Source organism: Chenopodium quinoa, unplaced genomic scaffold, assembly GCF_001683475.1.
Source record: "Chenopodium quinoa cultivar QQ74 unplaced genomic scaffold, ASM168347v1, whole genome shotgun sequence".
Taxonomy (NCBI): domain Eukaryota; kingdom Viridiplantae; phylum Streptophyta; class Magnoliopsida; order Caryophyllales; family Amaranthaceae; genus Chenopodium; species Chenopodium quinoa.
The window spans coordinates 6,614,319-6,684,704 of NW_018742329.1; the positions used below are offsets into that span (position 1 = coordinate 6,614,319).

The 70,386-nt window shown below is 33.9% G+C and overlaps 10 protein-coding genes, 1 long non-coding RNA gene and 1 pseudogene across 12 annotated transcripts in view; 8 read left to right on the forward strand and 4 right to left on the reverse strand.

Annotated features, from left to right (window-relative positions):
* Window positions 1-11,109: 11,109 nt before the first annotated feature.
* Window positions 11,110-13,532, forward strand: LOC110691084 (plant-specific TFIIB-related protein PTF2-like). The gene has a single exon (XM_021868019.1). It carries the CDS (start codon window positions 11,156-11,158, stop codon window positions 12,767-12,769), a length of 1,614 nt encoding a protein of 537 aa, XP_021723711.1. The 5' UTR covers window positions 11,110-11,155; the 3' UTR covers window positions 12,770-13,532.
* A 2,000-nt stretch (window positions 13,533-15,532) lies between these two features.
* LOC110691090 lies at window positions 15,533-18,439 on the forward strand. Its single transcript, XR_002505198.1, has 3 exons — window positions 15,533-15,767; window positions 16,827-16,992; window positions 17,553-18,439. It is a non-coding gene; the product is annotated as an uncharacterized LOC110691090 (long non-coding RNA).
* Window positions 18,440-18,906: 467 nt separating this feature from the next.
* On the reverse strand, window positions 18,907-20,151 carry LOC110692092. The gene is made up of 3 exons (XM_021869077.1): window positions 19,709-20,151; window positions 19,408-19,594; window positions 18,907-19,206 (listed from the first exon to the last, which is right to left on the reverse strand). Exons 1-3 carry the CDS (start codon window positions 20,149-20,151, stop codon window positions 18,907-18,909), a joined length of 930 nt encoding a protein of 309 aa, XP_021724769.1.
* A 36-nt stretch (window positions 20,152-20,187) lies between these two features.
* On the reverse strand, window positions 20,188-21,433 carry LOC110692098 (zinc finger MYM-type protein 1-like). The gene is made up of 3 exons (XM_021869084.1): window positions 21,359-21,433; window positions 20,984-21,111; window positions 20,188-20,866 (listed from the first exon to the last, which is right to left on the reverse strand). The coding sequence occupies exons 1-3, from the start codon at window positions 21,431-21,433 to the stop codon at window positions 20,188-20,190; spliced, it is 882 nt and encodes a 293-aa protein (XP_021724776.1).
* Window positions 21,434-21,495: 62 nt separating this feature from the next.
* LOC110692106 (cysteine-rich venom protein-like) lies at window positions 21,496-22,874 on the reverse strand. The gene is made up of 2 exons (XM_021869090.1): window positions 22,680-22,874; window positions 21,496-21,744 (listed from the first exon to the last, which is right to left on the reverse strand). Exons 1-2 carry the CDS (start codon window positions 22,872-22,874, stop codon window positions 21,496-21,498), a joined length of 444 nt encoding a protein of 147 aa, XP_021724782.1.
* A 4,510-nt stretch (window positions 22,875-27,384) lies between these two features.
* On the forward strand, window positions 27,385-28,595 carry LOC110691108 (heavy metal-associated isoprenylated plant protein 28-like). Its single transcript, XM_021868044.1, has 3 exons — window positions 27,385-27,463; window positions 27,923-27,998; window positions 28,203-28,595. The coding sequence occupies exons 1-3, from the start codon at window positions 27,455-27,457 to the stop codon at window positions 28,526-28,528; spliced, it is 411 nt and encodes a 136-aa protein (XP_021723736.1). The 5' UTR covers window positions 27,385-27,454; the 3' UTR covers window positions 28,529-28,595.
* Window positions 28,596-28,682: 87 nt separating this feature from the next.
* On the reverse strand, window positions 28,683-38,526 carry LOC110691094. 2 transcript variants are annotated; one of them, XM_021868034.1, is made up of 12 exons: window positions 38,011-38,526; window positions 35,612-35,750; window positions 35,085-35,152; window positions 34,366-34,436; window positions 34,039-34,284; window positions 31,805-31,968; window positions 31,034-31,089; window positions 30,895-30,947; window positions 29,979-30,147; window positions 29,720-29,817; window positions 29,515-29,627; window positions 28,683-28,986 (listed from the first exon to the last, which is right to left on the reverse strand). In XM_021868034.1, the coding sequence occupies exons 1-11, from the start codon at window positions 38,204-38,206 to the stop codon at window positions 29,526-29,528; spliced, it is 1,362 nt and encodes a 453-aa protein (XP_021723726.1). In that variant the 5' UTR covers window positions 38,207-38,526; the 3' UTR covers window positions 28,683-28,986; window positions 29,515-29,525. The 2 variants fall into 2 exon arrangements, with proteins under 2 accessions (XP_021723726.1, XP_021723720.1); XM_021868028.1 differs by having other exon boundaries at window positions 37,999-38,526.
* Window positions 38,527-39,915: 1,389 nt separating this feature from the next.
* On the forward strand, window positions 39,916-40,622 carry LOC110692112 (14-3-3 protein 8-like). Its single transcript, XM_021869102.1, has 2 exons — window positions 39,916-39,988; window positions 40,309-40,622. The coding sequence occupies exons 1-2, from the start codon at window positions 39,916-39,918 to the stop codon at window positions 40,620-40,622; spliced, it is 387 nt and encodes a 128-aa protein (XP_021724794.1).
* Window positions 40,623-40,664: 42 nt separating this feature from the next.
* Window positions 40,665-42,045, forward strand: LOC110691119 (14-3-3-like protein GF14 kappa). Its single transcript, XM_021868051.1, has 3 exons — window positions 40,665-40,858; window positions 41,550-41,659; window positions 41,754-42,045. Exons 1-3 carry the CDS (start codon window positions 40,793-40,795, stop codon window positions 41,908-41,910), a joined length of 333 nt encoding a protein of 110 aa, XP_021723743.1. The 5' UTR covers window positions 40,665-40,792; the 3' UTR covers window positions 41,911-42,045.
* Window positions 42,046-45,455: 3,410 nt separating this feature from the next.
* On the forward strand, window positions 45,456-48,886 carry LOC110692120 (annotated as a pseudogene).
* A 17,493-nt stretch (window positions 48,887-66,379) lies between these two features.
* On the forward strand, window positions 66,380-68,355 carry LOC110692130 (14-3-3-like protein B). The gene is made up of 5 exons (XM_021869123.1): window positions 66,380-66,452; window positions 66,808-67,117; window positions 67,233-67,320; window positions 67,891-68,000; window positions 68,100-68,355. The coding sequence occupies exons 1-5, from the start codon at window positions 66,380-66,382 to the stop codon at window positions 68,254-68,256; spliced, it is 738 nt and encodes a 245-aa protein (XP_021724815.1). The 3' UTR covers window positions 68,257-68,355.
* Window positions 68,356-69,488: 1,133 nt separating this feature from the next.
* LOC110689189 (pollen allergen Che a 1) overlaps window positions 69,489-70,386 on the forward strand; it is a 959-nt gene continuing 61 nt past the window's right edge. Inside the window, exons 1-2 of the mRNA XM_021865920.1 lie at window positions 69,489-69,651; window positions 69,924-70,386. The exon at window positions 69,924-70,386 is cut by the window's right edge and continues 61 nt beyond it. Coding sequence (XP_021721612.1) covers window positions 69,489-69,651; window positions 69,924-70,267 — 507 coding nt within the window. The 3' untranslated portion in view covers window positions 70,268-70,386. The remainder of the gene's footprint in view (window positions 69,652-69,923) is intronic.

The window sequence follows — 70,386 nt, forward strand, 5'->3', positions numbered from 1 at the left end:
TTGATGAGGAAGTTTATATGAAGCTTCCCCCTGGGTTTCATGGCTCTCAACCTGGTATGGTGTGTCGTCTTCTAAAGTCGTTGTATGGTCTTCGACAAGCACCTCACTGTTGGTACTCTAAATTGGCCGCCTCTCTGAAAAGGTACGGATTTGTGCAATTGTACTCTGACTATTCTCTTTTTACTCTGCAATCTGGGTCTATTCAACTTAGTATTCTGGTGTATCTTGATGATTTGATAATTTATGGTAATGATTCTTCTGCAATTTCAACATTCAAGACATACTTGAGTGATTGTTTTCATATGAAAGATTTGGGTGTTTTGAAGTATTTTCTTGGTGTCGAGGTTGCTCATAGTCCGAAAGGCATATTTTTAAGTCAATGGAAATATACACTTGACATTATTGCAGAGTCTGGTTTGCTAGGTGCTCGTCCGGCAGGTACTCCTATTGAGCAGAATCATACTCTGGCGAAAATCAGAGTCCTCTTTCTTTTCTGATACAGAGCAGTATCGACGGCTTGTGGGTCGTCTGATTTATTTGTCTTTTAATAGACCGGATTTGGCATACGCGGTGCATATTTTGTCTCAATTTATGCAACACCCGCGATAGGACCATTGGGAAGCGGCTCTTCGTACAATGCGGTACTTGAAGGGATGTCCGATTCAGGGAATCCTTTTGAGTTTAGATTGTGATTTACATATTACAGGTTGGTGTGATTCAGATTGGGCAGGTTATCCCTTGTCGCGCCGTTCTATCTCAGGCTGGTTGGTGTTTCTTGGTGCTTCTCCTATATCTTGGAAGACTAAGAAACTAGACACTGTGGAAAAGTCTTCTTCAGAGGCCGAATTCCGCTCAATGTCTAAAACTACTGATGAGTTGAAATGGTTAAAGGCCCTTCTTCTGAGTTTGGGTGTCTCGCATCCCCATGCTATGAGTTTGTTTTGTGATAATCAATCTGCTTTGTATATTGCGAAGAATCCGGTTTTCCATGAGCGTACCAAGCACATTGAGGTGGATTGTTATTATCTTCGTGATGCGATTCAGGATGGTATCATTAGTCCGTCTTATGTGAAGACAACGGACCAATTAGAGATATATTCACCAAGGCTTTGAGTAAAAGTCACTTCATGTATTTACTTGGCAAGTTGGGCATTTGTGATTTTCATGCTCCAACTTGAGGGGGGGGGGTGTTAGGGCCTATTATTGTGTATAGTGTATAGTTATCGGGCCTATCTCATGAGCCCTAATCTATTTGCTAGGTTATATATACTCCACTCTACACTGTAATGAAACTACGGAAAATTATTTCGTGACAGCTACTTTCATACCTCTGGGATGTGTTTCAGTTTACAACCTGCTCCTGTTAAAGTAGTCCTAGCTAGTACAATTTTACACTATGCACCAATTCACACATTCCAAAGTGTGGTTTTCAAAGTTAATACTGGTCTCACTCAACACGATAAATAAATTGTTTTAACGAAGTCTGGCCATGATGAAAGTCCTTAATTCAACTTGAAACAAAACTGAGCACAATGGCCAAAAACAGAACACAAACCAGAATAGAACAAAACAAAAGATAACACAGCATGCTAAAAACTACAAACAACAAAACAATAACCAGAATTGAGGCACTAAAACAAATAACAACATATAGTATAAGGGGTGATATTAACCAGGTTTTAGACATTGGTTACTACAGTATAGTGGAGCAACTGAAAAGCAATGCTAGAGGATCTGATGCCCAAGCCCAATTTCTCTCACTTTATGTTCCTGAAACTGAGTATACACAAACAAAAAAAATCAAAATCCACTCTAATAATAAAAAAAAATAATAATAAAAATAAAAATAAAATATTGAAATACATGAATAAAATGTCATAAAAATCAAGAATAATGAAATACATGAATAAAATGTCATAAAAAAAATACTGAATTACATGAATAAAATCCTATTATTTATTATTCTTAAAGTTGGTAGGATTAACTTTAATCTTTTAGAAAATAATCTAGAAGATTCTTTTAAATTCTAGTGGAATTAGTATTAATAATTATATTTTTAGAAAATAAAAAATTTTATTTGAAATGAAATAAGTGTTTTATTATGATAAATCTGATTTTAAAACTGATAAACACGGAGTCTAATTACTTAATTATATTTAAAAAAAACGATTTCGTACAAAAGCGCGTTTTATCTTTTAATCAGCGCCAAACGACAGTTTTGTTGTACTGCGACAGACCTTGTCGCACGACATGATACCTGTCGTTTAGCGCTGGATGCTGTCGTTCGCGACAGAACCAATTTTATTCCCATTGGAATTCGATCTCTTTTCAATCGTTACCGGACTATTTTTCTTATAAATGGGGTCCTTATTCCCAGTTTTCAAATCATCCACAATCATCAACAAGCTTAATCATTCACAATTCTCTCTCTTCTCTCTTTTAAGAAATAGCTTATTTTTTTCTCCCTCTTGCTTTCTAAACTAGCTATTTACAAACACAATACTGCATACACAAGTTCTAGACACACCTAGCCAAGTTTGAAGTTGTCTTCGCCCTCGACGTAAAAGGTTGCTACTTTATGAGGCTTGGTCCCAAATCCTTGTTTCAATTATTTGACTTAATATTTAATCATTTTCCTTGAAGTTACTAACGCATGTATTTTGTTATTTGAAAGAGGTACGAGCCATCAAAGTGAGTAATTTTATTACTCTATTTCCTTAGAAAGCATGTTTAGATTTTATTAATTCCTACTATCATGTTAGGATGTCCTTTAATGTTTTTTCTAGTATCATGTTCAGATTTCTTCTAATTCTTTCATATATCATGTTAGTATCATGTTAAGGATAATGCTTTAATCTTTAATGTTAAGTGACATGTTAGGATTTGTTATTTAATCTTGTTGGTATCATGCCTAGGATCTTGCTATTAATATTATGTTTTGATGAGATTATGATTCTGAAGATGATGATTGTGTGTTAATTATAATATTAATATCATGTTTCTTGATATATATTTATTGTTATTGTTTGATTACGTCATTTATTGCAGGTTTAAAGGGAATTTGTACTTGAAATCACGCTTAATAAGATAATTAATAATTTGGTTTAGGCAAATATGATTTTAATTCAAGTGATTGCCAATAATAAATTTGTTTGTGCATTAATATTCAACAAACATAGATTAAGCAGGTTTAAGGCTAGCCTAATTATTGCATGTTATTCAGAAAGCGCGCATGAATCTGAGAAGAATAAAGTAGAGGTCTACTTTTGAGGGTGGGTTCAATCTCTTTTAGGTTGGATTCGTACCTTCATCCCCGAATTTTCAGTCATGGTTCCAGGCCACTATGGAGTTAGCGATCTCTAGGATCATGAAGGGGTGTAACCTTAACCTTGTGAATAGTTTACAAGTTTCTAAAAGTTGTTGGCGACTCTTTTGATCTAACTTTTTTCCCTTTGGACGCCACCACACTTAAGTGTATGATCACAGTGGGTTTCAAGTTTGGGATGCTTGAAATATTCCCTACAATAATCCATCTCTGGCGGGTGTAAGGATTTCAAACTAGCCTCAAGTTTCTTGGAGAACAAACCCTGCTGTCGCAATCCCTCAAATATTATCGCTGGCGTTGACTGGTTAGCCGTCTTTGAGGATCTAAAAACCTTGTTACTCCGTGCTATCCACAAACCCCACAAGGTTGCAATAAAAAAGTAGTCTTATGACCATTGTGACCATTCTGACCTAGAAATAGGCGGATATAATACAAAACCTAATCTTGAAAAGACTTGTCTACATTAGCTTCTGAGTGGATCTACAAGGTTCCACCCCTCCATACATCCTGAGCAGCTATGCAAAATCTGAACAGATGTTGTAAATCTTCCTCCTGCGACCCACAAAGGTCGCAATCCATAGAAATTTGAAGCCCACTTCTCCCCAAATTACTTTTAGTAGCTATTTTATTCAAGAGAAGTTTTCATGTAAAAAGTTTCCACTTAGGAAGAATGTTGAGGGACCAAAGAACCTTAAAAATATCCACTTGTCCAACATATTGCGAGCCCACGGCAAAACGTTTAAAGAATGCATATACCCCATTTTTACTGTGAATCTTCCTGACTTGTGAAAATTCCAGAACATGTAGTCTTCTTCTGCTTGCTCTGGTAATTCCAAGCTAGCAATAACCGAAGCATCCTTGGGTTTGAAGGCAAAGATAAGACGCCCCTGGTTCCAGTCATGAGGTTGATGGTCCAAAAAATGACTCACCCTCCAAGTTTTAGCTTGATGGAGCGTGATATTGGAATTAAAACCAGAACCTTACCTTCCATCCACCTGTCCTTACCCGCCAATATGGAGTTTCCATTCCCTACCTTCCAACCACAACTCCCAATAAAGTTATTCCTGGCTCAAGCCAAACCCCGCATGCCCACAGATAGGTTCCTGTTTGTCACCCAAACCTGAGTCCCTTTTAAGAGTGGAGATTAAAATCTTGCTGAATAGACCTTAGCCAGTAATAATTAAGGATTGTGAAATAATCTCCACGCCTGCTTCATAAGTAAAGCCTCGTTGAAGCAACCCAAGCTTCGGACCCCTAAACCCCCCATTCCCTTCGGAAGGTTGACTTTATCTTTACTTACCCAGTGCATCCCCTTTTGGTCTCTGTTTGCCCAAAGGAACCCAGCTAGCAAAGAGTCAACCTTGCTGAAATACCAGTAATAGCAATGAGAACGGAATTGATCAAGATGATCTTTTGAGGTTGGGATAGAGGGATCGCATTCCACCCAAAGCTTCTTTTCCGAATGTTATCAATGATGAACTGAAAGGACGCCCCTTTACGACACATCAAGTCAATAGGTACCCCTAAATGGACACCAAATTGATTAACCTAATCCATCTCCAAACATGATCTAATCCATGCTGTATTTGAACCGGGATATTTGGACTAGCCTTGAAATGTGACTTTGCAAGGTTCAGCTGCTGACCCGAGACCATGCAAAACCTGTTGAGAATGCCAGAAATGGCCATACAGCTTCGATCCCACTCTTTGAAAAATAAGAGGGCACACATCATTTGCAAAAAAAAAAAACAAATGTGAAATACAAAGGCCCCGCTTTTTTAATTTAATACCATAGAAAAGTCTCATTTCACAACCTTGTTGAAGCATCCTAGAGAGTACATCCATACAAAACAAAAAAAGATAGGGTGACAACGGATCTTCCAGGCGTAGACCACAAGAAGGCCGGAATTGGACACTCGTCTCCCCATTTAGTAGAACTTTGTAAGAATCCATCGAGATACACTGTATGAACATCCGAATCCATGTTCTTGGGAACCCGTAGTGTTGTAGTTCCCTCTCTAGAAAAACCCAATTAACCCTAACATAGGCCTTACTCATGTCAATCTTGACTACCGCCAAATAATCCGCACCTGACACCTTGCTATTAATTTTATCCATCACCTTGTGGCTCAAAAGAATATTATCAGTCATTTGTCTTCTTGTAATAAAAGCATGTTGAGAGTGTGAAATGAGATCCGGCAAAGCTTTCTTTAGACGATTAACTAAACATTTGGAGATGCATTTGTAGACCGTATTGCAAAGACTGATTAGCCTAAGATTTGATGTGACCTCTGGAATTTCAATCTTTGGAATCATAACCAAAATTGAATGGTTCTACTCCCTGAGTATAAACCCTGTGTTGAAGAAACTCTACGCTGCAAGAATTACCGACTTTCCCACTATATCCCAGTGTTTCCGGAAAAAGGCCGTCGTGAAACCATCTAGACCCAGACTTTTATCCCTATTTAAACTAAACACTTCCCTTCGAACCTCATCTGCAGAAAATGGTCTGGTTAAGACAGCAACCAGTCTGTCACGCATAGTTGGAATATCCTACTTCCTCAAAAGTGCATCAATGTCAGCAGCAGAATCTATTCCTTGTTGGGGAAACAAGACCTTTATCATTGAATTAACCACTAGATCCTAACCTATTGTCGATCCTCAATTCATGTGCCGAAATCATCCTTAAGAGTCAAAACTTGATTCCTCCGTTGGCGCATCTTAACCCTTGAATAAAGTAAGGATGTTGGCATGTCCCCCGTTGCCACCCATGTTTCCTTCATCCTTTTCTTCCAATATGTCACGTTTAAGGCAACTGTAGTTAAGGCCTCCTCAACATGATTAAGGTACGAATGAGCAAGGGGAATATTTGTGGTGACTAAGCTGTCTGGCTCTAGTCTAAATCATAAGTCAAAACCTTCCAATTGACTCCCCAAAGTTTGGTTTTTTCCGTCAGACCAACCGTGGAATATAGACATTATGACACACAAACCTTTGCATAGGATTTTACTCGGGTGAGAAAAGATCAGGTATAATTTGTGGCACTGAATTGAGCATAGTGTTTGGCTCTTAATTATCCTTTGTAAGACTAAAGGAAGTTGAAAGTGTTGTAGCAACCTTAGGAATTAAGTAGTCCCCTTGCTCGAAAACATAGGAGTTTCCCGAATCAAAACTTGGTGGATTTATTTCTGTAATCAAACCGTGAGAAAGAGGATTAGTTTCACACAAGAAACCCGAGTCAGTGACCTCTTCACTCACGGGAATATCATAATCATAATCACCAGAATGGTGATCTGATGTATGGTAGAAGTCGTCTGCAATGTCGCAGTTAAAATTACCCCCATCCTCATAAAGATCCTTATTAATTTTTCCATCGGTATTATCATCACCCCTACTACAACCTTAGGCATCATTAGTGTCATCTCCATTATGAGCAAAGACAAAGTAAGCAACATAAGGTACAGGCGACTGTACCATGCTTGGTACAGACAAAAAACGCGGAATGAACATGTAACTGTTTTGTAAAGAACATACAACTGTTTTGTAAAGAACATATAGTTGTCTTGTAAATAACATCCAGTTTTATGTTTTTTTTTAATCTAAAGAACATCTATAATATTAATAAAGAACATGATAATATTATGTAATGAACATTATTTATATATACCCACCATAATTTGGAGACAAAATTCAAAGAACATTAACAATAAGCAATGAGTATTATGTCACAAATAAAAGCACATTATACAGATAATCAAATAACATGACCATATGTTCTTTTCACTCTTTTTTGGTGTAAATATTTTCTTTTCACTGAAGGGTATATGTTCATTACATTTTAATAGTATGTTCTTTTCATTATAGTTATATGTTCTTCACTTTTCTATATTACGTTCTTTCATGCAAAACGGTTGTACGATGCAGCGTACTGGCGACTTCATGAACCACTGATTGTCATTAGTGTCATCTCCATTATGAGCAAAGCCAGAGTAAGCAATAGAAGTAGGCGGATCATAATCGTAAACTAGCAGGTTCACCCTTGTGCTACGATGATGAAATTGATCAGGTAAGCCTTCGATCATATTAGACTAAAAAGGTTGGGAAGGGGGGCCATATAAAACAGTGTAACCTTCCAAGTCAAACCTCTTATAACACGCTAATATTTTTTTTCTTTGCATCATAAGTAGTGTAAAAACAATGACAAGTACAATGACCCGCCCCTCCACATATTTTGCAGAATTTAAAATTTCCTTCATACCTAAAATTAACCCAAACGGTATTACTCGTTGAGGTAGGAAGAAAATAACCAGGGAGAAAGATCCGGCTCTAAAGGAACATCATCATTTTGGCAATCCATCGATTGAATAGATCCTACATAGCGAAGAGCTTCCACCCCCTATTCATGGTGGAGATGGCTTAGAGGAAGACCTTATACATGTACCCAAAGCTTGGCCATGTTGAAATTGATATCATCAAGTACTAGACCCATATATCCCTTACGAAAAGTAATAACCCTCCCCTCCATGATTGCAGTATGTTGCTGAAGTATAGCGAGAACATCCTTGTCATCAGAGAAGAGGACAACATAATACTGTAAGGAGGGTGTTCCCATCATGGGGGATCTTTCTCCTTAAATGCCCATGGCCCTTTAAAAGCCTAGGACTTTACACTTCTTATGGTGTATTAAGATTTGAATTCCTGACAGTTTAGGGGACCTTGAGCTAGAATTGATCCTATCATCATGCTTTTTTGTAAGAAACAAGTAGGAATCGCCAATGAGTTTTAGGAAACTCATAAACCTCGTTCATGCCTTTCTCCCAAGTAGAGTTCAAGGGATATTTATCACGAATAAGTTTACCCATGCCCAAATTGGTCTACATGAACCAGATGAGTTCGGAAGCGAGGGTACCAAGATAACGTTCCCTAGTACGACCTCTACTAGCTCTTCCTTTATCACAATTTCGTCACCAAACAATTCATGCAACGTGATACCTAAAAACTAAGTTAGTTGATTTTATTTACACGCGTCAATCACATAGGAATTACATTGCAAAAGTAGTTATTCTTATTTAATCAATATTCGTGAAAAGGACAAAAAATAAACAAGATTCGTCTTGGCTTAAGTGATCAATCAACCATTTCAATTCTATACTTTATTTAACGCAAGATACTATGTCGAATTAATTAATTAAAAGGTTCATTTAATGTGATCAAGAAACACTAATTAATTAATTAATGTTATTTTAAACAAGAAAATAATGGTGTTTGATCTAAGTGCTCGGGATACCACTTCTCTTTGCTATATCTTCGTTTAGAACGTTTATGGACTCCTTCTTGTTCAGGAACCTCCACCGTAATAACAAGTATTAAAAGGGGTGAGTGTTTAGGACAAGAGGGTTTGGTAGCAAACAAGCTCACAAAGTTTCTGCCACAGTTTTAGGTTAATTTTTGTCTGTTTGAGCCTCGTATTAAGTCTCTATTTATAGGAAATGGGTGCATTTAGGGTTTTGAGCATTCTGCCGCAGTAGGTGTCGCGCGCATCTGAATGGGTTGCGCGCGACAGCCAGCACAAGTGATTGAAATGCTATGCTATGCGCAGCGCAACTGATGATCTTGCGCGCGGTATTATGGCAAGATTCGATTTTATACTTTTTATGAAATTCTGAATCTTTCGCAAGCGCATCACTAACAGTTGCGCTGAGTGTTGCGCGAAACTGAATAAGTTGTGTGCGCCAGACCAGCGAGACTCATTGAGATGCACGCGGATTTCTCTGCGGCAACATTGATTTTAAACTAGGCACTTCTAAATCCGCCATAATTAGGTTTTAACCTCGAGCTTAAGCCTAATTACGATCAGGCTTAGTTAATTGGACCTTATTTCATTTGTTTTGTGGTTAGTGTAGTCATTTTTGTGTTCTTGGGATTCAATTAGTATCCACAAGTATTCTTCACGTTGATCCAACACGAAGATGGTTTATCGTCATAACACTTCCTGTCGGGACAAGAGACCAAAAGTAGATGTCTACAAATACTTACCAATCTTTTTCACCTTGATTGGTCCTCGTTTGACCCACCTATGATTAACAAGATCTTGTACTACAGATAACGATGGGGGGAGGAACCAAAGAAACAACCAATAGTAGAGCAGTCCCAAATAATATGCTCATCGAGCCTACCAGGGGCAGGACTGTTTCCCAAAATAAGCCAAGTTTAAATTACGCCCAGCTATTACAGTCGTAATCCATACTATAGTAAAGGGGAGCTTTGATGAAAGTACTCTATTTTAGGGTGAGTCGGTGTTGTGCTTAGAGAAAGTACATAAACTTGCGTCTAAGTACCAAGAAGAACGAAGTTTGTGTTTGGCTAATACTTCTTAAAGAAAAAAAAAAAAAACAAAGACCACTTACTACTCGCTATCCTAGTAAAAAGGATATCGCACAAGTTCGGTGAAGGACTAAGTAGAATAGGACACTTGCTTACTTGCCGCTTCGCCGTCACAAAGGAAGTAAGAATAGGGAATGATAACTATTGTGAGAAAGCTTGTACGAAGAAGGAGGAAATCAAACCCCTTTAATGAACAAAAGATAAGGTGAATTAATGGGGAAGGATCTTGTAAACTGAAACTTAATTTGTTGAAGAAAAAGAGGAACCTAGAACTCACTGATCGTGAGAGAAGAACTCTAAATTTAGAGAGAAAAAAACCAGTTACGTTTAAGGTTAAAAATAAATTAAAAGTAAATTAAATTGGATTTACTTATTAAGGTTAAAAAGTTAGAGTTTAAGATAATATATAATTACATAATAATTTAATAAAAATTAATTAAATTGGATTTACTTATTAAGATTAAAAATTTAGAGTTTAAGGGTCTGTTTACATTTACTGAAATGAACTAAACTGAACTGATTGGAGCTGAACTGAACTGAACTGAACTGAATTGAGCTAAAATGAATATTTTATGAGAGAAGGAAACTAAGAGCTGAGCTGAACTGAACTGATTAGAGCTGAACTGGTTTGGACTGAAATTAAGCTGAAGTGAACATGCCCTAAGTATATGTATACTTCTAAGTATTTTACTCCTATACGAAATATAAATAGTGAAAATTAGATTTAAAAATCCCAAATTTAGACGATTTATTTTTAAAAGTCTCAACTCCGCAGTCTGCGTTATTCCTGAAAGATCCTAACTTTCATACACATTTACTTTTAAAGGTCCCAAATGACCATTGGAAATGCTAACTCCTTTTTTTTTTTTTTCTTCTAATTCCACATATCACACTTTAAGTGGTCCAAAAAAAAGTAATTGTTTTGTTTAAAAAAACTAGCCTTTTGGCCCGTACAATGCACGGATTGTTTATAAATATAATATAATATTTTTATTTTATAATAGGTTTTTTATTGAAAAATGAATAGTTTATAAAGGAGAAAAACGAGTTAAAATTAAATGTAATTGTAGAAGATAATAAGTCGGGGGAAAGTGAACCAAACATTCATTCATATATTGAATTAAAGCTAGTGTATTTTTTAAATACGAGAAAGGTTAAATGAGATGACATGTGACATTGGTGAAAAATATATTTACATGTGGCATTATGAGAATGATGGTTTGTGTTTTTAAATAATAAGTATAGAGTATAGATATAGATATAGATATAGATAGATATAGATATGATCCCCCCCTCTTCCGCAAGATGACTTTTCGGGTGGGTTATAAAGCGACATCGTTTTATTCATAAGTGTTAGAAACTCAAAACCTATAAATTCTCAAATTCAGCGTAAATAAAAAAACCCCTAAAAGACACTCTCTCACGTCTCACCTCAATTCTCCATCAATGGCAGCTTGCCGAAGCTGCAAATCCAAGGCACTCGTTACCGATTCTGTCACCGGAGGCACAGTATGCTCATCTTGCGGTATTGTCCAAGATTTTGACGATTACCAGCATACATTCGGCGGTGTTTCCGGCCCTCAAGGCACCTTTGTTCGTGTTGGAACTTCCGGTACCGGTACCGATTACTCTTACAAGGAAAGAAAGCTCTATGAATCAAATCAGATGATTGAGGACATCACATTTCGTCTCAGCTTCGGCGATATCCGAACCCGGGAAGTCAAATCCATGATTAATAAGGTAACTGATGGTGAATTTGGATTAGGTAATTGGTTTTCTGTTCTTGTTGGTGCTTGTTGTTATATTGTTATGCGTCAGGATAATAAAGCATTGCCAATTTCTGAGGTTATTGGGGCTGTGGGTTGTGAATTGTATGAAATGGGGAAAATGGTGAACAGGGTAGTTGGTTTTTTAGGGTTAGAGTTGAAGGAATTTGATTTGGTTGGTTTGTTGGAGAAGATGATTAAAGGGTTTTCTGGCTTTAGTGGGGTTGAGGAGGAGAAGATTGATTTGATGGTGAAACAGGGGATTTTTGTGATACAATGTGCTATTAAGTGGTTTTTGAGTACGGGCCGGAGGCCGGGGCCTGTTGCTGTGGCGGTGTTGGTTTTTGTGGGGGCGGTGAATGGGGTTGAGGTTCGGATTGAGGATGTGGCGAAGGAGATGAATGTGGCGATTAGGACTTGTAAGTTGAGGTATAAGGAGCTTTTGGAAGCAATGGTGGAGGTTGCACAAAATTTGCCTTGGGGGAGTGATGTGAATGTTAAGAATATTGTGAAGAATGCTCCTTTTGTATTGAAGTATATGGAGATGAAGTCGATGGAGGATCGAGGTAGAGAGAAATCAAAGTTTTCAGATGGGAGTCCGGGGTTTGATTTGGGTGATGTAGTTGAGGAGTGTTTGAGTAAGGAAGTTGAGTATAAAGGGATTGATGGTGGTGATAGTGCTGTTGATAATGGCTTGAGATGTTTAAATGGAACAGAAGGATTGGAGAATTTGAAGGTTTCACATGGAGAATTGGCTAAAGTTTACTCAAAGTTCAAGGCTGAGTTTTTGAATCGTAATTTAACGAATAAGAATGATACAGTTGACTATGGAGATAGACTAGGTGGATTAGATGTTGAACTTTTTGATGAGTGGTGGAGTGGGAGGTCAGATATGTGTGAAAAGCTTTTGATGGAGCAGTTGTTGAAGAAAGATGTTGGATTGGATGTGCTTCCACCGTCTTATATTCGTGGTTGTAATGCAGTAAAAAAGAGGCGGGAAAAGATAAGAGAGGCTAAGAGGCGCATCAATAGCATTATCAATCCCCCGATTGTTACATCCAGTAATGCTTTCCTGCATAATGGGTTGGATGCTCAATCATGTAGTAGTGATGATATAAGCACTGTAGAAAATGTTAGTAGCCGAAAGAAGAGGAAGAAAGGTCATGATACTATTGATTGGGAAGATTTTATCATTGAGTCACTCTTGTTGCATCAGGTGAAAGAGGAGGAAATCGAGAAGGGCCATTACAATGCCTTGCTAGGCTTGTATGTGTTTAAATCTGGTCTTGTCTAAAACGAGTTGTTTAGATTCAATCAGGCACTAAGGTGAAATTTTCTTAATACTGTTACTAGGTCATTTTTGGGGTAAATTGTATAGCAACTATAAGATTGTGTCTATGGACATATGGTGTAGGGGAAGTTTTCTGACAAATTAAGCTTTCATATCCAATTTATAAACAAATTAAGATTGTCAATTTTTTTTCTGTACAATACGTTCATGTTTCTTGGCGTATGACTCTTTGCAACTGCTTACTGCTGTTATGCCTGAATACATCATATCTCTTCGTCAACTACCAATGTCCTGATTTAAAGTCTAGGGATGTGGTTTTCAAGACCTAGGTTGAATTCCACTAACATCATTTTCCTTTTGTGATTCTCTACCAAATTAGAAATCTAGCCTTTGTTGAGTATCGGATTACTATTTTGTAGTGGATTTTATCTCATGTATGAGGGGGAAGCGTCATATTTTTAAGTGTTACTATCTTGCTATGAAAGATTTTTTCAGGAGTGATGCATTTCCACTGAGTAAAAAGGGGAAGATAAAGCATATTTTGATCCAGTCAAGCATATAAAGCATGTATTTTTGATCCAGTTAGATCCTTGAAGCTTGATGTTCTTCGGGTTCTTTAGCTCTAGTCTTTATATTTTTAAACTTGGGACGTTGATATTGGTTTTACTATTTTTTGTAATGAATCTGCACTCCTATTAAGAGAGAATAGCAGCTATTGATGATAATACTGATGTCTGTAAATCTGTAATGGAAGCTCAGAGATTATTGTTAAATCAACTCAACACAGTTGTTTTGTTGATGATTCTATCATTTATTTTGCTATAAGGAGATATGAAGAGCATAATTTAAAATTTTACTGTCTTGATGATAGCTATTACAATATTGAAATATCTTGAAGGATCAATTTTGCATGTTTTGATCTGTATCTAAATGCTGGAATTGCTCATCTTAGAAAATCATGAAGTTGAAATTAAGTGTAATAAACCTTATCCTCTTTGTCTCCTTGGTCTTTCAAAGCTTTGGCTTATTGATCAAGATTATGTTTTCAGGGTGAATGATAGCTGGCAAAATCAAAGGTTTAAGTCTCATGCAATGAGTACTACAGCTGGAAATAAACCGTCTTCAGTCGTCAATGGAGAACGCGGGCCTGATCATCTTCTTGTACTTGTTCATGGCATCATGGCTAGGTATATGTTATTGGAATCTTTTAAATATTTAAGGAGGTTTAAACTTTGCGATTTTGACTTTTTTTTTTTAATTTTAATTTTTATTTTTTTAAATAACTTTGAGCATCTGTCCTTAAGTCTCAATAATGTGACAATTTGCTAGTTTTTAGGTTTCCATGAAAATATTCTTAAAAAAAAAAAGGTTTCTATGCAAATAGATAATTTTTCTATGATTCTTACATTCATTAGGTATGACATACACGTATGCTTGACTCTGATTCTACCGTCTTAATGATCAAGAAGTTCATGCTTAGATAATGTTGTACTTCTATCCTTGTGGTGCGGCTTAGCAATCAAGAATGTGAATCTGTTCCTTAATCTAGTTTCTTCGAACTACAAATTTGTTATATAGTGGGAATTTTTGTTTATACTTCCTCCGTTCTTTTATTATTGCACCACTTGCCTTTTTAGGAAGTTTCACAAATATTGCACCATTTCCTCTTTTGGAAAAAAATTATTTGTGTTCACACTACAAATACCCAACATATCCTTGCATTTTCATACTTACTTTTTAGTTTATCAATATATCACATGGGCAATTTTGTATTTTTACCTTTCTCTCTCTTACTTTTTTCCACTACCAAAATATTTATACCCAACCCATATGGTGCAATAATAAAAAAACGGAGGAAGTATGATTCATGATAAAATTTTAGCTTAGCTACCAACCTCTTAGGATGACGTTCTACTTTTGTTCTTAGAGCAGCCCAAGTGATTGGACATATTTTGAAGCGGAATTGAAGAAGCAATTGGGAAGAAATTTCTTGATTTATGGTGTGTTTATCTTCTTCTCTTACCTAGCATGCCACTTTATTATTATTTTTTTTTTTTTTTGGTTGAAATGTACTTTATTGTGAACGGTGAAGAGTCTCTTAAATCTTTACTCTCTTCTAGTTTTGGGATAATTGCTATAAGTGCATCTTGGCTAGGTGTATTGGAGGTACAATTTTAATTAGGCATAGCACAAATATTATGTTTGATGTACCCTACTGCATTGCTTGTCCTTGTGATTGTATAATTTCTATGTTGGGATTTACAAAGTACTAGAAGGATCTGCTAGGATGCAAATATGAAGAGAATTTCTTTAATTAGAATGTGATGTGCCACTTCAGTTTGTCAAAGAATATTAAGTAGTCGTTTGCTGTTAAAAAAACATGCTTTATGCGTCTGTAATACCCTAGTCGCTTCAGTGTTGTCATCCTTTGTCAAACTTGTTCTCTGATTTTATTTTACATTATTTTATGGAGCAATCTTCGATTTTAACATTTTCATTTAAACAAATCCCCGATAATTTTTTATAGGTGCTGTGGTCAAATAGTTTGTTTTTTGGAGTCCATTTGTTATTATTTATTATTCTTAGTTCGAATGCTTAAACTGCTCTTTCTCTTTCTAATATCTTCAGCAAGTTCATCAAATACCTTCACTAAAACCTTTGGCGGTATTGATGGGGCTGGGAAACGTTTGGCTGAGGAGGTGAGCTTTGAATACATCTCTTGCTATGTTTATAGTTTTTCATAAGTATTTTCCTTGAAACTAGTTCATTATGCTTAACAGAGTGTCTAAAGAAAATTTCCTTTTTAGCCCATTCTCTTGGTGGCTTGTTTGCTCGATATGCGGTAGCTGTCCTTTACACACCAAATAACTTGGCTGATGGAGATCTAAATGATGCTTCAATAGCAGGCCGCTCAACAAAGCATGGTTTAATTGCTGGATTGGAACCTATAAATTTTATTACACTAGCTAGTCCACATCTTGGAGTAAGAGGGAGGAATCAGGTCAGTCCTCTTGAAAGCTAGCCAATTTTGTATTTCTGTTCTGTATCATATGTTCATGTTTTCGATAGTTCCTTAGCAGCTTATGCTGTAGTTTGTTTTACTGCATAGATTCAATTTCATGTGAAGGCTGAATGTGTGTCAAGCATATCATTAAGAAAGTTGCTTATGCTATAGGGACATTGCTTGCCTTGGTCAATTGTCATAGATATTGAATTAGAAAACAAATGTTAACTGCATAAAAGAGTCTTTGATACACTATCATATTGTTATAAATTGCTTGACATTTTTTTATTGTAAGGGGTTAGGGAGCAAAGTGCAAATCTCATGTCTGCAATGGCAGAGATGTTTTCCATACTTTAATGGAAGGCTTCGATTGCTTTGGTACATTTCCATGAATAGGGGGCAGAGGATACATGATGTGTGTGTTTGAGATTATGTTAATTGCATAGCTGAAATCTATCCTAGTAATTACTTTTGTGCTCTTTAGGGATTAGTGTGGCTAGTATGACAATTTTCATAATACTAGGGCGGCTAACGCGCGCGCGCACACACACTATTCTTAATAGTTCAAAAAAGAGGCAATTTACATTAATGAGGTCAAATAAGTAAATAAACATTTTTGAGGGTATAATTGTCAAAATACTATTCATAAGAGTTATCTCAAATTTTTATAAGGTAGAGATAGGGGAATTTGCCTTATGGACCGTTTATCACATATGACTCTTTTAGTCTAGAAGAGGTGTATACTGTATAGAGGCCCTCTCAGACAGCCAAAACTACACCTCTTCTAGAGATTATCAATCAGAAATAGAATTAAATACTGTCTTAAGTTGTGGAGGCCTTCTCAGACAATCCAAACTCACCTTTTTTCAACATTACTGACCAGCAAGAGAGTTCAATATTTTCTTAAATTTGCGTATGTGATTAATCAGGAACGTGAAGATGAAAGGGAAGAAAACTGAAAAAATGACAGCATTTAATGGTACACGTACACCTTTATTAGAAATTAATGCTCAGCAGCTCTCCAAGAGACTTAAAGATGCATATGTGATGAAACAGGTACGTGAAGGCTGAAGGGAAGGAACCTGAAATTAAAAAAATAAATAAATAAAAAAAAAAACGAATGGTTTCACAATGCTGGTACTGGTGTTGTAAAACATGTTGCTGACAGCCTGAAGCAGCAAGAATCTTCATATCTCACGGCCAACTTATAGCACTGGGAATTGTAAGTACTCTAAATGCCCTTCAAAGCTGACCCAAGACCAATAATATAGTGGGAATGTGGGATTTCTAACCGCATGGATGCTAATTAGAAGTTGGTCCATGTAGACTTGTGTCCTTTTCTTTAGTGTATTTCTTACCTTAAGTGTTTTGCATTTAGCTTGTTGGCTACTAGGCCTACTATATGTGTGTAAATTGTAGAGTTGCAGAGTGAGGTTCATGGTATTCTATGGATATTGTCTCCTTTTCTCTGGTTCTAATCACACCTCTTATCCTCAGAAGAAAGTATGATAACATACCGAGTAATGAACATATACTAATTTGGTGCTACTCTTGCTCTAATCTGTGCGATTTCCTTCTTGAATGGGATGCTATGTGCATTTGTAATTTTGTGTGTGCTTAAGTCCCTGTTTGCATTCAACCATATGATGAAATTCACCGTTGGTATCACAAGCCAATTATGAGATAATATCTTTCCATAAGCCTGTGAATGGCTGGGTGTTAGGGAAATTTTAGCTCAGAACATGAGCTATCCAAGTAACTATCACTCTCTTGCTCTTGCAGGTCGATGTATGCAGTAACACGTGAGCTACGGTGCTAGTTTTTTAACGTCTTTTGAGCCTAAAATGTACCTATACTAAAGGCAGAGGCGACACGACTGTACACTGATTCATTCTTTAGGTCCATTTGGGGAAAATCTATTCTGGGGTTCAGGGAAACGGTGGATGGCAAAGGATGCAGTCGCGTGGCAGAGAAGCAATGGTATAACTACGATAACAACAGTTGTAGCAGTGGATATGCCTGTGGGCACTACACCCAAGTTGTGTGGAAGCAAACCAAAATGGTTGGATGCTCCAAAATAATATGTGACAGCGGGAATTCATTCATTACCTGCGAGCATGGGCGGAGCCATGTGAGGACAAGTGGGGACCATTGTCCCCCCACTTTCAAAAAAAAAATCAGAGAATTTTTTTTTTTAAAAAAAAAACACAAAGAAATTAATCAGCAAGTACATCACGTGGGCTAAAGAGAAAGAAGAAAAGAAAAAAAGGGAGGAAAGAGAAAAGTTTGAATATTGAAAAACCTAAGAGAGAGAAAGTAGATCTTGCACCACCAAGTGACCAAGGCACCGCCCACCGAGGCAGCGACTGTTGGAATTTCCACCGCCACTGCGCCCCTACAGTCCAGCCCCGCTGCTCCGGCATACGGCAGCCCACACAGCAAGTTTTTTTTTTCTTCTAATTTTTATCTTAGATTATAAAAAAAATTAAAGAATTAGTTTATGAGTAATTGTGTTTATGTAATCATGTTTTTGAATTAATTTGTGATTTAGTTTATTTGTTATTAGTTTGTGAATTGAATTGTGATTTTGTGAATTATTTGGTGAGTATGGTGAATGGAAGATTGAAATTTTGAAAGTAGACAAGTAGTTTGTGATTTTGTGAATTTAATTAATATGTAAATTAGTTTGTAACTTTGTGTATTGAATTAGTTTGTGAATTTTTTTTTAGATTTTGGATGCTTATTGTTAAAAAAAAATAATTATTGAATATTGAAACTTAATTTTTAAATGAATTAGGATATGCCAAGTTCTATAAGCAAGTTAGGACTATGGGAAAACAAGCGGATCTTCGCAGCGGCAGACTTAGAAACTTGACAAAAGGGGGACAATTTCGATAATTCAACTAACATCAACCTGTTTTAAAAAAACGGGTACACAATACAAATAATTTTGGTACATACTTGTTTAATACTAAAAAGTTATAATCCCAAAATCCATTGAATAATACAATTCGGTTACATACTACTAAAATATCCTCCGAGTCTTCATTCTTTGAAATAGATCAATAATATCTTCATCGGGGACTTGCAAACACACTTCTTTCTCAATGAAAGTAACCAAACAATAATTCATAAGTTAATCACCCATACTATTTCTCAATTTATTTTTGATATATGTCATTGCCGAAAAGACTTTTTCAACACTTGCCGTAGTAACAGGAAGAATCAACATTAACTTGATAAGCAAATGAATAAGAGGATAAGTCTCATGCAACTTGTTTTTTACAAGCATCTTTGAAAGAGAATTAATGTCATGCAAATCTAGAAAATTTTCATCATCTAACATGACTTGCTTGAACACTTCAAGTTGATCATCAACACTCAACAACTCATTATGTGAAAAGTCTTTGGGGTACAAAGAAGCAAGTTTAAGCACCTTGTAAAAAAAAAAGGACAAGTATTAAAATATAATAACAATAAAACAAGTATTAATACTACCTCCGTTACATATTATTTGCAACGATTTGACATAAAGTAGAGAGAAAAAATGTCTAATCGTTGCAAATAATATGAAACAGAGGTAGTATATAATAACAATAAGACAAGTATCTTTTATATAAGAGGTTAGCTTTTGTACCTTTTCTTTGTCAAATGATGAAAAATTATCCATAGGACTTAAGTTAGCCAAGCAAGTAAGTAGCTCCTTGTTCTTCTCATTAAACCGATTATCAAGTTCTTGAAGATGCAAATCAATCACTTCCAATAAAATAATTCCAACACGAAAATGATGTTCATTTGTAGCTTTCTCAACAAAACGTCTTGATCTTCCATGTGGAACATAATTAGCCTCTATATTAGGAACATCAATTTTGTGTTTATTACAAAATGGAGTTACTTTTTAAAAGAGAATATCCCAACCTTGTTCCCTTATTTATAACACTTTTGTTGTAGAAGAAACAAGTCTAATGACATTAACAATATCTTGTTCTTTTCTTTGCAAATCAATGCACAAATCATTAGTGTATCCAAAAATAGTCAACATCAAGTGAGCCATGAAAGAAACAAGTCTAATGACATTAACAATATCTTGTTCTTTTCTTTGCAAATCAATACACAAATCATTAGTGTATCCAAAAATAGTCAACATCAAGTGAGCCATGAAAATAAAATCAAATGATTCTAACGAACCCAACACAGTTTGAGCTTTGAAATTATTCTCCGATAAACCATGTTTGCCAATGTGCATAAGTACCTCGACAATTGCAGAAAACAAGGAGATAATGTTAAGAACACATTTGGAATAAGATCCCCAACATGTATCTCCAGATCTTTTCAAACCAACTTCTTGATTTAATCCCGAACCACTATCAATTTCCCTCATTTCTAATGCTTGAGCAACCTTTTGAGCTTGACTTTTTCAAATCATTTCTCTTCTTTTACAAGAAGCCCCAATTACATTCAACAAGTTTGTAGTAATTTCAAACACCCAACCACAATTATCATTTTTTTTAGCAACGACAACAAGAGTCAATTGAAGTTGATGTGCAAAACAATGAATGTAATAAGCTCTAGGAATGCCATTCATAATCAAAGTCTTAAGCACATTTATTTCACCTTTCATGTTACTAGCCCCATCATATCCTTGACCTCTAATCATTGATGGAATCGAGTTGTGTTCCATAAGCAAAGAGATTATTGCATTTTTTAAAGAAGAAGCGATAGTATCACCAACATGAACAATGCCTAAAAATCTTTCCATTACCGCTCCACTTTTTCTATCAACAAAACGCAAAACAAGAGCTAATTGTTCTTTTTGGGACACATCACTTGAATCATCCGCCAATATTGCAAAGTAATCATCACCAACCTCTTCTATTATACGCCTAGTTGTTTCTTTGGCACAACAAGTTATAATGTCTTTTTGAATCTTAGGAAAAGTCAATACATAATTTTTAGGAGCATTTTCTAGAGTATGATTTTTAACTTCCTCCACTTTTCCCCTTAGCCATTTCAAAAGTTCAAGGAAATTACCCCGATTGTATGACTCCTCACTTTCAAGATGCCCACAAAATGCCAAACCTTGCCCCAAAAGAAATCTCAAACATGTTAATCATGCTTTCAAACGAATATGATATTTTTGAATTTGTGCTTCACTTGCATTGTCAAATATTTTGACAATTGATTTTTTTTCCCTCTCTCTTAGATTCACATACTTCTCATAAGCAACATTATGAGCACTATTCACTCCACCAACATGCTTATCAAACCTCTCCGGTTTATTCCATGCTCTAAATCCTCCATTAACAAATGCATCACCGTCATAATTATTTTCAACTTCATGCTTGAACAAGTAACATACAAAACAAAATGCGACATATTTTGAAATACTATATTCAAGCCAATTTCTTTTATTAAACCACTTCACACTAAAACGACGTTTTTCGGAGCATTGTCTTTGAGGGAAATTATGATTTTTTGGTTGACAAGGTTTTTTAAGAATGTAGGCTCTCCTCACCGGATTTCTTTGAATTGGGGGATAGTCCATTATGTCCATTCTTAGTCCCGGATCATGAGGAAGAAGGTTCAACATCATAAGCCAATTCCTCTTCTTCCTCCTCTTCCTCTACCTCAAACGATTCATTACTAGTACTTGAATCTCCCATTTCTATATCCACATCAAATTCTTCATTCACATCATTCACATCAATTGGTCCATCCACATCATTCACATCAATTGGTCATCGACATCATTCACGTCAATTGGTTCATCCACATCATTCACATCAATTGGTTCATCCATATCAATTGGTTCAATACTAATGCTTTCATTTTGCATATAATGATTATGAGGTGTCTCACTTTGTGTGGGTGAAGAACAAGAATTATATTGTGATTTCAAATTTTTAAATAACATTTGACGAAGATCCACTTGTTTTCCCATTGTCCTAAACTTGCTTGAAGAACTTGACATATCCTAATTCATTTAAAAATTAAGTTTCAATATTCAATAATCATTTTTTTTAACAATAAGCATCCAAAATCTAAAAAACCAAATCACAAACTAATTCAATACACAAAGTTACAAACTAATTTACATACTTCCTTTGTTTTCTTATACTTGGAACAGTTTGACTTTTACACTATTTATGTACTCTACTTTGACTAGCTTTGACGATTTATAGCTAAGAAAAAATATAGTCATGTGGGATCTTGTTAGATTCGTCTCGGTTTATATTATTTTAATATCTAACATTTACAATTTTTACATATTTAATAATTAAAGATATAAACGATTGAAATAATGCATCGACAAGCGTGAAAAGAGAAGTGTTGCAAGTAAATAAAAACAGAGGAAGTATTAATTAAATTCACAAAATCACAAACTACTTGTCTACTTTCAAAGTTTCAATCTTCCATTCACCATATTCACCAAATAATTCACAAAATCACAATTCAATTCACAAACTAATAACAAATAAACTAAATCACAAATTAATTCAAAAATATGATTACATAAACACAATTACTCATAAACCAATTCTTTAATTTTTTTATAATCTATGATAAAAATTAGAAAAAAAATAACCTGCTGTGTGGGCTGCCGCCTGTCGGAGTAGCGGGGCTGGACTGTAGGGGCGCGGTGGCGGCGGAAATTCCGGTAGTCGCTGCCTCGGTGGTCGGTGCCTTGGTCACTTGGTGATGCAAGATCTACTTTCTCTCTCTTAGGTTTTTCAATATTCAAACTTTTCTCTTTCCTCCCTTTTTTTCCTCCATTTTTTTATTTTCTTCTTTCTTTTAGCCCACGTGATGTACTTGCTGATTGATTTCTTTCTTTTTTTAAAAAAAAAAAAAAAAAAATTCTGATTTTGTTTTTGAAAGTGGGGGGACAATGGTCCCACTTGTCCTCACGTGGGTCCGCCCATGCTCGCAGGTAATGAATGAATTCCCGCTGTCACATATTATCTTGGAGCATCCAGCCATTTTGGTTTGCTTCCATACAACTTGGGTGTAGTGCCCACAGACATATCCACTGCTACAGTTGTTGTTATCGTAGTTATACCATTGCTTCTCTGCCACCCATGTTGCGATTGCATCCTTTGCCATCCACCGTTTCCCTGAACCCCATAATAGATTTTCCCCGAATGAACCTAAAGAATAAATCAGTTTACAGTCTTGTCGCCTCTACCTTGAGTATATCTTGGCATATTTAGCAAGCAAATTTTCCCACTTCAGAGGCGACACCCCCACTGCTTGTCTGGCAGCATTATGCCCTTCTAGGACCTCGTTTATGAATTCTGTCTGGTTACACTTTGCTTTAGCAGGTGTGACTTGGATCAGGATGATTAGTATTGAGATGGATAAAAATAGTGGGGTTAGGATCTGCATAGTTTTTGCCATTTTAAGCTTTTGACTACTGAATAATATGAATTATTTGGGTTTAATGTCTGCAAATGAGTCTTATTTATAGAGATTACAGAATTCTTAATACTTCCTCCGGTCCAATTTACTCGCAACAAAGGGGTATCATTTGTGAGACATAAAATATTCCTTTGTTGCGAGTAAATTGGACCGGAGGTAGTAGGATATTGCCTTTAAAGATAGTTTGAATTACTGTATTTTATTGTAGATTGAATGAAGTTGTTTGCTGAGAAATGTGCATGATAATTCCTGTTTATATAATGGCTTGACATTGAATCATAGACATGGATTTTACATTAGTTGATTGTAGCTTAAACTGCTTCAAAGAGACTAGCAAGACTTGGACAAATTTAAACAAATATTAAGTTAACTTTATGGCACAGAAAATGAATTGACATTCATTATAAGAGTTGCGCTTTTCTTACACAGAGAAACAATTGAACCATAAACATTCACGCATTCATTCAACAAATAATTACGCATAGCTTAGGTTGAGGTGTGGGCTTTGGAGTAGTGGCATTGCTCCCACCTCGTATCCTTGAGCTCTAGGGATCAAGCCTCATGGGACTTATTTGAGGGATTTCGCTTATTCCCCCCCCCCCCTCAAATGAGCCCCCTATCTTTTCTACTCCCTCAATCTGTTTCTTAATTGTTTTATTCCATAATTGTCTAGCAAGCTAGGTTAATTAAGATATTAACCTAATTTGTCTTCAAAAAAAAATGTAACTAGCCTAATTTAGATATTATCTTTATAAAAACCCTTGGTTGATTTATTATTAACTACAATAATTGCATTACCACCTTCTCTTAACAATTTAACATACTACCTCCGTCACACGTTAAGTGCAACAAAGGGGTGTGCACATTTCCCAAGAAAAAAATGGAAAGAGTGATTAAATAACATAAGTGCATGTGATTAGTTTGAGGAGAGAGAAAATTGGGTCCCATTATTCCTTGGTTTGCTTTTAATAAGTCTGCCAAAAGTTTTTGGGGGAAAAGATTTCCCGCCCCACTTTTCACCAATTTTGCCCAGAAATGTTGCAGTGGACAAGCATATTTTAGAGGAGGCAATCCACTATCTTAGTGAAAGGTTCAGGCCATCAGATCGACCAAATGACACAAATGCAGAACAAGAAGCAGGAAATGAAGAAGGAAGGAATGAAGTGGATGCAGACTGAATGCAGCAATACAGATTGCCATTTTGAACCACATTTTGTGCAGGTAATAGTTATAGGGACTCCTTATAATGTGGTTATGTGTTTATGCCCTTTTGTATGTACAACTAAGAAAAGGCATGGAAGATAATCAAGTTAATTACAAGTTGTAACATTTGTTGATTGCCACATGTAACCACATTTTATGAATGTAATTAGTCTAGGGCCCCTTAGTAAAATTTGCTATGTGGTTATGCCATCTATTGTGTGTAATTAAACTAATGGCATGTAAGGCAATCAAGTAGGGACTCTTGATGTTTAATCTGATTCTATGTGTGTGTGTGCCTTTTTTGTTTAAAGCATTTCCATCAGAAGGTAAATTTTTTTTTTAGTACATGAGTCATGGTTTGTTACCTCAAACATCAAATGATACACAATTTAATGGAGCAAAATCAAACACATGAACCATTCTGTTAATTGAGTCCCTTCATCATCTGGAAGTCTACATAAACTGATCTCTCAACTAAGTATCACTGAGATCAATCAACCAAAATAGGACTGACATGCATTACAATGACCTCCCCAATTCAATGAAACACATGCATACAAGGCAACATTCATCATTCATCAATCAGCCATCTCCATATTCATCAACATTCATGAACCACAAAAGGCAACCATATTCACAATGTGAAACAGAAAAGGCAACCATATCCACAATATCACCAGAAAAGCCAACCATATTCACAACAAAAACCACAAAAGACAATCATATTCACAATGTGAAACAGAAAAGACAACCATATCCACAATATCACCAGAAAAGCCAACCATATTCACAACAAAAACCACAAAAGGCAACCATATTCATAATGTGAAACAGAAAACACAACCATAGACACAATATCAAATAAAAAAGCCAACCATATTCACAATATCAACCAAAATAGCCAACCATATCCACAATATCAACCAGAAAACCACAACCATATTCACAATATCACCAGAATAGCCAACCATATTCAAAATAGGAGCAACATCCATAATCATCACAATTGGGACTCATAGCAAGATGATCTCATTGTAGCAATATCAATAACAATAAAGCAAAACATGTATTGAAGAATATAACAACCAGAGCTAGCATAGATTTCAAGCAACAAAGGGACTCATATAATCAGAAACAGAAATTAAATTAGGGTGAAGAAAATTATACGCTGCCCATTCACTGAGAAGGGTGAAATTTCCGATCAAGATGTTTCAGAAAAGCGAGGTAACATGGATCGAATTGGTCCTCATCAACCACAATCCCAGATCTGATCCTTTTGTTGCCATCTTTTGCTTCTTCAGAAGGGAAGATCATTTTGGTTGGGGGATTTTTCATTGTAAAACCATAGTACTCCTCCTCTTCAACAACCTTTCCCTTTTCTTTTACCCCACCCTTTCCCCCTTTCTTCATCTCCTTCCCCTTTCCCCCGTGTTTTCCCCCTCCCTTTCCATCTGAACCTCCCTTCTTCCCGTTGTCCTTTTCATCAACATCACAAATTTTCACCCTTTCCCACTTATCCTCCGCATAATTGTAGCTCTATCTAACCTTCGCGGTTTAAAGGTGGGTCTTGTCGGTTGACAATTGGTACCCTAGAATGGTAGTTCTCTTCCAAATCCACCACAGGATCTTCACCTTTTTCCATCTGAATAGAATTAAGGACCCTTCCCAAACACTCGAAAGAATGGTCAGACAACGCCTCCCTAGCTTCACCGGATCTGTAAAATTGAAAAGGCCAAGGCAAATCATCCTCAAGATACGCAATAAGCTCATCAAGAATATCACGTTCGTCGTCATCATCACAAGCGAAAAACGCATCATGTAAAGGGGTCAAATCAGCCATTTTTAGGGACTCAAGTGTGCACAAACGAGTAGATCAGCGAAATTTCAGAAGAAAAAAAAAAGGAAAAAGCATTGCTTCCGGTCAGATCTGATCGGAAAATCAACAGGGGAAAGTCGAATGGAAGAGAGAGATTGATGGAAGTGAGAGATGGATGGAAGAGAGAGAAAGAGGGGCGTATGGTTGTGGTGAGGGTTTCTGGGTTCATGAGATGAATGAAGATGAATGATGAAGGTGGGAGTTGATTTAATGTGAATTGATTGAATTAAATGTGGGTAGTTGGGAGGGTTGTGTTTTGATTTTGGTGGGAGTCATTTGATAAATTAACTTAGGAATGGGTTCTAATCAAATCTGTAAATTTGTGTTAATTGTGTTTTAAGAAAATTAAGTAAGGGAAGAATTGTAATTTGACAGACAAAATTTTACTATATTAGGAAATTTTCACTTTGTTGCAATTAATGTGTAGCTTCCTTATTTGGAAAATGTTGCACTTAACGTGTAACGGAGGTAGTATATATTCACATATGTAAATTTGACCATTTGGTTCTTTTTTGTATTTAAAATGACGGTGAATTTAATTTGTGTTATAACATATCTTTAAAATATCAATCATTTTATAATTTATAACAAAGATATGTAAAGGTAATAATGATTATATTAACGTGTCAATTCTAAGAAGAATAATAAAATGAAAAATGAAAAATAAATGACAGGGATACTCCTTATGACAGAGATATGTACATGACTAATTTAAACTTTGGTCAAATTTGATTTTCTAGCTTAATTGCTTGACTAAACTTGTTCATAGTCTATAGCACTTTTTCCATGTAATTTCCAATAAGGCTACTATAACTTCAACTTGTTATTTGAAAACAAACATAAAGTTAAATAAATCATGATACTAATACTACTTGCTTCCAAATGAAAAATAAATGACAGGGATACTCCTTATGAACTTATCTAAATGAAATAAGCATAATCCAAACTACTAATATTTGATCTTTTATTGACTCACGAGTGTTATATATTAGCTATTAACTACGTCATTTTCTTGTTCTAGGAAGTAATGTGTGAAAATGGCATGTAATTTACTCTAGCGTGTCAATTTGTTTGCTAATACTATATAAGCTTATATAGTACGAAGTATATGCTTTCATATGCTCTACTTCAATAACTTGCTTCTCAAAAATCATACTTCGTGCTTGAGTTTGGTCAGCGTGTAAAAATGTCATCGGTAAGTTCAAGTCACCTTTCGCTATTTTTTTCTTCTTAAAAGCCTCATACTAATGAAATATGCATCCACTTATAAGGAAGTCCTATTCGTTCTTCCTTCTTTTTATTATGTGGGACTTAAGATGAACAACCCTAACAATATGTATAATAGGCTTGTTTTAGTAGTTTGGTCAAACATATACCCTATATTTCCGACTTTAAATAATAACTTTTGTTACCAAGAAATGATATTCCACAGCGTGTTAGTAAACAATTTGTTAAAAAATAACCCCAAGAGTAAGTTTAATTACGAAGTAGTCCCATATTGAAGAATAGAAGGCGTTTGATTAATATACTAAGGAAATTTTTTTATCTATCACCTATTAGTTTTAGCATGAACTTGAGCTTGTATTTGATTAGACTTTCATGCTCTTTTAATTCAGTTTGTAAAACGTGTGTTCTTTTATCTCTTTTACATCAGATTGTGGAGTTCCGTGTTGGTATTGATTGCACAGGATGCGAGAACAAAGTGAGGAAAGCTCTCCTTAAGTTGGATGGTATGATCCCTTCAATCACTTTTTACTATTTTTAAGGTAAAGAGAAGACTCAAACCAAACTTCAGCCTTACGGTTTTTTGATCCAATTGTGAGGTCCATTATTGGCGGGCCACGCATTTGGAAGTGATGAGGGGAAGTAAGGCAAAAATAATGGAAATAACAACTTTATACCTTATATTTTTTAACAGCATTCGAAAATTTCAGGAGTTAACGATGTTGAAATCGACATACCTATGCAAAAAGTGACCGTAACAGGGTGGGCTGAACAAAAGAAAATACATAAAGCGATCATGAAAACAGGACTTAGAGTTGAACCATGGAAAATGCCTTATAATCCTCAATTTCAAGATTTTAATGAGTTCTATGAACAACACAGGTCCTTCATTTACCGGCCGAATCCTACCTCACACCACAAGAATGGTAACATCGTCCATGAACGTACTTCTGATCCTCTTCCTTTAGTCGATAATGGCGATGATGCATTCATTATGTTCAATGATGATAATCCTAGCGGATGTTCAGTGATGTAGTACAGATTATCCGAAGGGTGTAATGTTGTTCAATATATGAAAACATCAAAGAATAAGTCTCATTTATATAATTTTGTTGTGTGTCGTAAACTTATACCGACCTTAGTAGTATCACCTAGCGTTGAAAGTAATTATAATGGCAATCGGCTGCCAATTGAGCTAAAATATTGCAGCCTTTACATAAATGTCAACCAGTAATAAACAATATACATCCATAATTCACAATTGCCTAATCAAGGCAATCAAATAATTGTATGACAAGTAGGCATTCCACGACGAAGGAAAATGTGGATCACTAAGAATATATTGGGAGAGGGGAAGACATAACCAAGCATTCTTCCTATGTTTCCCAGAGGATTTTACATTAGGGGGGTCAACAACAATCGTATAGGTACATTTTAGGCTCAAAGACGTTAAAAAACTAGCACCGTAGCTCACGTGTTACTGCATACATTGACCTGCAAGAGCCAGAGAGTGATTGTTAATTGGATAGCTCATGTTCTGAGCTAAAATTTCCCTAACACCCAGACATTCACAGGCTTATGGAAAGATATTATCTCATAATCGGCTTGTGATACCAACGGTGAATTTCATCATATGGTTGAATGCAAACAGGGACTTAAGCACACAAAATTACAAATGCAAATAACACGGATTAGAGCAAGAGTAGCACCAAAATTACTCGTTATGTTATCAAACTTTCTTCTGGGGATAAGAGGTGTGATTAGAACCAGAGAAAAGGAGACAATATCCATAGAATACCATGAACCTCACTTTGCAACTCGGCAATTTACACAGATGTAGTAGGCCTAGTAACCAACAAGCTAAATGCAAAACACTTAAGGTAAGAAATAAACTATAGAAAAGGACGCAAGTCTACATGGACCTACTTCTAATTAGCATCCATGCGGTTTAAGTAAGAAATCCCATATTCCCACTATATTATTGGTCTTGAGTCAGCTTTGAAGGGCATTTAGAGTACTTACAATTCCCAGTGCTATAAGTTGGCCGTGAGATATGAAGATTCTTGCTGCTTCAGGCTGTCAGCAACATGTTTTACAACACCAGTACCAGCATTGTGAAACCATTCGTTTTTTACCTGAACAAAACAATAGGAAATTGTAACACAGCAGAAACAGGAAGAGGTCACCAAACATACATGATCAAAATTGAAGTAATTGATGCTTGTACATGTATATTGTTATGAGCAAAGAAGGGCCACACTGCGGAATGAAAGCTAACATCAACTTTCTTCCATCCCACTCTCTGTAAGCCACGTATCATTTCCTCTGCAGAGACAAACAGACTACTCATACATATTAATGTACACAAACATTTACAACTATGAATGCATAATCCAATACGAAATTTTCATCAATGAATACAATTGATTTAATAAAAGATGATATAAGTTACCCCTTTCAAGCAAATATAATTGCCACTGGTTTACCTTCCACAAGTTCATGGTATTCAACTGTATTTTGAGTGCTAGGTTCAGTCTGTGCAGCCTCCTTTGCTTTGGCAACTTCTGGAGCAAATTGGGGACCCTCAGACGAAACTGGGGGGCAATACTCAACATCTACAACATGCTTGTAGCCATCCAAAGATCGCTGAGGAGGCTGGAAAAGTAAAAACAGTACACCGAAGTTGAACCAGGGGAAAAGGACAATGAATACAAGCAAGCAGCTAGATGTTAAGTGAAAAATTAATTGGACACATACAATCTACACATCTCACTGACCAAAATAAGTTGAGCGTACATCTCTCTTGTAAGTAAACAAATGGAAAGAACCATTTAAAAAAAAAATAATTATTTTCTATGAGCAGCCAAAGGCAACTGCTATGATGGCACGTGGGCCTGGGCCGTGCACGGGCCAACCTTTTAAAAATTTCGACCCGGCTTGGCACGGCATGAAACCATGGGCCGAGCCATGGGTCGGCCCTAACTAAACCCAAAGCACGTGGGCCCAACATGGCCCAGAGCCATCTTTAGCTGTATATGGTTGGTCAACATTTTGTCATTTTATCCAAGGTTCAAACACTATCTTCCATTTACATACTATCCCTGTTCACAAAATCAATAGATATATAATGATCTCTGGCAATTACAATCTAGTAGACAGAAGCACAGAACATAAAGTCACAGAATTAAATGTTGCAGGGACTAATAAAGCGACAAAAGAAACATAATCTTGTACCCAAGTTCCCGAAACATATACCATAATAGTTGCAAACTTCCAGGCTAAACGCCAAAGTTTAGTAGCTATATAAAAAACTTAGTGATTTCCAGGTTTGCAAGTCATGACAAGATCATATGTAAGAGTAAAAAAGTTCAAGAAAGAACAGAAATAAACACATTAAATTACCTTGGGAAGTTCATCTTCTCTCCTAACTGAAGATGTGCGCCAGCCAACCATATCTAGAAAACGTTAAGGAAATTTGCCTTATCAAAGAAAGAGAGACAGCACAGTTTAATAATTTTATAAAATACTTGTAGTAGGATACGATCAAAAGACACATTTGCATATAGAATGCGACATTTAAATGCACCAAGGGCAGATCTGCAAGATAGATGAAGGAAGTTAGAAAGATATTGCTAGTTTGACAAAAGGCAAGATCAAACATTATTTTATATTATTTTTTAATATTTACAAAGTAAAATTTTGCCCAAGTACACAAGAAATATTGAGATTTAACCATAATTGGAAGGATCCTGATTGGAATTTTCATTGACATATTAATTCCCCTTGAAAAGGAAATATTTGGATTAAAAGCATTAGAATATTTAAGGACAAATTCATCACCTTGTTCAAGAAATTTTCTAACTCCCATTTTCTCGCGTACAAAAATAAAGTAGCTGATAGTCTCCCCAATATCAAAAAAATAAAATCAATATACATAACACTTAAGAATTATATATTTTTTTTCATTAATCTTTTTTTGAGATTAATCTCAGGTGTTCTTTTTACCCCTCCTATAAAAGGAAGAATTGACTCATATTGGAGCAGTTACAATTAATTAGTGTCCTCATCAATATTATTATCTTCTTTTTAAATTCTAAACCAAAAAATAGTACTTGAATCATAATTGTACCTGAATTAAACATGTAAATATAAAGGTGTTAAAGCCTCAAAATAATAGGACACATTAGTTGCTTTTGTTGTCAAACCTAGTTGATTTCAACATTTCAATCATGATGTGTCATCTCATGTCCAAATAAAAAGTATAGAATAAATCACAACAGTTGCATGGAATTCTTCCAGCATTTTAACTTACATAAATTTACCGTCTTCACAATCTGTTGCCATCTTCAGAAGAAGTGGGGGTCTATTTGGTTTACCATCAGTAAGAAAGAGCTGACTACCAGTTCGACCAACAAAAACTGATGCAAAAGATGGGGCAAGTTTCTCCAAGAAATGAAGTCCCAAAAGGAATGGCAGCTGAAATAAATAATGAGAGAATTACATAGTTCAATTCCAAGGACATATAATAAGTATAACATAATTAGATAGTCAGCTTTTTTTTTTTGGTGTTTAGAGAGCCACAAGGGCGGGTGATGAGTATCGATCCCAAGATCACCTGGAATCGGGAGGGGAGTTCTATTTACTTGAGCTATCCCTCACTCAGATAGTCAGCTAATAAAACTACCTGTTAGCATTTGCAGCACTTATTATTTACACCACCGTTATTTACAGTGCGGGTAAAAAGGGAAACATTAATTAACACCAAGATTCACATGTTAAAGAGCAGATTGGAAGTAATGAATTTTTTGGAGGTATATTTCCATTCAACAATATATTATCAGATTGCAACTCAATCATGTTGAAATGTTGAATAAACAAAACCGAGCAAGATAACATACAAAGAGCAAGTGAATGCTTACACGAAGACCTATACAAGGACTTAAGGCCGCAACATGATCTTTTACATGGACTTAATTAAAATGTATCCATGTTAACACCTAGAATTCAATATTAATTTCTGAACAAGCAGTTTATTTGGTACGGGGTATATGAAAATAAGTACAGAAATGTACAATATGAAAAAAGAACAGAAATGTACTATATGAAAACAATTCAAATTCACAAGTCTATTCATATGTTAATATATTACTGACATATGCTTCCTTGGTTCCAGTTTTCTTCAAAACACTTACCTTTGGTTATTCCAGCTGTATCTCTATTTTTTTTTAATTTTTTTTAGCACTCCTGTGTATATACTGGTCCTTGCTAATACATAAAATAGAATACTTTTAAAATGCAAAGGTCGTTCACCACATATGCATTTTTACTCTTTTTTCAGGTTCCTTCCCTTCAGCCTTCACGTACCTGTTTCATCACATATGCATCTTTAAGTCTCTTGGAGAGCTGCTGACCATTAGTTTCTAATAAAGGTGTACGTGTCCCATTAAATACTATCATTTATTCAGTTTTCTTCCCTTTCATCTTCACGTTCCTGATTAATCACATAAGCAAATTTAAGACAATATTCAACTCTCTTGCTGGTCAGTAGTGTTAAAAAAAGGTGCGTTTGGATTGTCTGAGAAGGCCTCGACAACTTAAGACAGTATTTAAGTCTACTTCTGATTGATAATCTCTAGGAGAGGTGTAGTTTTGGCTGTCTGAGAGGGCCTCTATAGACCTCTTCTAGACTAAAAGAGTCATATGTGATAAATGGTCCATAAGGCAATTTTCCCTATCCCTACCTTATAATAAATTTGAGATAACTCTTATGAATAATGTTTGGACAATTATACCCTCTTAAATGTTTATTTACTTATTTGACCTCATTAACATTAATTGCCTCTTTTTTTAACTATTAAGAATAGTGTGCAGATATATAATACCCTTGAAAAATAGTTGTTTGCGTTTTTTCCCTCATTAATGCTACCAACAACTATAGGTCTATAGTTGTGGCATAAGACCAAACCGGAAGAGCTCTCTGGATATGGTTAGCTATGGCGTGCACATCACGCGCGTTAGCCGTCCTAGTATTATGAAAATAATCATACTAGCCACACTAATCCCTAAAGAGCTCAAAAGTAATTACAAGGATAGATTTCAGCCATGCAATTAACATATTCTCAAACACACACATCATGTATCCTCTGCCTCCTATTCATGGAAATGTACCAAAGCAATCGATGCCTTCCATTAAAGTATGGAAAACATCTCTGCCATTGCAGACATGAGATTTGTACTTTGCTCCCGCCCTCCTCACCCCTTACAATAAAAAATGACAAGCAATTTATAACAATATGATAGTGTATCGAAGACTCTTTTATGCAATTAGCATTTGTTTTCTAATTCAATATCTATCCAAGGCAAGCAATGTCCCTACAGCATAAGCAACTTTCTTAATGATATGCTTGCCACACATTCAGCCTTCACATGAAATTGAATCTATGCAGTAAAACGAACTACAGCATAAGCTGTTAAGGAACTATCAAAAACATGAACATATGATACAGAACAGAAATACAAAATTGGCTAGCTTTCAAGAGGACTGACCTGATTCCTCCCTCTTACTCCAAGATGTGGACTAGCTAGTGTAATAAAATTTATAGGTTCCAATCCAGCTATTAAACCATGCTTTGTGGAGAGGCCTGCTATTGAAGCATCATTTAGATCTCCATCACCCAAGTTATTTGGTGTGTAAAGGACAGCAACAGCATATCGAGCAAACAAGCCACCAAGAGAATGGGCTAAAAAGGAAATTTTCTTTAGACTCTCTGTCCTGTGTACAATTTGTCTGACCTGTTAAGCATAGTGAACTAGTTTCAAGGAAAATATTTATGAAAAACTACAAACATAGAAAGAGATGTATTCAAAGCTCACCTCCTCAGCCAAACGTTTCCCAGCCCCATCAATACCGCCAAAGGTTTTAGTGAAGGTATTTGATGAACTTGCTGAAGATATTAGAAAGAGAAAGAGCAGTTTAAGCATTCGAACTAAAAATAATAAATAATAACAAATTGACTCCAAAAAACAAACTATTTGACCACAGCACCTATAAAAAATTATCGGAGATTTGTTTAAATGAAAATTTTAATATCGAAGATTGCTCCATAAAACAGTGCAAAATAAAATCAGAGAACACGTTGGACAAAGGATGACAACACTGAAGCGACTAGGGTATTACAGACGCACAAAGCATGTTTTTTTAACAGCAAACGACTACTTAATATTATTTGACAAACTGAAGTGGCACATCACATTCTAATTAAAGTAATTCTCTTCATATTTGCATCCTAGCAGATCCTTCTAGTACTTTAAAACATAGTATTCTGTAAATCCCAACATAGAAATGATACAATCACAAGGTCAAGCAATGCAGTAGGGTATATCAAATATAATATTTGTGCTATGCCTAATTAAAATTGTACCTGCAATACACCTAGCCAAGATGCACATATAGCAACTATCCCAAAACTAGAAGAGAGTAAAGATTTAAGAGGCTCTTCACAGTTCACAATAAAGTACACTTCAACCAAAAAAAAGTCAAAAAATAAATAAAATAAAGTGGCATACTAGGTAATAGAAGTAGATAAACACACCATAAATCAAGAAATTTCTTCCCAATCGCTTCTTCAATTCTGCTTCAAAATATGTCCAATCACTTGGGCTGTTCTAAGAACAAAAGTAGAACGTCATCCTAAGGGGTTGGTAGCTAAGCTAAAATTATATCATGAATCATATAAAAAAAAAAATTCCCACAATATAACAAATTTGTAGTTCTAGGAAACTAGATTAAGGAACACATTCACATTCTTGATTGCTAAGCCGCACCACAAGGGTAAAAGTAAAACATTATCTAAGCATGAACTTCTTGATCAGTAAGACAGTAGAATCAGAGTCAAGCATACGTGTATGTCATACCTAATGAATGTAAGAATCATAGAAAAATTATCTATTTGCATAGAAACCTTTTTTTTTTAAGAATATTTTTATAGAAACCTAAAAAAGTAGCAAATTGTCACATTATTGAGACTTAAGTACAGATGCCCACAGTTTTAAAAAAAAAAAGTCAAAACCGCAAAGTTTAAACCTCCTTAAATATTTAAAAGATTTTAATAACATATACCTAGCCATGATGCCATGGACAAGCACAAGAAGATGATCAGGCCCGCGTTCTCCATTGACTATTGAAGACGGTTTATTTCCAGCTGTAGTACTCATTGCATGAGACTCAAACCTTTGATTTTGCCAGCTATCATTCACCCCTGAAAACATAATCTTTATCAATAGGCCAAAGCTTTGAAGACCAAGGAGACAAAGAGGATAAGGTTTATTACAGTTAATTTCAACTTCATGATTTTATAAGATGAGCAATTCCAGCATTTAGATACAGATCTAAACATGCAAAATAAATGATCTCTGAGTTGATTTAACAATTATCTCTGAGCTTCCATCACAGATTTACAGACATCAGTATTATCATCAATAGCTGCTATTCTCTCTTAATAGGAGTGCAGATTCATTACAAAAAAAAGTAAAACCAATATCAACATCCCAAGTTTAAAAATATAAAGACTAGAGCTAAAGAACTCGAAGAACATCAAGCATAACAAGGATCTAACTGTATCAAAATACATGCTTTATATGCTTGACTTGATCAAAATATGCTTTATCTTCCCCTTTTTACTCAGTGGAAATGCATCAATCCTGAAAAATCTTTCGTAGCAAGATAGCAACACTTAAAAATATGATGCTTCCCCCTCATACATGAGATAAAATCCACTACAAAATAGTAATCTGATACTCAACAAAGGCTAGATTTCTAATTTGGTAGAGAATCACAAAAGGAAAATGATGTTAGTGGAATTCAACCTAGGTCTTGAGAACCACATCCCTAGACTTTAACCAACAAAGCCAGTTGGCATTCATTAGTTTAGGGTAAGATGCTCATAACAATCATACTTCACAATTCACACTCCACTACCACAAGGGTAGAACAAATGTACAATCAACAGTTTCTTCATAAAAATCTCTTGAAAATACCTCCTTTGGCAGCAGCCTTCCCTCTTTGCCTCTCATTCTGGCAACATAAAAAAAGTCATATTTTAAGCACCAAAGAGATTAAGAGACAACCCAAACTCTGCTTCTCCAAGCAACTGCAACCCAGAAAAGTTTCCAATTTCTCAAGTTACTACTATAGACGACATCCATTAGACTAAATTAAAAAGAAAAAAAAAAAGGGTTCAACACATAATGTCTTGAAGGGGACACAATATGTACAAAACAGCCAATGAGGAGATAAGCAACTGAGAACATTTGAACCAACTATACATGATAAGAACGCGAATTACTTGATCTACAAATGAACAGACCTAAACCAGGCCTCAGCCCCCTTTTTAAAACAACTTCTTTCTAAGCATAAAGGACCGGCAAAGAAAGACAAGTAGATCACTCTCTAGCTTCTCTAGCTATCTCGTACACAACGAATTCCAAGAAACCAGAGACATTAAACGGTATCTTCATATTCAAATAAGAACCTAGTATATGTCATTCCATAACAATCATTATCTTCTTTGTACATTTCATGTATAAATATAAATCTTCTCTTTCAGTGGAACAAAAGAGACAATATCACACGCAAAGCTTTTGGCACAACCACACAAACCTTAAACCCACATGCCATTATTACAATAGAATATGCATAATACTAACTTCTTAAGTAATTCCATATATAATACTACGTATATAAGAACATATCCCACCGAAACCTCTACATAAATTAATTAACTAGAACTTCATACTGCAAACTGTCAACCATCAGATTATGCTCTCTAAATTCCACTTAATCAATCCACCCTTAACCTTTCTAAATATACAAACATACAAATAAAGTACAACTAACACAATACCTACCCCATGTTCTTTAATACTCCTCTCATATTTTTATCTATGCTATCAGCCAATAAAATTTCTATATACGACACTTCACGGAATTGCATCGTTTGGCATCGCAATACCCTCATGTTTTCCTCAAATCACCGGCAAAAGCTTCGAAAAACAGGACCACTACCAGCTGCCCTTACAGAATAAGAGATAAATAAAGATCAATCAGCTTTGAAATACGATCAATAATTCCCAGCATCTGTATACCCAAACTTCTTAGCTCTGACAGCTAGTTGACCTTAAGATAATAACCAAAAGTTTCCCACTATAAACTCCAACAATGGCAATCATAATTCATAAGTTTCAAGCAATTGTAATTCCTATTTCTCGAAATCAGCCAAAACCCAAAATTCAATTTCCCACCTCAATTCCCTCAAATTCGTTCAATCAAAAACCCCCCTTCATTTTTCTACCTACATTTTGCAATTTCAATACGATAAACACATAGAATAATCACCCAATTGCAAATCCAAATTCAAATTCAATAATATGATCAACAATAAACAAAACCCAAATCAAAAATTCAATAAAAGTAACACTAAATTAAAAAAAAAAAAAAATGACAATTACCGGAGAAATTACATGAACTATTCGACGAACAATGCGAAGATGAAGACGATGACGAAGACGAAGACGACAACGATGAAGATGACGAAGAAGGAAGAGAACCACCACCACCAAGTCTAAGAGAGAAAACAGGAGAACTAACACAATTGTTGCGCGCGTATAATAAACTCACCGACGCAACAGCAGCTGATGCTGAAGGTGATGCTGCCATGTATATAATCTATCTTCAAAAAATCAATCTTTAATTCTTATTTTTGTTGGGTATCCCAGAATAGATAATAATCGAATATTATAATATAAATTAATGCATTTTTAATCATAAAAAAATGGGATTTCTTTGAAAATACGAAATGTCCATACTTTTTGGAAATGGGTATGAAATGGGAAGATTAAATAATGGGTGGGTTTAATTTTGCAGTCATAATGTGGATAATTCTGGGTTTTTCTCTCTCTTTAAAGAAGCGGATTTGGTGGGGAAAGTGCACAGGAAGAGGAGTTGAGTTTTTTTTTTTTTTTTTTTGGAGTTAATGGAGAGATAGTACTATAGTAGTGGATAGATTTGGGGTGTTGCAGTTGGATTTTTTTAGCAGGATAATTTGTGGTTCTTTGGGTAGTTGATGGCTTTTCATTCGCTGGTTGACTGTGTCCAATTAATTAATATTACGTTTTTTTTGAGTTGGTAAGAAAAAGGGTTTTATTGAATCGGAATCTCTCACATGTTAACTTGGTTCGAATTAGCAAGTTAGCTCATTTGAGGATGAGGATGAGTGAATTCTCACTTTAAAGTAATTCTAGTAGAGTTTGATCCCACTACATTTAATTATAAGATGCTAGTTGGACCTTTTACTCACCTCGGAGCAACGCGTATACTTTTTCAATAGATCAAATGTATGTCTTTATTTTGTGGTATGTGGAGTAACATGTATGGTTAAGAAATTAAGTTGAACTATTTAGAAGAACATGTTTCTTTCGATTAAGAGGACTCATCCAGACCTGTACGTGGTCAATGGATTGCAAAAATAAAGGTGTATTTAAGCTGCAATAAATTAAATGTAAAATACTTTGGCTAAATTAGTTTAAAAAAAATTTTAAAAAAAAAAACCCTAAATGTAAAATACTTCGGCTAAATTGGTTCAATTCATGCTCTATATCCCATTCATTGATTGGTTAGGAGATCAAGACCATATTTATAATCTATTCTTTTTACTCTTTGTTATAGTAATTTAGAATTATGTTATTTTATGAATAATAAGCCTTAGAGATCAAGAGATAACAAATTGGTAACAAATTGATGGTAATTATTTAATTAGATGTAGTGTATATTTTAATTTTTGAATCCGTCCTACCACATATAGTGTTGAAAAAAGGTAACAAATTGGTGGTAATGGATACCTAACTCTAAGTAATGGTAATAGTTTGATAATAAAAACGGTTTATTATTCCACTTACACCTCTTAAAAACATTGTAATAAACATGCTCTAAAATTTACTTAAAATCAACACATGTCAACTAAACCGAAAATTTCCAAATACATTACATTGATCTATTGAAGTAGTATGTTTTCTAAAATACGTCTATTGAAGTATTATGTTTCCCAAAATTAAAATACTTGTAGATATTTACGATTTTTATCTCAAAAATTACAAGACCTAGTCAACAAGACTACGTATCCTACAAGTAACACAATTTCTACCTTATCTAGGCAATATGCATAGACAATTTCTACCTTATCTAGGCATAGACTACACTTTCCTAAGATAAGTAAATAATCAAGATTATTTTTTCATGAAAAAATAGCTATATATATATCAGAATTACCGTGCCTTTTCTTTCACTTTGCAAATCTTCCTCATACACTGCCTCAATACATTCAAAACCTTAACCTACGAGTACTTCCAATTCTCTTGATCTCTCCTCTCATGGCTTCTTCGAGCGAACGTTACGACATCATCTTCCTCGCTAAGCTTGCCGCCCAAGCCGAACGCTATGATGGTATGTTCTAACTCGTCACTTTCAATTCTTTCACGTATGTAGGAGTTTCAACAATATTATACTACTTACATAATCTTTTACTATTTTTTGTAATTTCAAAGTGTATGTTGAGAAAAATAGTATTATTAATTTATAATGTATAATCTTGTTAATACAGTATATATCAATTAAAACTTTATATCACTTTAATTTACGTACTTAACAATATTTATTGTTGTTTTAGAATATTTATTATATACTCTACCAAGTAGATGTGCATTGTTAAGCATGAACTAGACTATTAAAATATAACTAATGATTTCATATCTTAAATTTTACAGATATGATCGATACAATGAAGAAATTGGTGAAATTTAACATTGATTTAACAGTCGAAGAGCGTAATCTCCTTTCAACGGCATACAAGAAAGTGACCGAGCCAAAGAGAGAATCATGGAAACTTCTCTCAATAACTGAGAAGGAGGAGGATACAATATACAAAAACGAAACGTACATGAAGTGTATTCAAGATTATCGTAATATAGTCGAGTCGGACCTTGCTAACATTTGCTATGACGTTATAAGCCTAATTGACGATCATCTCCTTCCTTTTGCGTCTAGCACTGAATCCTACGTCTTTTACTTAAAGATGTGAGTATAATTTTAAAGAATTTTATCTTTTACTTCGGATTAAACTTGATTAAGTCTTTTAGCAATTAATTTATTGGGTATTATTATTTATTCATTATTTCATTGAGTTAAAGAGTTGGTTTGTTTACTTAACGGAGAGCTATGTGATGCAGGAAAGCGGATTATTGCCGATATATGGCCGAAATCAAAACTGGTGATGAAAAATCATTAGTCGCGGAAGAGTCGTTAAAAACATATAAGGTAAATAAATGCTCGATTTTATTTCTATTACTCCATTTTGTGTTCTTGCAATTTTTTGTGTATACTTAGGCCCTGTTTGATTCACCTTAAAAAAAAAAATATTAAGTAAAAATAATTTCAGTTCAGTAAAAATAAGTTCAGTTTAGTAAAATTAATTTCAGTTCAGTAAAAATAATTTCAGTTCAGTAAAAATAAGTTCAGTTCAGTAAAATTCAGTTTTATTAAAGAAGAATTATAATAGAAAATCAGTAAAAATAATTTAAGTTCAGTAAAAATAAGTTCAGTTCAGTAAAAATAAGTTCAGTTCAGTAAAAATAATTTCAGTTCAGCAAAATTAAGGTGAATCAAACAGGGTCCTAGTTAAATTCATGGATTTTAATTTGCTATATTTCTAAGTACCGTTTTAATTTATCTTCCTTTCATATAAACTCTCAGCTATATATATATATATATATATATATATATATATATATATATTATCTTTCTTATCTATATACGGAACATATAGAATATGAATATTACTATGTTGCATTTTGTTAGAATTGTATACATGTGGTTTTCTAATTATGTGATTAGCCAAATTGAAGTTAAAAGTGTTTGTCGTTAACTTTGTTGTTAATATTATTTTGTATACCATTTGATTTTCTTTTTCGTTTTACAAGTAAATAATTGCAATTAAATTTTATTGTAGAAAGCAATGGACGTAGCAGTGGTTCAATTTTCACCTATTCATCCAACCCGCTTAGGCTTGGCATTAAATATTGCTGTTTTTTACTACGAGGTTTCAAATTCTTATCAAAGGTACTTACATAATAAATTTATAATCTTACAATTTCGCTATGATTATTATTATAATTGCATTGTTACTTACTTGTATGTATTTTTTCCTTTTTAGGGCATATCAGTTGGCAAAGGAAACTTTTGAAGAGGCTATGTTAGAGTTGGATGGTTTAGGCGGCAGGGCTTACTCGAAAGACAGCAAGGTTATCCTGAATCTTTTGAGGGATAACCTTACACTATGGAAGGCCGAGAATGATGAAAGCAACCTTTGAAACATACACTTCATATTCATGAAAGAAACATGTGATTTTATAATGCATGAAAGAAACATGTGAAACAAATAGCTAAGCTTGTTCAGAATAATATGTTAAACATCTCTGATTTTATAATACGAAGTATGTATTGACTAGTTGAACACATGTATATATTTTAATAGTGCTTTGTTTAGAAAATAAATTATAATTGAGTTTGAATTTGAGTCGAATTTATGAAAATCATGATTAAAGTTGGATTACAAGTCTAATTATAAATTAAGCACAAGACAAGTTTTGCAGCATCCGATTCAAATCCTGCTTGTTTCTTCACTCACCAAGTCACCTCCTTTCCATCAAACTATCAAAGTAAACCAAGTAACTCTTATTTTTATCATTAACTCAAGGCTCACAAATATAGAAACAAGTAGTTCAAAAGAATTCTACTTTCTAAAAAACAAACCAAAGCCAAAGTTTTTTAAAGTTTCAATTTTATGGATCTTTTACCAAAATGGCTATTTTGACAAAAGTATTTACCAAAACGGCTAATTATAAAATTTAATTCCCAAACTAGCTAAAGTTATTGATTTGAAAGGATATTATTTATTTTTTATATTCCTTTGACCACGTTTGGTTCACTTTATTTTTTTTATTTGGTTTTATTTAAAAAGAATTAGATTTTTTTAAAATGTTGGTTTTATTAAAATTCTAATTCCATAGTTTAAAATATCCCATTAATTTGAACAATAACAATCAACATAATATATATGCAACAATTCTCAATTTTTAAAAAAATTATACAACATAAACAACCACGCACTCAAAAAAAAATGATCCAAACTTCCAGTCAACAAAAGAAAAAAAATATACAACTATTTTTTTTTAACACATAAAGATAGAAATAAATATATATAAGTTTGATTTATCATACACATTAAACAAAAAAAAATATTCATACTAGCCAACATAAACAAAGATTATACAATTAATTTAATAGACATGAAAAAGATGAACAATACCTTCTTTTTTTTTTTTGAATAGAAAAAAATGAACAATGCCTTAAAATCCCTTATCGTCGTATAAATTTGGGGTAATCTTGATAGAACAATAATACTTGAAATTCCAAATTTTTGTGATTGATATGATCAAGATGAAAAATTAGGGCTTTTAATTTAATATTTTTTATTGTAATTAGGGATCTGCGAGTCTGCGACTGTTTACATTCTTCGTAGTTTTGTATACTGCTTAAATTTTTCACCTTAAAAAAATATTTAAGGAAATAAAAATAATACAAAAAAAACAAAATTAAAAAAAAAAGAACCAAACTGATTCAAAGGAAATAAGAAACAGCCAAATTCCTTCCAAGTTAATAAATTAGTTAGTTTGAGAATTAAATTTTATAATTAGCCGTTTTGGTAAATTATTTTGTCAAACTAGCCGTTTTGATAAAATATCCCAATTTTATACTATGGCTTAGTTCTCATCTTAGTCATAATTAAGTCTCATAACAACAGAGCTAGAAAGAACTACATGTGCAACTTAAAAATGACCATTTACCCTTATAAGTTAAACATAACGTCATTAGGCACATGATTTTAGACCGGATAAGAAGCATCAAACCTTAGGAGTTAGGACAATGCACAACACAACAGTTTTTTACTACCATAATTTGTTTGTCAAAAAGTACCATGTCAAATAATTTCAAATGAAAAACCTGAAATCATGCTACCCCTCCGTCCCATAATACTTGGGATGTGAGTGGACACACAATTTATGAAAACTACAAGTTGTTCTATTTAAAACATTTGTTTATATATAAAAAAATCCTCTTTTGTATTTTTATATTACAAGTAGACCTTGGCAATCCTGACCCGACTCGTAACCCGAAAGTTGATCCGAAAATGACCCGAACCCGAACTAACCTAACCCAACCCGACCCCGACCCGAAATAGAGTTAACCCGAACATGACCCGATAACCCGAACTGACCCGACCCGATATTGACCCAAAACCCGAATTTGAACTGACCCGAAGTGACTCGACCCGATTTTAACCCAAATTAATTGACCAAAATCGACCCGATCCGTAGTGACCCGACCCGAATTGACCCGAATCCTAAGTGAATAGGGTGAAATAGTGAATTACTTAGGGCCTGTTCTCATACGTTGAAATTCAGTTTAGTTCAGTTCAGTTTAGTTCAGGTCAGTTCAACTCAGTCAGCTCCTAATTTCCTTCTCTTATAAAATATTCATTTTACTTCAGTTCAGTTCAGTTAGTTCATTTTAGCAGAGTTCAGTCAATGAGAACATATCCTTAGTTTAGGGCTTCTTTATTTCCTACGTAATAGGTACTCATGATTTATTTTTTTTTACGATTTTTTTTTATTTTTACAACTATTTTTTTAAGTGAATTTATTTTGGTGACCCGACACAAACTTGACCCGAATTGACTCGATTCAAATTTAACCAGACCCAAAAATTAATCTTAAAAATTAACCCGACCCGAACAGACCCGACTCGAATTGACACGACTCAAACTTGACCTGACCCGAACTTGACCCTACCCGAACTTGACCCGAAGTGCTGACTAGATTTTGACCCGAAACCCGAATCAACCCGACTCGACCTGAACATTTGCTGACCTGAACTTGATTCGACCCGAACCCGACCTGAATGACCTGTTTGCCAGGTCTAATTACAAGTAAATAACAAGCGGTCGTGATGGGAGTGGGGTGGGTAAGGAGAGAGAATGTGAGATAATACTTTTTTTTTATTAGTCTATATTTAGTAACGTGTCAAGCATTATGGGACAAATAAAAATGAGAACTGTTTAAATATCATGAGACGGAGAGAGTACATTAAACTACTCCGTATTTAAGTAGCTTAGCATGTTTCCTAAAACAAAAATAATACTCGTAGATATTTAGGATTTTTTTTTAAAAAAAAAAAAAAAAAAAAAAAAAAAACCACGACTACGTATTTATTTACGAAAACTCCCTCCGTGTTTTTTTAAGTGATACATTTTTCATTTTCGGTCGTTTTTTTTAAGTGATACATTTCCTTTTTTGGCAAAACAATACATTAAAATATTATATCTCTCTCCTCTCATGGCCCCCACCCAAACCCATTACTACTTTTTTATTATATCTTTCCTCTCACATTCATTACTTTTCAATAAACTATTAACCCCACTATCTTTCTTTAACAATTTTTTAATACTCCGCTACCCCACTTACCTCTTATTTTATTTAAGTCAATTAAATTGCCTAAAATTATGTGCCGATCAATATGTATCACTTAAAAAAACACGGAAAGAGTATTTATTTTTTTCGTAGATAGTTAGGATTTATCCTACAAGCAACACAACTTCTAACTTCTTTTTTTAATATATATTTTAGGAAAACACGACTTCTAAGTTCTAATTATGGTAGACATAAGCTATACTTTTCTAAAATATAGAAACTTGAAGAAGCATGGGTACACCTTAGAAACTTGAATACCTTAGGGGTATAGCTTAGAAAAACCCAATAAAATACTAATTAATTATATTTTCTATGTGAAAAAAAAAAGCTATATATACCATATTACCGTGCGTTATTTTTCACTTTTCAATTCTTCCTCCTACATTTTACCTCAAAATATTCAAACCCTTTCATAACTTTCATTCACGAGTATCCCAATTCTCTTGATATCTCCTCCAATGGCTTCTTCGAGCGAACGTTACGACATCATCTTCCTCGCTAAGCTTGCCGTCCAAGCCGAACGCTATGATGGTATGTTCTTCCTCATCGCTTTCTTTCACGTACTAGTTTCAACTCACAAAAGCTTCAATTTTAGTTGGATTTGAGTTCCTTACATACTTCTACGTTCTTTAAAAAAAAACACAACATTCTACAATATTACACTTCTTCAGTGTCTTAAAAGTAATAAAAAATTAAAAATTAAAAATCACTTCTTACCTAATCTTTGACTATTTTTTGTGACTTCAAATTTAGTTTATGTTAAAAAAAATTAGTATTATCATGTGAAATCTTGTTAATACATCTTAGATATAACAACTTTATAATATCACGTTATTATTGTTTTAGGATATTTATGATGTACTCTACTACAAAAGTTGTGCATTATTAAGCATGAAACTATTAAAATACAACTAATGATTTCATATCTAAAATTTGCAGATATGATCGACGCAATGAAGAAATTGGTGAAGTTTAACATCGATTTAACAGCCGAAGACTGAACAAAAGGAAAATACAATATACAAAGACGAGACATACATGAAGTGTATTCAAGATTATCGTAATGTAGTCGAGTCGGACCTTGCTAACATTTGCTACGAAGTTATAGAACTTATTGAGGACCATCTCCTTCCTTTCGCGTCTAGTGTCGAATCCTTCGTCTTTTACTTAAAAATGTGAGTAATAACTTAAAGAGTATTTTGCATATTATTAATTTAATCAAGTCTTTTTAACAATTACTCCGTAATTTATTGGGTATTATTATTCTTTATTCTTTAAGTTAAGAGTTGGTTCGTTTAATTAACGAAGAGCTATGTGATGCAGGAAAGCAGATTATTACCGATATATGGCCGAAATCAAAACTGGTGATGCAAAATCATTAGTTGCTGAAGAGTCGTTGAGAACATATAAGGTATATATTTGCTCGATTCTTATTACTTCTTTTTTGGTTCTTGCATTTTTTTGGTGCGTACTTAGTTAAATTCATGTATTTTAATTGTGTTTTTAAAAAAAAAATCACGAATTTTACATGTAAAAAAAAAAAAAATAAAGAACCATGAATTTTAATTTGCTATATTTTTAAAGTGCTGTTTTTAATTTATCTTTCTTTCATACATAAATTCTTGCCTATATATTTAGATTTATCTTTCCTGTCTATATATATATACTCAGTATGTATAGAATATATTTATTCAAAATATATATATATATATATATATATATATATATATATATACAAAGCTAAACTTTTAGCCAGACGACGAGATAGCGACACTTGGCGCTCCAACTTTTCGCCAAGTGTTGCGCCACGTAGGATAAAGTTATATAGAATTCAATTTGTATGATAAAAAAATTAATTTAGAATTCTATTTTCAATCAAATTTGGATATAATTTTAGGATAAAATTGTTAATTTAGAGTTTTATTTTCGATAAAGTGCCAATATTTCATATGTACAAATTAAATTATAGTTTTATTAAAAAAAAATTATTACACTCATAAATTATCATATAAATTTATTTGTTGTATCATAGTATTTTTTTGGAGTGAAGGAATTAGCTCAAAATGCACCACATCCATTATTTATAATATATTCTAATCAATTAAAACAATATACTTTACAATCTAGAGTCATTTCGGACAGGGTCATTATTTCAGGTTACGGGTCAAGAAATGTTTTTCACCAATGTTATTATAGTCATTACATGTCTACTATATAGTTTAAATCATCACAAAAACACATCAATTCCTAACTAATTTTGTATCAATGATATGTTTTAAAATTTGACATATAGATTAAAAATTTATCTTAAAATTCAATAAACAACTCGGGCATCGCACGGGTACAAAAATAGTATATATATATATATATATATATATATATATATATATATATAGGGAAAGGCTCTCGTGAGAACTCCTTCTATATGTGAGAATTTTTCTTATGTGAGAACACTCTTTATGTTCTAAATTTTTACTCGTATGTTCTTAAGTTTAAATCTGATGTTCTAAAATTTTCCTAAGGTGTTCTAAATTAAATCAAATGTTCTAATTTAGTACTCACATGTTCTAAATCAGAAATTAGTTAAGTTTGATTTCATAAATTTTAAATAACTTGTTCCAAAATTTTAACATATATGTTCTAAATTTTAAAACGTGTGGTCTAAGTTTTTTAATTATATGTTCCGGATTTTAAAGCGTATGTTCTATTTTTTTTTACTCGTATGTTCTAAATTTTTTACTCAAACTTTTTATATTCTATATCAATTTGTTCTAAAATTTTATTCACATGTTCATAATTTTAAATCAGATGTTCTAAATTTTTAAATTTCTAATCACTTGTTCTAATTCTTAAATAAGATGTTCTAAACATATTACATGTTCTAAATTATTACTCATATGTTCAAAATTTTAATTTGAGTCACATGTTCCAAATTTTAACTCGTATGTTCTAAATTTTTACTCACATGTTCTAAATTTTAGATCAGTTCTCATGTAAGTATGAATTCTCACATATGGACCTATTCTCACCGGATCCCTCCCCTATATATATATATATATATATATATATATATATATATATATATAGAGAGAGAGAGAGAGAGAGAGAGAGAGAGAGAGAGAGAGAGAGAGAGAGAGAGAGAGAGAGAGAGAGAGAGAGAGAGAGAGAGCGCTAGAATATGAATGTTACTAACGTTGCATTTTTTTAGAATATTAATATTATTACTGACTAGAGTACTGGACTACGTATATGTGTGGATTTCAAATTATGTGATTAGCCGAATTGAAGTTAAAAGTGTTTCTCATTATCTTTGTGGTTAATATTATTTTGTGAATCATTTGATTTTTTTTTTTTCATTTTTACAAGTGAATAATTGCAATTAAATTTTGTTGTAGGAAGCAATGACCCTAGCAGTGGTTAATTTTTCACCCATTCATCCAACACGCTTAGGCTTGGCATTAAATTTTGCCGTTTTTTACTTTGAAGTTTCAAATTCTTATCAAAGGTATTTACATAATAAATTTATAATCTTACAACTTCTTTATGATCTGATATAATTGCATTGTTACTTACTTGTACGTAATTTTTATATTTTAGGGCAAATCATTTGGCGAAGAAAGCTTTTGTAGAGGCAATGTTAGAGTTGGATGGTTTAGGCGGCAAGGCTTCCTTGTTGAAAGACAGTAAAGTTATCCTGAATCTTTTGAGGGATAACCTTACTCTATGGAAGGGCGAGAATGATGAAAGAAACCTTTGAAGCATTCATGACTATTTGAAACATTTATTTTTTATTTTATTTTGAAAAGTGAAACATTTGATTTGTATTACAATACAATAATAATATTTGAATTTGAAATATCTCTAATTTCATTTTATATATTTATATAAAGAAAAGTGCCATCATCAATTGATTAAAAGTTAAGAATGGAATATTTTGATGACCAAGTATTTGTTAAAAAGAGTAGTCTAGAAAAATCTAAAAAGTAATGATATGTTGTTATGAAAATATTGTGTGGATATCCATTATGCTCTTTATATGTTTCCACAATATTCTAAATTTAGGGTTTATTCTTATCTAAGCAAACCCTACTTATAATATTCTATGTATATATATACCCCTATCATATGGAATAATATGAACAGATATATTATCTATCAATCTCTCTTATATTTCTCTTTATTTTACAACACGTTATTAGCACCAATAAAGCTCTAATCAATATGTAAATTTTATTGTTGATTTCTTAGATTAATGATTAATTCGTTGTATACTGAATGCGCTAAATTATACTATTATTATCTTGTTGTGTCGCATCTTGGGAAGAAATTAGAAGGAGATTAATCTTGATCATGGGTTTTGATCTTTTAATAATGAAATTACACATTCCAAGAATGTCATATCATTCCATCCTCATTAATTAATTTGGGACTAGTACAAGGAGTCTCACGGTATTAATAATTTGGTTACAAAGAACTACTCGTATTATTTCTCGATTGCATTGGTTTGTTTATCTTGACTCATCTTTCTCATCTATCCATAATATAATAGATTAGCCTTAATCAAGGGCTATACTTTATTTTCTTTTCATTGACGTTTTCATGAGTTACAGGCTAGCAAATGACGTTGATAACATGAAGTTGACGATAAGGCTGGTTTTTATGGTGGGAAAGGTTTTGATATCAGGAAAATTCATTCTCAACTATCCTGTTATTGTTAATTTTAAACCTTTACATAATATGTTTATATTGTTTCCCAAATTTTCGTATTTTTATTATTCCTAGAGTTCAATGAGCAATTTGGGAATAGTTGGATTTGATGCAGAAAATAACTAGTTAGTAGTTTTGTTTTTACTATGAGTTTTAGTTAGTTTGAATCTAAAAGGTATTTAGAATTATTATTGGTGTTAATTTTATGAACTTATGGTTTTCATGAACTTGTATTACCTATATTTGCTAGATTTTGGTATTACTTTTCCTATCCGTAGTAAATGAGTTTGGTTATTTCTCTATGCTTCATAACAAATATGAATGGTTTGATTTAGCAATTATTTACCCATATAATTTGTTTGTGAAATCCTATGTCTAATGCCTTGAATGTTTGTACGAAATAAGCTTAAGGCACATGTGAAACTATTTATAATTTATGTATTGAATTATGTTTTTATATTTCAAGTATGATATGAAACATGTGGTTTTCCACTAACGTGAACGTGTTAAATTTTGGTTGCTTATGTGCTTGTTTCTATTTTCTAATTAAGCTTTATCAGGCAATATATTAATTTTAATTTGGCTAGTATAGTTCAGTGGATCGAATAAGGTATGTTTTGATTAAAGCTCGAACTGATTATGTCATGTTTTATTTTTACCTTCTCTTTCTGAAAAATGTAGATGGATTGGTATATATTCTCGTACATATAGACTTGAAGTTCTTTAATTAATTAAATATATAGAAAAAAGTGTGTTATGAGTTCAAGTAATTAAACATGACATTGTGAGAAACTATACATAATCAACGTTTTATTATGCCCATAAATATAAAAGGTTTTTTTTTTTTTTTTAAGATGAATGTAATTGGGCATGAGGAACATGATAAGTGTTCTATAAGTATAATTTTATATAAGCATGTTTTTGCTAAAATGAACACTTTACTTGATACATGACATTGCCAAAAGAATTTATGGCTTAAAAGTTGCAAGGATTTTAAAGGTTGTTGCATTGATTCATTCCATACCCCCATTTGCAAGGATTAGGGGGAGATTGTATGTAACCCTTGCATATAAATAATAAAATATATTGATATTCAGTTTAATACATACAATAACTTAAATATCAACGATTTATTTAATAGAAGTGACCACATGTTCATTAAATATTTTGAAATGATACCATCCTGAAGATGGATATAAACAAATGACATTTATCATATACTAGTTGTAAATGCTCTAATTTAAAATTGATGTCCTAAGAGTACAACATCAATTGTTGATGTACCTATAGCATGCTTGAAGCGTGATAAATCAATAGGTTCTAAAGATAATTAAGTATCTTTGAAAAGGAAAGGAGTCACTATTGACAATGACAAATTTGAGGAAGTGGTAAATATCATTACATTTCTAGAAGAAATCACTTTTAGTAAAGTTCATATGTTTCATGATTATATAAAAGACTCCAGAAGAGTATGAAATATCCAACAAGATTAACATGTATCAAGTTTATAGTTTAAACTCCAGTAGAGTATGAGTAATTATTGGATAAAATATTAATTGATTGTCTTGCCAATTGTATAAAGAAACACATGTTAGTGTTCTAAAATGTATCATGGCCATGCATATAGTAAGTTTAATAAAGTGATCACTAGTGTTGAAAACTGATCAGAGTTCAAATTTAGAGAAGTGATTGGATGTGATAATTAAATTAGGCCATCCGGGTTTAATAATAATTACTTGTAATGGAAACCTAAAGTTTCATTTGATAATGTGCTGACGCTTTCTCAATGTTAAATATATAAAATGAATTGAATGGAAAGACGTAACATTGAGATAGAGTTATATTTGGATTGTGAGTTATAATAATTTGTATTGATGAAAATTTCAAGATTTAATATGTTTTGATTTTTTTTATATAAAGGAGTAATGGTTGACCAGATGTTCACCAAAATAACTTATATATTATTGTCAACAATCAAGTGATCAGAATCTCACCAAATACACTATTTAAGTCTTCAACGATCTAGAAGATCGTCACCTACTAGAATTACAAGCAAGTGATTTATGCTTGTATAACAATTCTTTTGATTGGGGCTATTATATGTCAGCACATATTAAATTGGAGAAGAAAGAAAAACGTACAACTGTACAAAATATGTCTTACCATTGACATTGATCTCCAGAAGAGAAAATATTATTGAAAATTTAATAATAATTACACATGAAATATAAAGTTAATGAATAAATGATTCTTCATCGAAATTGTTCTCCAGAAGAGATAAATTTTGATTGTGATCCTCCTAATGAAATGAATTTTAATGCAAATTTATATACTAAGTTGGTATAGAATTAGACGCCCCTATAAAAGAGATATATTACCAATTTAGGGGGAGAAGAAATAGCAAAAGTTGGGAAAATCAAAATAAATAAATAAATAAATAATATATATTATCCCTATAATGGTAGTTTGAAAAGTTATATATATGCCAACTTTTGTATATATATTATCAAGATATGTTGCACATTTATGATTTGATTTGTATTCAGTTATGACTCATGTTGCATAGCGTTGAAGATACATTTTGGTCATATTAATTATGTGTATACATTGAGATAAAATCTTGCCAATTGTACTTGAATCACTACACCTGAAGTGTAGGTTGTATATGATCGGTTCCAAAATAAAGATATGTTTAATAGATATGATATTTGGCAAGATAGTGCAGTTGACACTAATAGTGTAATAGTATATAAATACCATAGTATGAAATACCCTAAAAGTGGTATAGATATCTGAATTATTATAATAGATGGCCTATGATATAAGAAAAATTATGATGGTACCAATGAGAAATGTATTCAAATATCATAGTAAAATAGCATGCGGAATGTAAGTTAAAGGAATTTTATGATACTGGTACATAATGAACCGATGAATAATATGCATATGCATAATGGAATGGACTAATAAGTAAGGGATCTGAAATATATGTACATTTTGATGTCGACATAATGATAATGATCATAAGTTTATCATGGATCCGAAGTCCAAGAAATATGGATTTTTAAATCCACACTGTACAGTGTCTTGCACCATTTTGAGTCTTATATTCATGTGCATGTGAGTCATAGGTTAATGGTTTATTGCATATGTAGGAAATTAGATGCATTACTCATTGTATAATTTGTTTAATATGTTATCATGTTTTATATCTCATATTGCATGGATTAATTTCTTACAATGTGGTGTATGTGAATGTTCATTCAAAGTATAGTAAGACATATTTACAATTTTGATGAAAATTAGAAAGAGATATTTATATTCCAATTGGCTTACAAATTGTAATGAAATTATTGATGACACCTATTTAATTGCACGTTATGAATCATGTAAGAAGAGTTCCCGAAGAACTTATATATGATGTATTTAAATATCCAGCCTTACAAAGTTTATCTCTAGAATAATGCAATTACTATCAAACTCTTGAAAAGTCTATGTAAATACATCATTGACATCTCAACCTGAAGTTTGAGCATATAAGAGTTAGTGAGATTTACAATTTGTATTCGCAGAAAAATTATCGTGTAGTTAATTACGAAACTTCTAAAGAAACGGGATACTTATGCGTGAGACTGTTTTATCATGGTCCAGAAGAACCATGATCAATGTATATAATTACATGTGCTATATTATTATTTCATACAAGATTGAAAAATCAACATTAATAATATCATGGGTTGCCATATTTATTAAGGAATGTTTAATCAAATTATAATGATCATCAATTTCGATTATTCATGACCTCCAGAAGAAGGCATAAGTATAATAGTTAAGGCAACTTTGAACAGAGATTTTGAATGAAATGTGGACAAACACATGTATTATTGTTATAGGTTTGGTGATATGAAGACTCACTTGTTTGAGTAAAAATTTGAAGATTTGGAAGACTCGAAATTAAAATCAAGGAATGATATTATTCTGCGTCATGTGTGAAGACACTCAACTATATTGGATTCATTGCATTAGAAGACCTCAAGCTATACATTCATCAGGGGGAGAAATTACGCGCTGCACTATTTTTCCTTTAACCATGGTTTTTGTCCCATATTGGGTTTTCCTGGTAAGGTTTTTAATGAGGCAGCATTTCGAGCGTATTACGAAGAATGTTGTACGTACTCTTTTTCCTTCATTAGGTTTTTATCCCACAGGGTTTTTCCTAATAAGGTTTTAACGAGGCACAATCTTCGATAATGGACATCCAAAGGGGGAGTGTTATGAAAATATTGTGTGGATATCCATTATCCTCTTTATATGTTTCCAGAATATTCTAGATCTAGGGTTTATTCTTATCTAAGCAAACCCTACTTATAATATTCTATGTATATATATACCCCTATCATATGAAATAATATGAACAGATATATTATCTATCAATCTCTCTTATATTTCTCTTTATTTTACAACATATGTTAGAATTTCTAATATATGTAGAATTTACCTAAGAAAAATACGGAGTATAAATAATCTAAATAAGTCTAGGCTAACAACCTAATAACATAAGCTAGTTAGAACAATATAGAGTATTGTAGCTTACTCTCATAAATTGGTTAATAGACCGAAATATTATATAATACAAGAATACTACTATAAATACCCGTTTTCATACATTTGTAAGAAAAAGAAAAAAAGAAAAATTCAATCGTCCAAAAAATCATCACATCATCTTTTTTGTCTCCCAAATATAAGTATATAAATTCATGAATTAGTCAACCAAAAAACCCACAACATTACCGATTCCATTTGATTCATTTGGAGTTATATGGAAGTTCAAATTTAAGGGGCGTTTGTAATGAATTAGTCAACCATAAAACCCACAACATTACCGATTCCATTTGATTCATTTGGAGTTATATGGAAGTTCAAATTTAAGGGGCGTTTGTAATAAAAGTGTAAACCTATCTTAAGAGAATTAAAGTGTATACTACCTCCGTTACAGGTTAATTATGTGCAACGATTTGATATAAAATATAGAGAGTAAATGTCTAATCGTTGCACATAACTTGTAACGGAGGTAGTAGTAATATAATTTAAAAGTGTAAACCTATCTTAAGCCGCCTATTGTATCAATAATATAACTAAAGGTGTAATAATGAACTGATGTGGTATAATTGCGACAGACGTACGTATGTACAAAAAGTTCTTTACATAATTGAGTAGCTATGACCACAATGGTTCAATTTTCACCTATTCATCCAACATGTTTAGATTTGGCATTAAACTTTGTCATATTCTACTATGAGATTTCAAATTCTTACCAAAGGCATTTGTACATTTATAAGCTTACTATTTCTCTAAGATCGATCATGCATGTTTTTAGAATAACCTTGTTACATACATGTATTGATGTCTGGCATGTATTTTTAGTATTTATAGGGCATATCACTCGGTGAAAGAAGCTTTTGATGATGTTATGTTAGAGTTGGATGACTTAGGGTCTGTTCTTTTCCGTTGAAATTCAGTTCAGTTCAGTTCTGATCAGTTCAGTTCAGCTCTTAATTTATGTCTAATGATATTACTAATGATATAAAGCCAAATTTCATTCTTTTAAGCTCTTATTACAACGACGACGACGACGACAACAACAACAACAACAACAACAACAATAATAATATTATTATTATTAACAATAATAATAAGGATAATTTGTAAATTACCACCCAAAAATAGTATCAAATTCTAAATAACCACCCAATTAAAATTTTATTTTAAATTACCACCCATTAAATTAAAAAAACGCTCAGATTACCACCCATTTTGTTTTTCCGGTGGAATTTCCGTCAGTGGGCCCCACTTTTTTATTTTTTTCCTTTTTTTTCTGGTTTTCTCACTCTCTCTCCCCGATTTCACTCTTCTTCTTCCTACCTTCTTCCTTTATTCTTCCCAACCACCACCCCTACCATTGCAAATTATCCTTTTTAATTATCAAAATAAGCGCATTTCCAACTTAGAGTAACATAAGATACATAATTATCATACAATTCCCCACCCAATTCATCTGCAACAAAGTAACTAAAAATGCTAATCAACCCACGAATCATTATCCAACAATTAGTCTAGCATTCCAACGAAATATAAGAAATGATGCCAAATCCTTTAATAACTCAACCAAAGCTAAATAAAAAATTAACAGCAATTAACCCAATTCAATCCCCCAACAAAAAATCAAAAGAACCCCAGAAAAATTGAACAAATACCCAGTTCAATTCACCAACAATACAACCAAATTACAATAAAAATCACAAACATTGCAGAAAACCAATAAAAGGGATTGAACAAAAATTACCAATAAAAGGGGTAATGATGAGAATGATGTAACAAGCAAGACCACCACTACTAGAAGTAAAGAAATGAGCAATTGGTTTATACGAAACAACAATAGCACCAACAACAATGGTAGCAAGCAATTGTACTGCGATAATTGAGTAAACTTTTCGAATAAAACTCCATCGAAGTCTTGGGTCTTCAAGCATCACAGGATAAAGTTGTGTTGATCCTCCTTCAAGATCATTTTTTCCAGAATGCCACATGATTTCTAAGTTTCTTGCTTGTTTTTAATGAGAGAGAAAATCAGGGGTTTTAATCGGGTTTTCCTGGGTAATTGGGTTTGTGTTTTCCTGTAAAAAGAGAGAGAATTTGGTGGGTTTTAAGGAGAGAGAAAGCGAAACGAAAGTTCTTGAGAAGTCTTCTACTCTTCTACCGTTCTTGTGAAGGCGGTGTTAGGGGAGGATCATGAGGTGGAAGAATCTGAAAAATGGGGGAGATTGGGGTGAGGGAGCAATGGTAGGGGTGGTGGTTGGGAAGAAGAAAGGAAGAAGGTAGGAAGAAGAAGAGTGAAATCGGGGAGAGAGAGTGAGAAAGCCAGAAAAAAAAGGAAAAAAATAAAAAAAGTAGGGCCCACTAACGGAATTCCACCGGAAAAACAAAATGGGTGGTAATCTGAGCGTTTTTTTTAATTTAATGGGTGGTAATTTAAATAAAATTTTAATTGGGTGGTTATTTAGAAATTGATACTATTTTTGGGTGATAATTTACAAATAATAATAATAATAATAATAATAATAATAATAATCAATAAGTAATAAATAATAATAATAATCAATAAATAATAATAACAATAACAATAATAATAATAATAATAATAATAATAATAATTTGGGGTTAGATACTAGTTAGATACATGTATTAATTAAAACATTAAAGAGAGTGGGTTAGGGTGTTGGACTGTTGGGCCGTTGCCTCTGTTAGCTTTTCGTGTTTTTTTCTTTTCTTTTTTTTTAAAAAATATTTTTTAAAAAATTTGTTTAAATGGGTTAGATACATGTAAGTGTTTTCTGTTCTTTTGTCATAATACTATTTTATTTTTAAATTAAATAGTATATGTGTTTAAAATGTTTAGAGGTTTCAAGTTTTTAATATATTTTCCATAAATTTTATAATTATATAGTATTTTTTCGTAAATATTTTAATATGTACATTTGTATATACACATATGTATAGTAATAAATAATCAATAAATAATCAAATATCACTAATCCGTAGTTAAAAATCATTAATTAATAAGTTCAGTTCAGTTCAGCTCAGTTCAGTTAAGCTGAGTTCAGTCAATCAGAACAGACCCTTAGGCAGGGTATCTTCGAACAGCAAGGTTATCTTGAAATTTTTGAGGGATAATGAAACAAACATACATTTGGAACATTTAATCTGTATTAAAGTAGCTTGAGAACAATATCTATAACATTTACTCCGTATTATTTTATTTTAAGAATGGATTGTTTTTAATGGCCAAGAAGTATTCTATTTGTTTTATTTGGAGTTATTAAAGTTCAAAGTTAATGAAAGCAATTGAGTTTGCAAAAAAAGTGCAACTTTCTGGAAATGTATATATCAATGCATGACATATACGAGTACCACACATATATCTGTTAGGTTAAAAGTGACTCAAAGTAAGTGTGAGTGTAACACTATCTTTAGCCAATTGTATCAGAAAACATAATTGTGTAATAATGAACTTAAGCGCGCGGTATAATTGCATCAGACCTACGTATCGCATATGAGATTTCACAGAACAAATATTCGTTATAGAATGTTCTTTACATTTGTCTCACTGGTTTACTTCTTCGAATTAGTTGTTTGGCTAATGTAAAGAACAAGTAAATCAAGAAATCGCGTTTTGCTTAAAAAAATATCGCATTTATCAAATTGAGGTTTAGGGGCATGGATCCATACATGAGTGTAGTACTGTAAGGGCCACTTCAGGCTACTAAAAAACTGTTAAGCCCGTATATAATTTATTGTATTTAGTGGGTTAACGGGCTAAGTTTAGGCCCTTGGCTTAGGTTGTATATATACCGAATTAACAATCAATACAAACTAAGAATACACATTCTTGACATGTGACGAGTCCTCCTAGTTCACCTAATCCATGCTCCTCAGGTACTCCTTATCCTATAGCACATTATGTGAATTGTGACAATTTTTCCCTGCGACACCGTATATTTCTTGCAGCTGTAATTGCAGGCACTGAGCCCCGTAATTTCAAAGAGGCTATGACAGATGCAGGGTGGCGAGATGCAATGCAAAAAGAAATTACAGCATTGGAGGATAATCAGACTTGGGTGATGGAAGTGTTACCTCCAGGGAAGAAGGCTCTTGGGTGCAGATGGGTTTATAAAATCAAGTATAATTCTGATGGCACTATTGAACGATTGAAGGCTCGTCTTGTCATATTTGGTAACCATCAGGTTGAAGGCATTGACTATAATGAGACGTTTGCTCCCGTGGCTAAAATGGTCACAGTTCGGACTTTCTTAGCTGTAGCTGCTGCGAAGAACTGGGAATTGCATCAAATGGATGTCCACAATGCTTTTCTCCATGGTGATCTTGATGAGGAGGTATACATGAAGCCACCTCCCGGGTTTCATTGTAGCAAACCAGGAATGGTATTTCGCCTTCAAAAGTCACTCTATGGTCTACGTCAGGCACCCCATTGTTGGTTTGCCAAACTAGCCGGCTCACGCAAAAGGTATGGCTTCAAACAGCCGTATTCTAATTATTATTTACTTTGAATCAAGGGAATGCCCATCTTAGTGTTCTGGTGTATGTTGATGATTTATTGATTTCTGGCAATTCTACTTCTGCGATTTCTGCTTTTAAGGCGTATTTGAGTGATTGCTTTCATATGAAAGATTTGGGTGTGTTGAAATATTTTCTGGGTATTGAGGTTGCTCGTAGTCCGGAAGGCATATTTTTGTGCCAACGAAATATACTCTTGATATTATTGCAGAGTCTGGATTATTAGGGGCACGCCCGGCAGGTACTCCAATTGAGCAAAACCATACTTTGGCAAAATCAGAGGCACCTTTTATTGATGACCCCGAGATGTATCGGCGTCTTGTTGGTCGTTTGATCTATTTGTCTTTCACTACACCTAATTTGGCATACACAGTTCATATTCTGTCCCAATTTATGCATCAACCATGTCATGATCATTGGGAGGTCGCTCTTCGAACGGTGCGCTACTTGAAGGGTAGTCTAGGTCAGGGTATTCTATTGCGCTCAGATTGTGACTTACAGTTGACAGGTTGGTGTGACGCGGATTGGGCTAGTTGCCCTCTTACGAGACGATCGATTACAGGTTATTTGGTGTTTCTTGGAAATTCTCCTATTTCTTGGAAGACTAAGAAGCAAGATACCGTTGCTAAATCTTCTGTAGAATCTGAGTACCGTACAATGTCTAAGGCCAATGATGAGTTGAAATGGTTGAAGGTTATCCTTGACAGTTTAGGAGTTTCGCATCCGCAAGCGATGAGTTTATTTTGTGATAGTCAGTCTGCGTTGTATATTGCGCAGAATCCGGTCTTTCATGAGCGTACTAAGCATATTGAGGTCGATTGTCGTTATGTTCGGGATGCAATTCAGGACGGGATTATTAGACCATCATATGTGAAGACCACGGATCAACTAGCGGACATCTTCACAAAGGCGTTAAGCAAGCAACAATTTTTGTATTTACTTGGCAAGTTGGGCATTTGTGATTTGCATGCTCCAACTTGAGGGGGGGGGGGGTGTTAAGTGTTGGAAATAGGTAATGCAAACGGATGCTCGCGCCTGATCGGGCGGTGTTCGCCCGATCGGGCGGAAGTGGCCAAGGAAAATAGAAGAACTCTCACGCCCGATCGGGCGGCCCTCGTCCGACCAGGCGGCGGACTCGAGTTTTTGACGAGCCCGATCGGGCGGCTTCGCCTGATGGCTCGCCCGGGATGGGGTTTCTAGATCGCCCGACCGGGCGGTGTTAGCCCGATCGGGCGCGACACCAGGTCTGGAGAAACTTAATCTCGCGCCCGATCGGGCGGCAGCTCATCCGATCAGGCCCGCCTTTTTTCCTAGGTCGGTTTGATTTGCGTGATTTCTTTCCCGGGACTCATATAAATATGAGTCGTGCCTTTTCATAAGTCTTAAATCACTTTCTAGCCAAAAACAAAAACCTACCTTTTGAGATCTGAACAGTTCTTGAGCAACTCCACTCTTCGGGTTCGGGGGCACAAATTACGGGGAGAGTTGCGTTAAACTTGGGGGGCGTGCGTCATCAGGAAACCTGTACCGGTGGTGGAATATTTCGCTTCTAAGGCAGTGGATTATTGTTCCACGGCGCGACTGTGAGTTTGAGATCTTCAATCAAGTATTTTCCCTTTCATCTTCTCTATTTTGTTATTGGAATCAACAGGTATTTTACCAACAATTTAGAAGCGAAATAGTATTAATTTATTATACTGTTGATTCCTGGATTATTCAATTATATAAATCTTTTGATCGGGATGGAAATTAAAATTTGGTTCGAGATCGTCGTATGAAATTCATCCGTATTATTTGCATTTCAAGAACCCTATTTTTTGGGGAAATTTATTTTATCCATCAGTGTGCAATATCTGTGTACATTGTTGGAAGGATGAACTCGAATTTAGATAAAATAAAACCTTAAATTTCCATTGAAGAATGTCGGTGGAAGCAGTGCAATTCAAAAGTCTTTAATTTGGAATATTAATTAAAGTGGTAGATTATCAAAAGGTTGCACCTTCTCTAGCAAAGACTCCAACAGGATTTGCAAGTACTGCAAACGGTTATGGAGTGCGAGGATCGATGGGCAGCAATGGTGTCAACTGTCGAGTTATAACTCAATAAAAATCTGTATAGCGAGTGAGCCGAGATATGCAACAATAGTTGGTCAGACCATTGCTCGTACTCAGATAAGTTATCCTTCTCAATTTATTTAAGTAATTTCTAACTCTACATAATATTTGTGTCTATTTTTATGTGCCCCTGTTATATATGCATAATTTAATTATTATGAGCTATTGTTTAGCAATGTGGGGGTATTTTGAGTTAGATTTTTGTGACTAACTAGTAAGTTAGTTTGTACTCTTGTTGATGAGTGGTATTGAGGAGGAAGGTCTCCGAAAGTGACGTTTATCTATAGCTTTTGGCTTGTTGTTTGCAAAGTAATTTATTTCTGCTAATGTATGTTTCGTCCAATGGTAATTTATTTATGTTCATGGACTTTAATGTGTTTTTTCCTAGTAGATTAGGGATGACATGTGTTCTATCTTATGATAGTGTTTTTATTGTTATTTTTCCAAATCATGGACAATGTTTTGTTGAGCACGGAGTATGTGATAAGCTTGTAAGTGCCTCGTTTTTTAGATTAAAAAGGGATTTAGAATTATTGTTTCTTTTAATTCTTGTGATCTTAATAAGCTTTGTTCACGAACTTGAAATGTATTTAATTGGCTAGAGGGGTAGCAATTATTTTTCTTGTTGATGGTCTAGATGAGACCGGGTTGATTTCCGTGCTTATTAGCAGAAAAAAAAAAGACTTGACTTGACAAAGCTAGAATGGCCGTGCAAGTTTGAAGTGTAAGTGCCCCACATGAGGTAAGGATGAGAATTAACTCTCTACATGTCTTTAAACACTATTAATATTCTGTGAATATTAGTATTGTGGGGGTTGCAGATATGTATCAGTTGTTTATTTGTTTAGTAAGTATTTCACCCAAGAATTTGGTTTATACTCCCTAATTTGTTACCTGATTCATGATTATTTTCATGTGGTATCTGTGATGTGGGGGTTTCCAATAATAAAGAATTGACTTCTAGATATGTTTCACATAAAGCATGAGGGCTTGTGGGAATGTGGGTGATATGTATGTTGAATATCTGCTACGTTTATCATGTACGAGCTTGATATGTTAAATCCTTGAATTGTCTCAAGTATATGTTTTCCTATGACATGCCATGTTAGTTTTGCTCGTTCATAGGATTTGTTCTTGCTTACTAAGTTTTATCCTGCCAGTAAAGTTGATGAGTTCATCATCTAAGGTGTATTGGATTAAAACTTAAACTAGTTGTGCATCATCTTGGTTTTTACTTTCTTGATCGAAAGTTGTATGTAGATGTTTGTTGTGTGGTTTATATATTCATGTAGTGGTGAATGGAAAATTCCTGAACCATATGGATAAACCTGATTGACTAGTTGTGGGAAGAAGCATGTTAACGCGAGTTGTGCACTCTCTTTGAGTCTGATATGTTTGAGAAGAGTGTATCTTGCCTTGCTATTAGAAATCCATCTGTTGTAAGTATCTTTCAAGGTGAGTTGAAAGGTGGTTGATGGAAATGGGCTAAAGGTAAGATACTATGTGGTTAGAATTTATTCAGTAAGTTTGGTGCTGATCAACTCTTATGACTCACCTGGTTTGTTCTAAGCTTATCTGATTTGCAGTAAGGTTGCTTAAGCTTTCTAGCATGATTGATTGTAAATCAAGGGTGTGTATTTTAAAACGCATGCACAGGTGACAACTTAGAAGATGAGATATTTTTTTTCTCATGATGTTATATCCTTTGTGATATGTATGGTGAATGGGGGTTAGATTTGAATACTCTAACCTGTTATGTTAAGTTTTTCTTGGCATGTGAGTTGAACTTCTTGATGCATGTGTGATGTTACTATGGTTCGCATTGATAGAGTTCATTTGCTCGAATGATCATAAGTTGTTAACTTCACATGCATGTTGTTAATTGAGATAAAGATGTATATGTGTCTCTAAGCCAAGAGACAAGTACAAGATAATGTGATAAGCAGAATGGTTCTAGGCAGTATGCCGATGAACTAATAAAGGTACGCATCAATCTCATTATTGTGATGTAGAGAAAGTGGTTTGGTAAATTATATTTATCATGTCTAAGCCAGAGTTATTTTCATGATTTGGCCTTGATGTTTGATTCAAATGTGCTAATGTTTTGCAATCTAGATGATGAACAAACTATTCTTGACGTGTAGTGGTTTTGTTGTAAACTATATTGTTCATTCTGTTTGTCAAGAGAGAATTACTCAATTATTGTTTGAGTTTCAGTTAGTACAGGATGAAGGTTAAAGTGAGAAAGTTTCTCAAGTACCTACCTAGTAAATTCTAAGAGACGGTGATTGAATGAACAACGATGATTAGTTGAACCTCATCTTCAGTGTATGGTTTTTACATGATGAAGGGTGATGCTCTATTTCGAGTGCGCTGCAAAACAAATTGTTGTACACTATCCATTATGAAGAAAAGGTTCATTAGATTGGATGACGTGGTCAAGAAGATGATTGTTGCAAAAATTAATCTCTGTAAGTTTGTCCATTGTGGGGGTAAGTTGATCCTCATGTTCTCTACATTATTTTTCAAAGTGTCTATGTATGTTGTCAGGAACTATAGATGTAGTGACAAAGTTAGACAGATCTTGTGGAGATGATAGTCATGTTAGAGTATGTGAAAGCCAAGAAAAATCAAGCAGATCCTTATACTAGGATGTAGCACAGGTAAGTGCTTGATTGTCTAAGAGAATATATTTAAGATCCTGTGGGGTATTTTAAATTATTCTAGTGACGAAGTTTAAAAATTGAGTCTACGTCCTGAAGTGATCTGGCTTGATAACCCTCTAATTTATATGGTTATGAGATGCTTTGGTAGACTTGTTGCTTGATGTTTGCAGATTGAGTTTTAAGTGCTCTTAATATGTCCATAACCCAGATTGGGTGGTCAATTGATACAACTTACATGGACACACCGAAGTATTTTAATTTATTGAACTTTTGTTCTGAATGGGTCTAGAGCCTTGTTTTGGTTGACTCATTGTTGGATTTACACCATTTATGTTTATTGAATCTATAACCTTTTTCAGTGGTTTGTTGATCAGGTGGATTCAGTAAGGTTGAGCGTGGCTCTTAATGTCATTTGTCCAGTTATTCTTTGAGAAGGGATTGATGTTCTTAAGTGGATTTAAGACCATTAGCCCAGTGGCTCCTAGAGTAGGATTGATAATGACACCGAAGGTGGAAGGTTGAGCATTGCTTGCTCTTAATACTACTAGCCTAGTTGCTTGAGAGTAGGGAATGATATTGATCCTTCAATGAATTAGAATCACTAGCCCAGTTACTACTCGAGTAGGGAACGATAGTGGTACCGAATGACTTAGGTTGGGAGTATCCCTTAATGCATCTAGCCTAAAGAGCTCATTGAGCAGTGGATTGATAGATGCACCGTTGAGTTGGTAGGGTTGAACTTTTCGTTCTTAATGTTCTTATTCCATTGCACAGAAAATCTTGGGTTTGTAAGGTGCTTGAATGTGTTTTAAGCCTGCAAGGAAAGACCCTAAATGTGCTGGGAATGTGTATTTAATACACAGACGGAACACCTACGTGAGTACGAGGGGTGGCCTCCTTCAAGGGAAAAATTGTGGTGTAGTTTTCCTGAAGTACTCATGAGAGCCCAAGGTGTAGGCCAAGATTGGCGGAGTTGCTTAAGCTCTAAAGTCAAGGTATGTGTATTCAAGGTCCCTTCCTCGCTCCTAGGAGTTCAAATCTTAGGATACTCACTAGGGAAGTGTTGAAAACCTTGTGCACTAATGTGTTAGTTCAAACCTTTGGATACTAGCATTTAAGTACTAAGACTTTCATTTACTGTTCAGATTTCATGTTGAAGATCCGCTCGCATTAGTGGGGGATTGTTGGAAATAGGTAATGCAAACGGATGCTCGCGCCCGATCGGGCGGAGATGGCCAAGGAAAATAGGAGAACTCTCGCGCCCGATCGGGCGGCCCTCGCCCGACCAGGCGGCGGACTCGAGTTTTTGACGAGCCCGATCGGGCGGCTTCGCCCGATGGCTCGCCCGGGATGGGGTTTCTAGATCGCCCGACCGGGCGGTGTTCGCCCGATCGGGCGCGACATCAGGTCTGGAGAAACTTAATCTCGCGCCCGATCGGGCGGCAGCTCGCCCGATCGGGCCAGCCTTTTTCCCTAGGTCGGTTTGATTTGCGTGTTTCCTTTTCCGGGACTCATATAAATACGAGCCTTGCCTTTTCATAAGTCTTAATTCACTTTCTAGTCGAAAACAAAAACTTACCTTTTGAGATCTGAACAGTTCTTGAGCAATTCCACTCTTCGGGTTCGGGTGCACGAATTACGGGGAGAGTTGCGTTAAACTTGGGGGGCGTGCGTCATCAGGAAACCTGTACCGGTGGTGGCGTATTTCGCTTCTAAGGCAGTGGATTATTGTTCCACGGCGCGACTGTGAGTTTGAGATCTTCAATCAAGTATTTTCCCTTTCATCTTCTCTATTTTGTTATTGGAATCAACAGGTATTTTACCAACATTAAGCCTGTATATAATTTATTGTATTTAGTGGGTTAACGGGCTAAGTTTAGGCCCTTGGCTTAGGTTGTATATATACCGAATTAACAATCAATACAAACTAAGAATACACATTCTTGACAAAAACAAGTATGACATATACGGAGTATTTTATATGAATTGCAACAAAGAGATATTATTTGTGAAATTTTAATTTTTTATTTAAGTTGCAATAAACAAAATGCAAAATACTTTGAAGTACTGTGGCTAATAAGCTGATTTTATCTCCACTTTAAATCAAAACCAATAGGCCACACAAGTCTTTCCTCTTTTTTCTCAATGCCAACCTTTTTCTTGTGTTTTTTTTTTTTTTTTTTTAATTGTACCCTAACATATCAGTTAAATGGAAATTTCCAAAAGTACTATGAGTATACGTCAACTAATAATGGAAAAATTGCATATAAATTGCATATTACTTCGTCTGTACTAAATTACTATTAAAGTACCATATTTCCCAAACAAAAAAAAAATGAAGATAATTATTTGAATTTAATTTTTAAAACTTACAAAACCTAGTCACACAAGACTACGTATCCTACAAGTAACACAATTCCTAACTTATCTAGACATAGACTATACTTTCCTAAGATAAACAAAATAACCAAGATTATTATTTTCTATGGAAAAAAAAGCTATATATATCAAAATTACCGTGCCTTCTTTTTCACTTTTCAATTCTTCCTCAATTCATCCACTTTACCTCAAAATATTCAAAACCCTCTCAAAACCTTCACGAGTACTCAAATTCTCTTGATCTCTCCTCTCATGGCTTCTTCGAGCGAACGCTACGACATCATCTACCTCGCTAAGCTTGCCGCCCAAGCCGAACGCTATGATGGTATGTTCTCCCGATCCTCATCACTTTCTTTCACGTTTAAACTCACTAATACTTCAATTTTAGTTTGGTTCTTTTCAAAAAGACAACGTTATGTCAATATTACACTACTTACATAATCTTTGACTAATTTTTGTGTTTTGAAAGTCTAAATTAAGAAAATTAATATTATATCGCATGGAATGTTGTTAATACTATATATCTCAATTAAAATTTTATATCAATTTTACGTACTAAAAAATTATTATTGTTGTAGGAAATTTATGATATACATACCACTTAAGTTTGGTTGTACGTTTTCAAGCATGAAACTATATGTTAAAAAATAACTAATGACTTCATATCTTTAATTTTGTAGATATGATCGATGTAATGAAGAAATTGGTGAAATTTAACATCGATTTAACAGTTGAAGAGCGTAACCTCCTTTCAAAAGCGTACAAGAAAGTGACTGAGCCAAAGAGAGAATCATGGAAACTTCTCTCAATAACCGAGGAGGAGGAGGATACAATATACAAAAACGAGACATACATGAAGTGTATTCAAGATTATCGTACTATAGTCGAGTCGGACCTTGCTAACATTTGCTACGACGTTATAACTCTAATTGATGATCACCTCCTTCCTTTCGCGTCTAGCACTGAATCCTCTGTCTTTTACTTAAAGATGTGAGTATATTTTTAAAGTATTTTGCATATTCTTTAACTTAATCAAGTCTTTATTATTTTAGCAATTGATTTATTGTGTATTATTGTTTAACTAACGAAGAGCAATATGATGCAGGAAAGCGGATCATTACCGATATATGGCCGAAATTAAAACCGGTGATGAAAAAACATTAGTCGCTGAAGAATCATTGAAAACATATGAGGTAAATATTTGTGAAACATTTGCTCGATCTTATTGTATTACTCCGTACTCCTTTTTTGGTTTTGCATTTTTTTGGTGTATAAAATTCATGATTTTTTTTTTTTTTTTTTTTGAACGGTAGAATTCATGAATTTTGCAATATTTTTAAGTGCCCTTTTAAATTTATACTCTTCATGCATATTAATTGTTGCCTATATTTTAGAATTATCTTTTTTTTTGGTCTATATACGAGTATAGAATATGATAATAGTATAATACCAATGATTTCACCAAAAAAATAGTATAATACCATTATACCAATGTTGCATTATTTTTGGAATATGAATACATGATTACTAATGTAGCATCTTTGTTAGAATTATGACTAGACTACTCTTATATGTGTGGTTTTCTTATTATGTGATTAGACGAAGTTTTTTTTTTTTTTTTTTTTTTTTTTTAAAAAAAAAGAATGATTAGCCGAAGTTAGAAGTGGTTGACGTCAACTTTGTGGTTAAAATTATTTTGTCTATCAATCGATTATCTTTTTGTTTTACAAGTGATTATTAATTGCAATTGAAATTGATTGTAGGAAGCAATGGCCATAGCAGTAGCTCAACTTTCACCTATTCATCCAGCACGTTTGGGCTTGGCATTAAACTTCGCCGTTTTCTACTATGAGGTTTTAAATTCTTATCAAAGGTACGTACTTGTATTGTACATTTACAATTTCTCTATGACCATATATCTATGTTATAATTGCATTGTTACTTACTTTTACATTAATTTTTATATCTTTAGGGCACACCACTTGGCGAAGGAAGCTTTTGACGAGGCTATGTCCGAGTTGGACGATATAGGCAGCAGGGCTTGTTCGAAAGATATCAAGGTTATTTTGAGTCTTTTGAGGGATAACCTTACACTATGGAAGAGCGAAAATGATGAAAGGAGCCTTTGAAATTCATCAATTTACTTCGTATTTTAGTAGCTTGAGAATAATGAAAGGAACATGTGAAACATACATTCCATTTGTAATACAATAGCTTAGCTTGAGCAAGAAAATTCATAATATAATATCTGAAACATCTCTGATTTTATTATATGTATTTATTTAAATATTAGTGTCATCATCAATTGATCAAAAGTTAAGAATGAATCGATTGTTTTAAAAGCTTAAAAAGTACTATTCTATTTCTATCAGATTAATTTGGAGTTATTGAAGCTCAAATTTAACGAAAGCAATCATTCTGCAACTTTGTTCAAAGTGTAACTCAATTTATGGAACATGCAATGCGTACAACAATGCATGTCATAAACCACATCTCTTACGTTAAAAGTGACTTATGAGTGTAATCATATCTTAAGCCAATTGTTATGACCTGAATATTTCCTACTATCTCCGTTAAATATTTTATATCTTGCAAATAATACCCTAAAATTGCAACTAAAATTTAACGGAGGTAAATTCATTAGTCCGAGAACCATAGTCTATAGTACAGTACTACTTTATGACCTGAATATGTTACATTAGTCTAGGAACCATAGTACTTTATGATTTGAATATTTCCTATATGAGGAAAAACTTTAATCTGAGTTATTTGTCTCTATGTAAATAAAAAATACTCTATCTAGTGTTTAATTAAAGACATTTGATAATTAATCAATAAAACAACTTAATTGTTTGACAAGTGTGGTTTTGTTCCATGTCATATGATTCAGGATTAATAAGTTGTAACAATTTGAGTTTTACGCGTTTTATAAATGAGAGTCCATTTGGTAGTCAATAAATCGTTCAAATTGAGCCAGAGAAATACATACACTTTTATAATTTGTGTTGATTGGTTGGAGTCTTGAAAGTCTGTTAGTTTACAACCATCAATTTTACTAAATTTGGATTTTAACAAAAACAAATAACATCAAAATTCTTTGTGAACCTCCTTGTTTTAAGATAATTAAGACAGCAAAATAACCATTCAAATTAAAGATGCATAAATTTTCCAAAATTAGTAAAAATGACCAGAAACTACATTCTCCACATTAAGCCAGCTTTATCATCTAAAAAAAGCCATCTATTTCTTTTCTTTATAAACAAAAAAATCATCCTCACCTATTTCCTTAAGCTTCGTCCTTGAATTTTACAATTCATCAAATAAAGGAAGATCAATTTTGTCCATAATAAGTGTACACGAAATGGCGAAGTGTCAAGCTGTTTTTCTTTTGGTTGGCGCTCTCTGCGTCCTGTCCTTGGCCGGTGTCGCCAATGCCGCCGAGAACCATTTCAAAGTCCAGGGCATGGTGTACTGTGACACTTGCCGTATCCAATTTATGACCCGCATTAGTACAATAATGGAAGGTACGTACATAAACTTTGATTAATCAATATATGATCGCAAATTTTAGTATGAGACAGCCTAATGTCTCAACAAAATAAATGTCACGTAACAATTACTGTTTGTTACGTGATCCAATGGAAACAAACATACACATGCATTGTTTAAAATTATGTTATGTCAACTTTTAATAAGGATTTTGATTATAAAAGAGTATATCTCGACTATAGTATATAATTATATCCTAATAATATAAATATATGATGCCTAAATTTTGAAAACTTGGTAAAAACAGGGGCAACTGTGAAATTGGAATGCAGAAACATTACTGCAGGAACTCAGACCTTCAAAGCTGAAGCTGTAACTGATAAGGTAGGACAGTATAGCATCCCTGTTAATGGTGATTTCGAAGACGATATATGTGAAATCGAGTTGGTTAAGAGCCCGAACAGCGAATGCTCTGAGGTTTCACATGATGTTTATGCCAAGCAATCTGCTAAGGTTAGCCTAACATCCAACAATGGTGAAGCTTCAGACATTCGCAGCGCCAATGCTCTCGGATTCATGAGGAAGGAGCCCCTTAAAGAGTGCCCTGAGGTTCTCAAGGAGTTGGATCTTTATGATGTTAAAGCTAATTAAGTAATTATACAAAATGTTCAAATTTTTTTACCAGTTTTAATGTATTACCAGAATAAGCATATGACATTTATTTTTCCAAAAAAGAGGGGTGCAAGATCAAAAAAAAAAAAATAGTTATA

Excerpts from the sequence above, each read along its gene's own strand:
- LOC110691084 (XM_021868019.1), top strand. The coding sequence starts at position 11,156 with ATGGCAGCTTGCCGAAGCTGCAAATCCAAGGCACTCGTTACCGATTCT.
- LOC110692092 (XM_021869077.1), bottom strand. The coding sequence starts at position 20,151 with ATGAGGGAAATTGATAGTGGTTCGGGATTAAATCAAGAAGTTGGTTTG. Across the intron at positions 19,595-19,708 it reads GTTTCTTCTACAACAAAAGT|ATCAAGACGTTTTGTTGAGA; the intron begins GTTATAAATAAG and ends TCCACATGGAAG. Across the intron at positions 19,207-19,407 it reads CATCATTTGACAAAGAAAAG|GTGCTTAAACTTGCTTCTTT; the intron begins GTACAAAAGCTA and ends TTTTTTTACAAG.
- LOC110692098 (XM_021869084.1), bottom strand. The coding sequence starts at position 21,433 with ATGGGAGATTCAAGTACTAGTAATGAATCGTTTGAGGTAGAGGAAGAG. Across the intron at positions 21,112-21,358 it reads AAGAGGAATTGGCTTATGAT|CATGAAGTTGAAAATAATTA; the intron begins GTTGAACCTTCT and ends TACTTGTTCAAG. Across the intron at positions 20,867-20,983 it reads CATAATGTTGCTTATGAGAA|ATTTCTTTTGGGGCAAGGTT; the intron begins GTATGTGAATCT and ends AACATGTTTGAG.
- LOC110692106 (XM_021869090.1), bottom strand. The coding sequence starts at position 22,874 with ATGGCAAAGGATGCAATCGCAACATGGGTGGCAGAGAAGCAATGGTAT. Across the intron at positions 21,745-22,679 it reads GCGAGCATGGGCGGACCCAC|GATATGTCAAGTTCTTCAAG; the intron begins GTGAGGACAAGT and ends TAAATGAATTAG.
- LOC110691108 (XM_021868044.1), top strand. Across the intron at positions 27,999-28,202 it reads AGCTCTCCTTAAGTTGGATG|GAGTTAACGATGTTGAAATC; the intron begins GTATGATCCCTT and ends CGAAAATTTCAG.
- LOC110691094 (XM_021868028.1), bottom strand. The coding sequence starts at position 38,206 with ATGGCAGCATCACCTTCAGCATCAGCTGCTGTTGCGTCGGTGAGTTTA. Across the intron at positions 35,153-35,611 it reads GTCCATGGCATCATGGCTAG|CCCAAGTGATTGGACATATT; the intron begins GTATATGTTATT and ends TTCTTAGAACAG. Across the intron at positions 29,818-29,978 it reads ATACCATGAACTTGTGGAAG|AGGAAATGATACGTGGCTTA; the intron begins GTAAACCAGTGG and ends TTGTCTCTGCAG.
- LOC110692112 (XM_021869102.1), top strand. The coding sequence starts at position 39,916 with ATGGCTTCTTCGAGCGAACGTTACGACATCATCTTCCTCGCTAAGCTT. Across the intron at positions 39,989-40,308 it reads CCAAGCCGAACGCTATGATG|ATATGATCGATACAATGAAG; the intron begins GTATGTTCTAAC and ends TAAATTTTACAG.
- LOC110691119 (XM_021868051.1), top strand. The coding sequence starts at position 40,793 with ATGGCCGAAATCAAAACTGGTGATGAAAAATCATTAGTCGCGGAAGAG. Across the intron at positions 40,859-41,549 it reads AGTCGTTAAAAACATATAAG|AAAGCAATGGACGTAGCAGT; the intron begins GTAAATAAATGC and ends ATTTTATTGTAG. Across the intron at positions 41,660-41,753 it reads GTTTCAAATTCTTATCAAAG|GGCATATCAGTTGGCAAAGG; the intron begins GTACTTACATAA and ends TTTCCTTTTTAG.
- LOC110692130 (XM_021869123.1), top strand. The coding sequence starts at position 66,380 with ATGGCTTCTTCGAGCGAACGCTACGACATCATCTACCTCGCTAAGCTT. Across the intron at positions 66,453-66,807 it reads CCAAGCCGAACGCTATGATG|ATATGATCGATGTAATGAAG; the intron begins GTATGTTCTCCC and ends TTAATTTTGTAG. Across the intron at positions 67,321-67,890 it reads AATCATTGAAAACATATGAG|GAAGCAATGGCCATAGCAGT; the intron begins GTAAATATTTGT and ends AATTGATTGTAG.